The sequence below is a fragment of the Bombina bombina genome, chromosome 1, assembly GCF_027579735.1.
Source record: "Bombina bombina isolate aBomBom1 chromosome 1, aBomBom1.pri, whole genome shotgun sequence".
NCBI lineage: Eukaryota > Metazoa > Chordata > Amphibia > Anura > Bombinatoridae > Bombina > Bombina bombina.
The window spans coordinates 1,244,736,647-1,244,808,735 of record NC_069499.1 but is presented as its reverse complement, the minus strand read 5'-3'; positions in this window follow the sequence as shown (position 1 = coordinate 1,244,808,735).

Here is a 72,089-nt window from a genome sequence, read left to right as displayed (position 1 = left end):
GTCTACCGGTCCGGATCTCCTCTTCTGCCCAGATAGGATGAAGACTTCTGCCCGAAGATGGACTTCTTCAGCTGCCGCTTTGATCAGGACTTCAGCCGGAGGATGGACGTCTTCAGCCCCCGCTTGGGCTTGGATCAAGACATCGGAGCCTGGTCGGATCGATGATACCCGGCGTGGTGAAGATAAGGTAGGAAGATCTTCAGGGGCTTAGTGTTAGGTTTATTTAAGGGGGGTTTGGGTTAGATTAGGCGTATGTGGGTGGTGGGTTGTAATGTTGGGGGGGTATTGTATGTTTTTTTTTCCAGGCAAAAGAGCTGAATTCTTTGGGGCATGCCCCGCAAAAGGCCCTTTTAAGGGCTGGTAAGGTAAAAGAGCTTTTATATTTTAATTTTAGAATAGGGTAGGGCATTTTTTTTTATTTTGGGGGCTTTGTTATTTTATTAGGGGGCTTAGAGTAGGTGTAATTAGTTTAAAATTGTTGTAATATTTTTCTAATGTTTGTAAATATTTTTTTATTTTTTGTAACTTAGTTCTTTTTTATTTTTTGTACTTTAGTTAGTTTATTTAATTGTATTTATTTGTAGGTATTTTATTTAATTAATTTATTGATAGTGTAGTGTTAAGTTTAATTGTAGATAATTGTAGGTATTTTATTTAATTAATTTATTGATAGTGTAGTGTTAGATTTAATTGTAACTTAGGTTAGGATTTATTTTACAGGTAATTTTGTAATTATTTTAACTAGGTAGCTTTTAAATAGTTATTAACTATTTAGTAGCTATTGTACCTGGTTAAAATAAATACAAAGTTGCCTGTAAAATAAATATTAATCCTAAAATAGCTACAATATAATTATAATTTATATTGTAGCTATATTAGGATTTATTTTACAGGTAAGTATTTAGCTTTAAATAGGAATAATTTATTTAATAAGAGTTAATTCATTTTGTTAGAATAAAATTATATTTAACTTAGGGGGGTGTTAGGGTTAGGGTTAGACTTAGCTTTAGGGGTTAATACATTTATTAGAGTAGCAGTGAGGTCCGGTCGGCAGTCTAGGGGTTAATACTTGAAGTTAGGTGTCGGTGATGTTAGGGAGGGCAGATTAGGGGCTAATACTATTTATTATAGTGTTATTGAGGCGGGAGTGAGGCGGATTAGGGGTTAATAACTTTATTATAGTAGCGGTGAGGTCCGGTCGGCAGATTAGGGGTTAATAATTGTAGGTAGGTAGCGGCGACATGGGGGGGCAGATTAGGGGTTAATAAATATAATATAGGGGTCGGCGGTGTTAGGGGCAGCAGATTAGGGGTACATAGGGATAACGTAGGTGGCGGCGGTGTGTGGTCGGCAGATTAGGGGTTGAAAAAATTTAATAGAGTGGCGGCGATGTGGGGGGACCTCGGTTTAGGGGTACATAGGTAGTTTATGGGTGTTAGTGTACTTTAGAGCACAGTAGTTAAGAGCTTTATGAACCAGCGTTAGCCCAGAAAGCTCTTAACTCCTGGCTTTTTTTCTTTTTTGGAGTCTTGTCGTTTCTAACACTCACTTCATCCAAGATTCTAAATACCAGCGTTAGAAAGATCCCATTGAAAAGATAGGATACGCAAATGGCGTAGGGGGTTCTGCAGTATGGAAAAGTCGCGGCTGCAAAGTGAGCGTTAGACCTTTACCTACTCGACTCTAAATACCAACGGTAGCCCAAAACCAGCGTTAGGAGCCTCCAACGCTGGTTTTGACGGCTAACGCCAAACTTTAAATCTAGGCGTTAGGGAATTAATTTTATTATAGTGTAGTGTTAGGTGTAATTGTAACTTAGGTTAGGGTTTATTTTACAGGTAAATTTGTATTTATTTTAGCTAGGTAGTTATTAAATAGTTAATAACTATTTAATAACTATTGTACTATTGTATTTGAAATAAATTCAAACTTGCTGTAAAATAAAAATAAACTCTAAGATAGCTACAATGTAACTATTAGTTATATTGTAGCTAGCTTAGGGTTTATTTTATAGGTAAGTATTTAGTTTTAAATATGATTAATTTATTTAATTGTAGTAATTTTATTTAGATAATTTTAAATAATATTTAAGTTAGGGGGTTGTTAGGGTTATGGTTATACTTAGGTTTAGGGGTTAATAACTTTATTATAGTGGCGGCGACGTTGGGGGCGGCAGATTATGGGTTAATAATTGTAGGTAGGTTGTAACGACATTAGGGGTGGCAGATTAGGGGTTAATAACTATAATGTAGGTGTCAGCGATGTTAGGGGCAGCAGATTAGGGGTTCATAGGTATAATGTAGGTGTCGGCGATGTCGGGGGCGGCAGATTGGGGGTTAATAAGTGTAAGATTAGGGGTGTTTAGACTCGGGGTTCATGTTAGGGTGTTAGGTGTAGACATAAAAAGTATTTTCCCATAGGAATCAATGGGGCTGCGTTAAGAGCTGAACGCTGCTTTTTTTTCAGCCGGCTTAGCCCCATTGTTTCCTATGGGGAAATCGTGCACGAGCACGTTCAGCCAGCTTACCGCTACCGTAAGCAGCGCTGCTATTAAGGTGAGATGTAGATTTTTTGCTCAACGCTCACTTTTTTGCGGCTAACGCTGGCTTTCAGAAAACTTGTTATACCAGCGCTGTCTTAAAGGGACACTGAACCCAATTTTTTTCTAGCGTGATTCAGATAGAGCATGCAATTTTAAGCAACTTTCTAATTTACTCCTATTATCAAATTCTTTTCATTCTCTTGGTATCTTTATTTGAAATGCAAGAATGTAAGTTTAGATGTCGGCCCATTTTTGGTGAACACACTGTGTTGTTCTTGCTGATTGGTGGGTAATTTCACCTACGAATAAACAAGTGCATTCCATGGTGCTGAACAAAAAAAATAGCTTAGATGCCTTCTTTTTCAAATAAAGAAAGCAAGAGAACAAAGAAACATTGATAATCGGAGTAAATTAGAAAGTTGTTTAAAATTGCATGCTCTATCTGAATTAAAAAAGAAAAAATTTGGGTTCAGTATCCCTTTAAGTGAGCGGTGAGAAAAAAAGGCTTGTTAACACCGCACACCATTACCGACAAAAACTCATAATCTAGCCGAAGGTTCTCATTGACAGAACCTGTCCGCGCGCATTTGGTGCATTCAGATCAGAATCCGCTGCTGGAATTTAAGATTGCACACGCTATGCTCGTGCACTATTGGAGCAGGGCTTGTCAGTGATCCAGAATAAACAAATCTGAGGTTGCGGGCACGTTAGGATGCAGCATTTCTATTAATTGGGGTTATTTTTATTTTTTTTCATAATTATTTCTTTATTGAAATTTTTTTTTTATTTTTTTTATACAAACAAAGGTCAAAATTACAATCTTTCCATATTTGTACATTATAACAGTGAGTAGACTAAAATTTACTATCTTCTTGCGAATATGGACCGTGACTAAAGTTTACAGACATTTATGACATGACCTATAACGTTTGTGATCAATATAAATTAACATAAACTAATTCAACCTAAAACCTATAAACAGGCAGTAAACATTACATCTTTGGTATTTAATATAATTATTTCATACCCAGCATATCTTTCACATGTAACCAACCCAGAGACTGAATTAACTAGATAAAACGCATTGCTATGCCGGGAGGAATTAGGCATATGGCATGTAAAAGTTAACATTTTCTATTGTTTCTGTGTAACAAGACTTCTAAATGAGTCCCAATAGAACAACATGTCATTATAAAGCTGCAATCGATTGCTTCTAAGAAAATAATATCTTTCTAGTTTAATTAAATTGTTAACTTTTTCTCTCCATGAATCTAGAGAAGGGGCTGTGGTCGATTTCCAATGGGAAGCTATCAGAACCTTTGCTGCATTGAACATTAATTGTGCTAGATTCCTTTTTATTACACATTTTAGTTCATCATATGAATTAAATAGACAAACCCTAGGTGATAATGGTAGATTACCTGATGTCGCTAAATTAACCTCTCCCACAATCAAATTCCAAAAATCTTGTATTATTTGGCACGACCACCAAATATGCCCCAAGTCCCCCACTGCTCTTTTGCATCTCCAACATTTATTAGAAGCTTTGGGGAACATATGTTGAAGCCTGTGTGGGGTGAGATACCATCTCAGCATAATTTTATAATTAGTTTCTAAGCCTTGAGTAGAATGTGCAGAATGAGCTGTTCTTTGAAAAATATCTATCCACTCTTTGGCACTTATCTGTAGGTTCAATTCCTTTTCCCATTTCTTGGTATAATTGTGTATCTTTGGGGTGTTTGTTTTTAATAATATTTTGTACAAATGTGAGATTAGTCCTCTTATTGGGAGGCCAGTATAGCACATGTTTTCAAAAGCAGTTAAGGGTCTGAGAAGGTTGTATCTTTCTTTGTGTGTATTAATATAATGATTAACTTGGTGATATCTCAACCACGATGTGAAGAGGCCTCTGCCCATTTGTTCTATCTCAGGTTTGGGTTTTACTTTATTTAAGTGTGTCAAAGAGGTTATAGGTACCAATCTGTTGATAGTCGTATCAGAATCTAGGATAAAGGATTTATTAACTGGCATATCTGGGTTAGATAAGATAGGGGTTAGGGGGGAGAATCCAGTGGATATCTCTCTATTTTTAATACAAATTGATTTCCAATCTGAGTATGTGTTGTCAACGGTCTGTATTGATTCCCCTTGTGTGAAGTAAGATATATTCGGGGTCCAGCATGCACCTCCAAGTTGTTGACTGCCTGAAATATCGTGTTCGATCTGTATCCAATGTTTAAAGTTGGCCTCACTAAATCTGCACCACTCTATTATCTTATGTAGAGAGATTGCTTTCTTATACAAAATAAGATTTGGGACACCCAGGCCTCCCAATTCCTTAGAAGCATACATGGTTGATCTGCCAATTCTGGAAGGTTTGTTTCCCCATATATATTGGTTAATTGTTTTTTGTAATTTATGGATATAAGTTTCGGTGTGGGGGAGTGGTAATGTCTGTAGAAAGTATAATATCTTTGGTAGTAGTATCATTTTAGTTGAGTGTATTCTGCCTATCCATGACGTATGCCTAGATTTCCATGTAGATGTTAACCTACTAATGTCTGCAGTGAGTTTTGAGAAATTTGTTTTACGTGTAATCTCGTTTTTAGGGGTGATACTAATTCCTAAGTACTTAATTGAACCCAGTCGGATGTTATATTTGCTACTTTCCTTAATTTTATTTAATTCACTTTGATGTATATTAATGGGGAGGATATCTGACTTGGTCATATTAACCGAGAAATTTGAGACTTTCCCATAATCCACTAGGATTTTCTGTACCTTTGATATAGATTCCCGTGGAGATGTTAGAGACATAAGGATGTCATCCGCGAACATAGATAATTTATATGTTTTATTTTTAATCGTTATTCCTTTGATAGAAGTATTATTTCTTATTTTAGATGCTAGGATTTCCAATGATAAAACGAATAATAGGGGGGACAAAGGGCAGCCCTGCCTAGTTCCATTTCTAATTTCAAATTGTTCTGAGAGGGTGCCGTTTATACGGATTCGCGCCGAGGGGAAGGCATACAATGCCATAACCTGTTTTATAAATAAAGGTGGGAAGTTAAATTTATATAATACTGATTCCAGAAACGACCAGTCTAGCCTATCAAAGGCTTTTTCTGCATCTGTTGATAATAAAATTGTCGGAATGTTATTTTTATTTACATATTCTATCAGGTCTAACATTTTTATGACATTATCTCTTGCCTCTCTCCTCGGTACGAATCCTACTTGGTCCGGGGAAATCAACTTGGGTAAGAATTTGTTCAATCTGGTAGCTAGTATTTTGGCGTATATTTTTAAGTCTAGATTCAGAAGGGAGATGGGTCTAAAATTAGCAGGTTGGTCACTCTTTTTTCCTGGCTTGGGTAGTACAGTAATAAAAGCTTGCAGCATATCATCTGGGAATAACCCCCTCTCTTCAACTTCCCAAAACAAATTTAGCATATGTGGTAATAGTTCCCTTTGGTGTAACTTATAGTATAAGCCTGAGAACCCATCTGGGCCAGGGGCTTTATCTGTTTTAATTGTTTTGATTGCCTCCAATATCTCCTGCTCTTGAATTGGGGACCTTAGTGATTCACTCTCATCCTCTGATAAGGTGTTTATATGGACTCCATCGAGATATTTGACACATTGCGAAGAGTGTTGTTCTTGCACTCTGTTTGGAAATAAATTGTAAAGGGAGTGAAAATAATTTTTAAAAGTGGCAGCTATTTGTTTAGTGTCTTCCACTTTATTACCATTTGGCTGTTTTATCGAATGAATGTATGTTTTAGTTTGTTTTGTCTTCAGAGACCTTGCCAGATGACGACCTGGCTTATTCGCTTCAGCATAGAATTTCTGTTTTAGTTTAAGGGCTATAGTTTGTGCTTTGATGTGTAAATATGTTGTCATTTTTTCCCTATAGAAGTTAAGTTGCTCTTGTATTTTTTTTGTCCTGTGGGTGTAGTTTATGCAGGTAATCTAATTGTGATAGTTCTTTTGAAATGTGAGTGTATTCCCCTCTGTTAAGTTTGTTTCTGTATGCGGTAGCTTTAATCAGTACTCCCCTAATATAGCTCTTGTGAGCTTCCCATACCGTGGAGGGGGATGTTCCCACCTGTGTGTTTAATTTGAAATATTCTCTAAGTTCTGTTTGCACTAATTTATTTATTTCTGGGTTCAAAAGGAGTGAAGGGTCTAGCCTCCAACTATATTCTCTGATAGGTGCTGAGGGCCACTTGATACTGCACTTCACCATGGAATGGTCAGACCATGCTGTATGTAGAATGGACACGTTTTCCACCAATGACAGTGTGATGTGGTCAACCATTATATAATCTATTCTGGAGTGTGTTCTGTTTGGATTTGAAAAGAAGGTGTAATCTCTTTTAATTGGGTTATGTATTCTCCACGGGTCATAAAGGCAAAGTGTCTTAATAAAATTCCACATTGCTTTGAGGTTTTTTTTGGGCACTTGTATATTACTGTTTGAGCTGTCTAGTTTGGGTAGTATTGGGACATTAAAATCTCCCAATATCAACAGTTGCCCTACTTGGATATCTCTAATTAAGGGGATAATGGACTTAAAGAAAGTGGCTTGTCCTTGGTTTGGGGCGTATATATTTACTATGGTGGTGGGCTTATTGAATATCATTCCACTGATAGCTATGAATCTACCTTCTCTATCTTTAGTTTGATTTATTAAGGTAAAAGGAATCGATTTGTGTACAAAAATACTAACACCATTTATTTTTTTCTTCGGGTGTGCGCTGTGAAAACATTGGGTGTAATTTTTATGGAAGTATCTTGGAATGTTTCCCCTTTTAAAGTGTGTCTCTTGTAATCCTAGAATATCGCCCTGTTTTTTTAATAGGTCCTGAATTGCTAGGGATCTTTTTTGAGGGCTATTGAACCCCTTAACATTCTGTGATATTAAACGTAACACAGTTTCTTTTTTCATGTCTTGTGATTTACCTGTGCTTGTTTGGGACTAAGCCCTGTGTCTGGTGATGCAACATTTCCTGCCAAAACAAAATAACAGCAAACCATAATACAACTATTATTAACAATACAAACTACTCCTAACCTGTAGTTGGTTACAGGGGGGTATATAACCAAAAATAATTCCATGTGGAACTCTATCTGCCCAATACATATCTGTTAAATGCTACTGTATTCAAGCATTAATTATTTTCCTTATGTATAGTGTGCATAAGTTCAATGTCCTTGGGAACCTGAAAAGAGAAAAAGACAAAAACACAAAAAACAGTATACTGAAAAGGACAACATAATAGAAAGGAAGCAAAAACATAAGTTCTGATTCACGAAAGGATACATTTGTAGGCCTGGTATAGGCCATCTGCGTATGCCATCTAAATAACTCTTAAAGTAACTTCTGTGTGCTGGATTTATTTTTCCTCTGTACTCTTTGCCAATCTGAGTTTCTGTGATGAGTTAATGTCTCCTTACTTGCATTTAGATCTTGATCTGTGGATTTTCCGGCTTCTGGTTTTACTGGAGGGATTTCTAGTTTGCGGCAGCAGTCTATCATTTCTGACGGGGATGAACATATTGCTCTTCTGTTATTCCAAATGACCACCAATTGGAAAGGATAGCTCCATCTGTATTTGATATTCATGGACCTTAGATGTGTGGTTAATGGGGACAACTCTTTACGTCTTTGAAGGGTCCTGGTAGATAAATCAGCATATATCTGCAGGTTTGCTTCCTCGAAGCGAATAGGCTGTCTTTCTCTGGCGTTTTTCATTATTTGCTCTTTCACCGCATATTTAGTTATTTTGACAATAGTGTCTCTTGGTGGGGCACCCTCTTGTGGAACGGGTCTAAGGGCTCTGTGTGCTCTGTCTATTTCCACCGGCATTGACCCTTCTTGATTGTTTATATTGGCAAACAGGGCTTGTAGATATCTAGGTAGATCTGTCGCTTGAACTGCTTCAGCAATACCTCTAATTCTTATATTATGTCTCCTGGACCTGTTCTCCAGGTCCTCTATTTTATCTTCCATCTGTTGAATAGTGGTATCTTGTTGTTCCATTTTCGTGCTTATTTCGTCTTGGAATGTGTTGAATGCACTACAGTTCTCTTCTAATTTTTCTACCCTGTTGCCAATATCTGAAATGTCTTTTTTTAAATCCGAGATTTCATCTTTGATGCACTGTTTTACTTGCATTAGTAGTGATGCAAAATCTTTTTTGGATGGTAGTGATGTTATTAGTGATTTTGGAACACATATGGTTTCCTGATCTGCCTCTGATTCAGATTCTGAGTTTGACGACTCCTGTACCTCTTTAGGAGATGCAGATGGGGATAAATCTGTGCTCTGAGTGTTTACAGTTTTAAAAAAATGATCCACTGATGGTGCAGATGATCCTTTAGCATTATTTTTTTTCCCTTTATCTTTCTGCGACATTTTTCTGGGTGACATGATCCTTAGTGATAATGTATCTGTCCTGTGATATTCAGGGGAGCCGTGTACTTGTGATAATATGCTGCGTCTGGTTTAGTGCACTGCAGTAAAGTTATAAGTTGCGGTTAATTTTAACTTTGTAGATTCCACGTGCTGATTATATCACAAGACTGCTTCTCTGACTGTCCTGTATAATCTCCTGTATTGATCACTTATGTGTGAAAGTTTAATAAAACTGTGAGAGATAAAGGACTCCCTTGGTGTCACCCTTAATAGATATCTTTGAAGATGATTTTCTACATGTGTTGATTTTACTTCCTAAGCCTCATGTTTCATAAAGTGTTCTATTGTGAACATGCATCGGGCAGTGTGGCTTTATTTCTCATGGCTTTATCTGCTTAGGCTGTCTCTTAATCCCCGCTGCCATGCTTAGCTAAGGGAAGCGTGGTGTCAAAATGGCGACCGCCACGTGTGTTGCGTTTACCGGGTAATACCTATAACAAGTAACAGTCTTATGTGTTAATTCGGGTGGCCGTTCTAGGTTATTACCTTAATATTGCTCCAACAGTATTCCTTCCGCTCTGGTTTTTAACTGCCTCCTGTTCAGCAGGTTTCCAACGCCACATTGGCCTCCGTAAGAGCTGCTTTCTCATCCCATATTGCGTTGTGCTGTATTGCGTCCTAGTGCTCTATTTACCATCTCTCACTTTGCTTCAAATATGGGCTTAGCCTCTTAGAAGTTATGTGTCTTTGTCTGAGTCTCCCAGATTTGTTTTTTGTTGCTCTGTTAGACATGCATTGGGCCGATGCTCCGGAGCTCACTTAATGTGCGGCCATCTCCTGTGAGTGCCGGCTCCGCCCCCCTAATTGGGGTTATTTTATTATTATTATTATCAGGTATTTGTAGAGCGCCAACAGATTCCGCAGCGCTATCTTCCGTTATCTTCCTTTAATAAAACCATTTTTCTTTTCTTGCATCTGGTTTAGTATGCACCAGTACCTACAGCTCCTACCGTGTGATTTGTATTTTTAATATAGTATATATAACTATTTGTTATTAATTTTACATCAGTGCAAATAACCTAATGTAATGCAATTACTGTAAGGTGATACAATTTTGAATCATTTGACATTTAAGTGATATTGCACAGGGGTATAATAACTTCTGTTGTATACTTTCAAAGTAACAAAAGTCAGTAAATCTTCAATTAGAGATTCAGATCTTTTACTTTTTTCAATGCTTCATATGCCCAACGTTATTTTTTTTTAAAAAACAATTTTTTATTGAGGTTGTTATGTGATACAGTATGAAGTTGAATACAACGTTTGTCAGATATATAAGATTGACTTCTTAGATAAGGGTATTAACACTTGTAGGCTTTTGCTAATAACAGTATAACTTACTAGAGAATGGGACATGCTTTATAACATCTATAATATCTGAAATAGAAGTACAAATAATGCAGGAACTAGACAAACAGTGATGGAACCTCATTTTTCTCTTAATCTAGAAATGCAAAATAACTACTGCTTTGGTCACTCTTGGGCCAAATAAACTGTGAATGCTATGTCAAATGGTAGTTACTTAGGATTATTGTTGTGAAAGATATTAGGGGGAGGGGTGCAGTGGACAAAAGCCACTTGTATAATAGGACGGAGAGTGGGGGGCGTGTCTTAGTAATACTGAAAAAGAAATCTTCCAGAGGAGGCTATGAGCGTTGCTATGTCGGGTTATATAGACATCTTAGGCTTTATAAGAATTAGTTCAGGTGTGCTAATACAAATGGGGCTGGCTATAGAGTCATTTAATGTATATAGGGCGTGTATAAAGGTAAGCTGGTTCCAAGTAGGTGGTCTTAAAAGGTAGTGCTCTAGAGGAGCCGGTAAGAGACTTACGGCTAGATTTAGAGTTCGGCGGTAAAAGGGCTGTTAACGCTCCGCGGGTTTTTTTCTGGCCGCACCATAAATTTAACTGGTATCGAGAGTTCAAACAAATGCTGCGTTAGGCTCCAAAAAAGGAGCGTAGAGCATTTTTACCGCAAATACAACTCTCGATACCAGAGTTGCTTACGGACGCGGCCGGCCTCAAAAACGTGCTCGTGCACGATTCTCCCATAGGAAACAATGGGGCTGTTTGAGCTGAAAAAAAACCTAACACCTGCAAAAAAGCAGCGTTCAGCTCCTAACGCAGCCCCATTGTTTCCTATGGGGAAACACTTCCTACGTCTGCACCTAACACTCTAACATGTACCCCGAGTCTAAACACCCCTAGCCTTACACTTATTAACCCCTAATCTGCCGCCCACGCTATCGCTGACCCCTGCATTACACTTTTAACCCCTAATCTGCCGCTCCGTAAACCGCCGCCACCTACGTTATCCCTATGTACCCCTAATCTGCCCTCCCTAACATCGCCGACACCTACCTTCAATTATTAACCCCTAATCTGCCGACCGGAGCTCACCGCTATTCTAATAAATGTATTAACCCCTAAAGCTAAGTCTAACCCTAACACTAACACCCCCCTAAGTTAAATATAATTTTTATCTAACGAAATAAATTAACTCTTATTAAATAAATGATTCCTATTTAAAGCTAAATACTTACCTGTAAAATAAATCCTAATATAGCTACAATATAAATTACATTTATATTATAGCTATTTTAGGATTAATATTTATTTTACAGGTAACTTTGTATTTATTTTAACCAGGTACAATAGCTATTAAATAGTCAAGAACTATTTAATAGTTACCTAGTTAAAATAATTACAAATTTACCTGTAAAATAAATCCTAACCTAAGATATAATTAAACCTAACACTACCCTATCAATAAAATAATTAAATAAACTACCTACAATTACCTACAATTAACCTAACACTACACTATCAATAAATTAATTAAACACAATTGCTACAAATAAATACAATTAAATAAACTATCTAAAGTACAAAAAATAAAAAAGAACTAAGTTACAGAAAATAAAAAAATATTTACAAACATAAGAAAAATATTACAACAATTTTAAACTAATTACACCTACTCTAAGCCCCCTAATAAAATAACAAAGACCCCCAAAATAAAAAATTCCCTACCCTATTCTAAAATACAAAAATTACAAGCTCTTTTACCTTACCAGCCCTGAACAGGGCCCTTTGCGGGGCATGCCCCAAGAATTTCAGCTCTTTTGCCTGTAAAAAAAAACATACAATACCCCCCCCCCAACATTACAACCCACCACCCACATACCCCTAATCTAACCCAAACCCCCCTTAAATAAACCTAACACTAAGCCCCTGATGATCTTCCTACCTTGTCTTCACCATGCCAGGTTCACCGATCCGTCCTGGCTCCAAGATCTTCATCCAACCCAAGCGGGGGTTGGCGATCCATAATCCGGTGCTCCAAAGTCTTCCTCCTATCCGGCAAGAAGAGGACATCCGGACCGGCAAACATCTTCTCCAAGCGGCATCTTCTATGTTCTTCCATCCGATGACGACCGGCTCCATCTTGAAGACCTCCAGCGCGGATCCATCCTCTTCTTCCGACGACTAGACGACGAATGACGGTTCCTTTAAGGGACGTCATCCAAGATGGCGTCCCTCGAATTCCGATTGGCTGATAGGATTCTATCAGCCAATCGGAATTAAGGTAGGAATTTTCTGATTGGCTGATGGAATCAGCCAATCAGAATCAAGTTCAATCCGATTGGCTGATCCAATCAGCCAATCAGATTGAGCTCGCATTCTATTGGCTGATCGGAACAGCCAATAGAATGCGAGCTCAATCTGATTGGCTGATTGGATCAGCCAATCGGATTGAACTTGATTCTGATTGGCTGATTCCATCAGCCAATCAGAAAATTCCTACCTTAATTCCGATTGGCTGATAGAATCCTATCAGCCAATCGGAATTCGAGGGACGCCATCTTGGATGACGTCCCTTAAAGGAACCGTCATTCGTCGTCTAGTCGTCGGAAGAAGAGGATGGATCCGCGCTGGAGGTCTTCAAGATGGAGCCGGTCGTCATCGGATGGAAGAACATAGAAGATGCCGCTTGGAGAAGATGTTTGCCGGTCCGGATGTCCTCTTCTTGCCGGATAGGAGGAAGACTTTGGAGCACCGGATTATGGATCGCCAACCCCCGCTTGGGTTGGATGAAGATCTTGGAGCCAGGACGGATCGGTGAACCTGGCATGGTGAAGACAAGGTAGGAAGATCATCAGGGGCTTAGTGTTAGGTTTATTTAAGGGGGGTTTGGGTTAGATTAGGGGTATGTGGGTGGTGGGTTGTAAGGTTGGGGGGGGGTATTGTATGTTTTTTTTTACAGGCAAAAGAGCTGAAATTCTTGGGGCATGCCCCGCAAAGGGCCCTGTTCAGGGCTGGTAAGGTAAAAGAGCTTGTAATTTTTGTATTTTAGAATAGGGTAGGGAATTTTTTATTTTGGGGGTCTTTGTTATTTTATTAGGGGGCTTAGAGTAGGTGTAATTAGTTTAAAATTGTTGTAATATTTTTCTTATGTTTGTAAATATTTTTTTATTTTCTGTAACTTAGTTCTTTTTTATTTTTTGTACTTTAGATAGTTTATTTAATTGTATTTATTTGTAGCAATTGTGTTTAATTAATTTATTGATAGTGTAGTGTTAGGTTAATTGTAGGTAATTGTAGGTAGTTTATTTAATTATTTTATTGATAGGGTAGTGTTAGGTTTAATTATATCTTAGGTTAGGATTTATTTTACAGGTAAATTTGTAATTATTTTAACTAGGTAACTATTAAATAGTTCTTAACTATTTAATAGCTATTGTACCTGGTTAAAATAAATACAAAGTTACCTGTAAAATAAATATTAATCCTAAAATAGCTATAATATAAATGTAATTTATATTGTAGCTATATTAGGATTTATTTTACAGGTAAGTATTTAGCTTTAAATAGGAATCATTTATTTAATAAGAGTTAATTTATTTCGTTAGATAAAAATTATATTTAACTTAGGGGGTTGTTAGTGTTAGGGTTAGACTTAGCTTTAGGGGTTAATACATTTATTAGAATAGCGGTGAGCTCCGGTCGGCAGATTAGGGGTTAATAATTGAAGGTAGGTGTCGGCGATGTTAGGGAGGGCAGATTAGGGGTTAATACTATTTATGATAGGGTTAGTGAGGCGGATTAGGGGTTAATAACTTTATTATAGTAGCGCTCAGGTCCGCTCGGCAGATTAGGGGTTAATAAGTGTAGGTAGGTGTCGGCGACGTTGTGGGGGGCAGATTAGGGGTTAATAAATATAACATAGGGGTCGGCGATGTTAGGGGCAGAAGATTAGGGGTACATAGGGATAACGTAGGTGGCGGCGATTTGCGGTCGGAAGATTAGGGGTTAATTATTTTAAGTAGCTTGCGGCGACGTTGTGTGGGGCAAGTTAGGGGTTAATAAATATAATATAGGGGTCGGCGGGGTTAGGGGCAGCAGATTAGGGGTACATAAGTATAACGTAGGTGGCGGTCGGCAGATTAGGGGTTAAAAATTTTAATCGAGTGGCGGCGATGTGGGGGGACCTCGGTTTAGGGGTACATAGGTAGTTTATGGGTGTTAGTGTACTTTAGGGTACAGTAGTTAAGAGCTTTATAAACCGGCGTTAGCCAGAAAGCTCTTAACTCCTGCTTTTTTCAGGCGGCTGGAATCTTGTCGTTAGAGCTCTAACGCTCACTGCAGAAACGACTCTAAATACCAGCGTTAGAAAGATCCCATTGAAAAGATAGGCTACGCAAATGGCGTAGGGGGATCTGCGGTATGGAAAAGTCGCGGCTGTAAAGTGAGCGTTAGACCCTTTAATCACTGACTCCAAATACCAGCGGGCGGCCAAAACCAGCGTTAGGAGCCTCTAACGCTGGTTTTGACGGCTACCGCCGAACTCTAAATCTAGGCCTTAGGGGGCATAAGGAGCAAGCTGGGAAGTTACGCTCTGGGATAATTGTATAAGAACATGTTCTTAAGCCAACAGTAAATGGTCGTCTAAGCAGAGATGACATAAAAAAACAAAACAAGGCATCCTCTAGGGCTTGTGGAGAATACTTTCAGAAAGTAGTAGGAGGTACTATATAGTGGGAGATATAGTGACGGAACTATAGACAGGTAGAATAGGTATTTTGCAATTAACTTATATGGGATAATGCTTTATCTTGTAAATGGTATTCCTTCGTAATGAGACAAACTTCCTATAGGAGGGTAGATTATGGGAGTCGAACGCGGAGTAGGCAGCAATCATGGTTGCTAGGCAAAGACTATGGGTGCCTAAAGAAAGCAGATATGTATGGCTTATGTAGGAGCTAAGACCCACATGTTAGCAGAGTTTATAGTCTTAAACTAAGGCCTCTGTCTGATAAACAATATAGGAGTCTAATTAATTTATAGGATTCTGATACCTGAGGAGTTTATAAAAGGCTCACTGAAAAGTGGAGTCAGAAAAATATGACGTGTAGGAGTGAGGATGGGATGGTGATAGTTTAATACTAAAAATTTTAAGATCAGCTTAACATAAGGATAAGATACTGGGAGGCAGGGTTGGGATCATGCAAAAATATGGCTTAGGACCTTTAGTAGTAATAAACCATAAATATAACACATACTTGCATGGGTAAGTAGGAGTGGGGATGTCATAAATATTGTGCTTCATATAAATAATAAATATAAGGGGACTGAAATATTGGTGTATAAATATTGTACTAAGGGGAAGAATAAAAGGAATAGGGTACCACCAGCAAACAGCTATTGATTATACATGTACAGACACATACTTGAGCATAGTTCTGAATCAGTCACAATAGCGTATATCATTGAGTTATAAAACTCTGAACAAACAGTCTGAGAACAGAAAAATGCACACAAAGCTACAATAATGTTCCAACCAGATTTGAGAGCCTATATGGTAAAATGATAGAGATCAAGTCAGAGTTAGTTAGCAGAGGCGCTGAAGTATGCTAGAGAGTGAAAATGACCAGTATAGTATAACTGTGTAAGGTTAAGGGTCTGTAGGTGAAGAGTTATTGCAGTTAAGCCAGATATTAAAGGAACTAAGGCTCTTATGGTAGTGAGAGATCTCAATATGGGAATTTCCTGTTTTCTTAATCTTTAAGGGGCATGAGTAGTGCTGAGCAGTACAAATAGCGCAAAAAAGGCCTTGGTTGGAGTACAGGTTAGTCAGGGGTATGAATAGGGTGTACTGAAGTGATGAGATAAAGGTATAAACACATAGTCAATGCAAAACAAAATATCACATATGAGGTCATAAGATCAAACTTAGATAGTATCAAACCTGTAAAATGTAGAGAAACTAAACATCCCCAACAACAGAGCATATGACCAAACTGGGGTTTACATAACTCAGATAAAAGTATGGTTGATTTGAGCCCTTATCAACACTAATGGTGTCTAATGGGACAGGGCTATTAATCAAGCAGGCCAATATTGGGGCTATCCTCCTGGATCGAAGGAGTTAATTAAGTGTCCAATATGAAATAGTTCAGTTGCGTTCCTGTAGGTCCCAGGTTTCTGAAAGCCCTGCAAAAGTGCTATACCAAAGTTACTGAGGGCCTTTGAAGGTATGCAGCTTAACGAGGGAGCGCAAGTAAGTATGAGGTTGCGCTGTTTATTGGGTCTCCTTATGGCAGTGCAAAGATCTTCAAGTCGTCTCCAGTCGGGTGTGTTGGTTGGTGCCTGCGGGCCAATACTTAGCTGGATGGACTGGCAGGTTAAGGTGACTAGCGGAGATCTAGGTTGAGGTGGCAGTAAAGCTGCTTCAGGTGTCAGAAGTAAAGGGACAAGGTCTGGTTTACTTACGGACCGCTCAGGGGAGACATCGGATGGCAAGTAGGTGGAGGGTCTGGGTGTGCATGGAGGGGTGTGCGGCAGCGCGGTGTTTCAGATCTTCGTGAGCGCTTGAACTTCTGCGCATAGTACCTCTCGAGGCCGCTCCTCCGATGTCTCATCCGGTATAGTATGAATATTAGGACGATCCTCATCTGAGCCCATAGAGCGGATGTCGAGAGTTAGCAGGCTATAGTGTAGGTCCATTTGTTTTCCCAGACCTTCAAGGAGGGCTGCAACCATGTCCGCCTCTATCTCCATCGTGCACTGTAAGCAGATAGTAATGTAGTGGCTGGGAGTTAGAGGTAATATGGGGTGTCCGATGTTATCTCTTCTGTAGTGCTTCCTTTACTTTAGCTCCAGCGGCTGGGTCTGTATAAAATGAGAGTCTTCGTGGTAGGCCTCTGTCTCACATCGATCTGCTCATATCAGCAGACTCCAGTGTTAAAATGGCTATAATAGCATATATTTCGAGAGTGGATTAGTTCAGCAGGCTAGAGATATAGTTAGTCTAGTCAGACTGTGGATGGCTCCAAAGGGAATCATAAGTTTAGCTTAACAAGCTGCTGAGCTGTAGAATTTTCTGTCCGCCATAGTTGTCTCCTGGCCACGCCCCGCCCACCGTTATTTTTAATGACAGACTCAATCCTCCTCAACAATGATGCATAAGATTCTGGAGAGATGTTCTGCCATTCTTCAGAGACAATTTTTTTCAGCTGATCTTTGCTGGAAGGTTTGTGTTGCTCTGCCTTTTTCTTTAAAATACCCCAGGTGTTCTATTGGATTCAAGTCAGGCAAAATACTGGTCATAGTTTTTACTTTTTTCTTCTTTAGAACTGCAAAGCTTCTGGAGAAAGGAAGTCATCATGACAGCCAGTTTTTTTGGCATATCCATAGGCATTCATGGTGCCATCTATAAATCTCATCTCCCCAACACCTTTTGCCCTCATGCAGCCCAATATCATCACACTTCCACCTCTCTGATTTACTGTTGGGACTATGCATTTACTGCGGTAGTCCTGTCCAGGTTCACGCCAAACATGAGCTGAACAAATTTACCTTGGTCTCTTCTGACCAAAGAATGTGCTCCCATTATTCAATCTTGGAATTTTGTGCCAAAGAGCAAGCAAAGATTTTTTCTTTCCATAGAGGTTTATGTTAAGCAATGTCCTTCACGCTGTCTGAGCTGTGATAGAAACACTGATTTCAATTTATAACCCCTGAGCCAACTCTGAAGCACTTTCCCATCTGTTTTTCAGAACTAGAAAGTACAAGTAGCGTACTGTCTGTGGTGTCATTTTAGGAGAACGACCACTGAGGCTCTGATTAGTGGTACTATGGCTCATTCTAAACCTTCTGATTACTTTTACAGCTGTGTTTCAACTGATTTTTAGTTGGTCACTGATCTTCCTGTATCCTTTTCCATTTTTGTGAAGTCCCACAATCAGTTTTTTCAATTCCTCTGGCAATTCTTTTCTTATGTGTAACATAAAAAATAGAGATATGCATTGGCAAAAAATGACTCGCATTTTTCCTGAAGTTTATTTTGGACAAATTTCATTCAAGCAGGCATTTGTTTTGTCAGAATATTCATTAAAGAATTTTTTTTAACTAAATTCATTCCCATTATTTTCAATGGAAAGCAAAATATACAAATAATTTGAATTAAAATATGATATATCTTGGTGAATGACTGGAACACTGCAGAAGCAGCAAACTGCACTTTAGCTCCAGTCAAAGTGATTGAAAATGGCTACACTTCCCCTAATCTCCCGACTACCTTTGCTAGATTAAGGCTTGATTGGAAAAGCCTGTATGACTAAAATCAACATTTAGTGACTGGATGTCACTAACATCAATCATTAGTAATACTATGGTAGGATTTGACAGGGGATGTAGGACACATGAATGGTCAGACACCCTCTACCTCATTAAAAATGAAGGAGCTGATTTGTCTAACTATATCAGCTCCTTCTCCCTTTCCTACCTGTCTAAATGGTAATGAAGCACAAACAAAATGAACAAACAAATTAACAAAAAGGCCCAATAATAAAAAAAAATGCTCACTTTGTTTGGGTGCCATGACTTACTTAATAGAGGTGTGCATTCAGCAGTTTTATTCACTGCCGATTGTGGAAATCGGAGGCTGCTTTCGGTATTTGGGTGTTTTTCAGAACCGAATATCCTTTTGTGCAAGTGAAACAAACTAAGATCTTAGAATACCAAAAGAAGCTTCCAACTTCCACATTCGGCAGTGAATAAACTGCCAAATGCACACCTCTATTACAGCTAGATTACGAGTTTTGAGCGATATAGGGAAATTAACGAACGCAATAAAAGATGCGTTATTTAATTCCCTATAGCGCTGCCATTACAAGTTTTGAAAAACATGGCTTGCACATGCGAAATGGAGATTTTAAGATCCATAATACCTCACCCAAAACAAGCGTTGTGTTTGACCTGCTCGTGCATGCTTTCCCCATAGACATAAATGGGGAGAGCCGGCAAAAACCTGCGATCGCAGAAACAAAAGCTCTGTAACGCAGCCCTATTGATGTCTATGGGGAAAAATAAAATACAGTTTAAACCTAACACCCTAACATAAACCCTGAGTCTAAAAACCCCTAATCTGCCGCTCCCGATATCACTGCAACCTAAATAAAATTATTAACCCCTAATCTATCGCTCCCGATATCGCCGCCCTTATACTAAAGTTATTAACCCCTATTCCACCGCACCCCAACATCACTGCAACTAAATAAAGTTATTAATCCCTAAACCTCTGGCCTCCCACATCACTACCACAAAATAAACCTATTAACCGCTAAACCACCAGCCCCCCACATCACAACAACCTAAATTAAACTATATTAACCACTAAACCTAACCCTAATCCTAACCCTAAACCTAACCCTAACCCTAACACCCCCTAACTTTAGCATAATGAAATTAGATCTAAATTATATTTACAATTATTAACTAAATAATTCTTATTTAAAGCTAAATACATACTTACCTGTGAAATAAAACCTAACGGCTAGATTTAGAGTTCTGCGGCCAAAGGGGTGCGTTAGCTACGCATGCTTTTTTTCTCCCGCACCTTTTAAATACCGCTGGTATTTAGAGTTCACAGAAGGGCTGCGTTAGGCTCCAAAAAAGGGAGCGTAGAGAATATTTACCGCCACTTCAACTCTCGATACCAGCGGTGCTTACGGACGTGGCCAGCTTCAAAAACGTGCTTGTGCACGATTCCCCCATAGGAAACAATGGGGCTGTTTGAGCTGAAAAAAAAACTAACACCTGCAAAAAAGCAGCGTTAATCTCCTAACGCAGCCCCATTGTATTCTATGGGGAAACACTTCCTAAGTCTGCACCTAACACTCTAACATGTACCCCGAGTCTAAACACCCCTAGCCCTACACTTATTAACCCCTAATCGGCCGCCCCTGCTATCGCTGACCCCTGCATATTATTATTAACCCCTAATCTGCTGCTCCATACACCGCCGAAACCTACATTATACCTATGTACCCCTAATCTCCTTCCCCTAACACCGCCGACCCCTATATTATATTTATTAACCCCTAATCTGCCGCCCCCAACATCGCCTCCACCTACCTACACTTATTAACCCCTAATCTGCCGACCGGAGCTCGCCGCTACTCTAATAAATGGGTTAACCCCTAAAGCTAAGTCTAACCCTAACACTAACACCCCCCTAATTAAATATAATTTAAATCTAATGAAATAAATTAACTCTTATTAAATAAATTAATCCTATTTAAAGCTAAATACTTACCTATAAAATAAACCCTAATATAGCTACAATATAAATTATAATTATATTGTAGCTATTTTAGGATTCATATTTATTTTACAGGCAACTTTGTAATTATTTTAACCAGGTACAATAGCTATTAAATAGTTAATAACTATTTAATAGTTACCTAGTTAAAATAATTACAAAATTACCTGTAAAATAAATCCTAACCTAAGTTACAATTAAACCTAACACTACACTATCAATAAATAAATTAAAAAACTACCTACAATTATCTACAATTAAACCTAACACTACACTATCAATAAATAAATAAAAAAAAATACCTACAAATAAATACAATTAAATAAACTAACTAAAGTACAAAAAAATAAAAAAGAACTAAGTTACAAAAAATAAAAAAATATTTACAAACATTAGAAAAATATTACAACAATTTTAAACTAATTACACCTACTCTAAGCCCCCTAATAAAATAACAAAGCCCCCCAAAATAAAAAAATGCCCTACCCTATTCTAAAATTAAAATAGAAAAGCTCTTTTACCTTACCAGCCCTTAAAAGGGCCATTTGCGGGGCATGCCCCAAAGAATTCAGCACTTTTGCCTGGAGAAAAAAAACATACAATACCCACCCCAAACATTACAACCCACCACCCGCATACCGCTAATCTAACCCAAACCCCCCTTAAATAAACCTAACACTAAGACCCTGAAGATCTTCCTACCTTATCTTCACCACACCGGGTATCATACCGATCCATCCTGGCTCCGATGTCTTGATCCAAGCCCAAGCGGGGGGCTGAAGACATCCATCCTCCGGCTGAAGTCTTGATCCAAGCGGGCAGAAGAGGACATCCAGACCGGCAAACATCTGCATCCAAGCCGCATCTTCTATGTTCTTCCATCCGATGACGACCGGCTGATCTTCAAGACCTCCACCGCGGATCCATCCTCTTCTTCCAACGACTAGACGACGAATGAAGGTTCCTTTAAGGGACGTCATTCAAGATGGCGTCCCTCGAATTCCGATTGGCTGATAGGATTCTATCAGCCAATCGGATTGAACTTGAATCTGATTGGCTGATTACATCAGCCAATCAGAATTTTCCTACCTTAATTCCGATTGGCTGATAGAATCCTATCAGCCAATCGGAATTCGAGGGACGCCATCTTGGATGACGTCCCTTAAAGGAACCTTCATTCGTCGTCTAGTCGTCGGAAGAAGAGGATGGATCCGCGGTGGAGGTCTTGAAGATCAGCCGGTCATCATCGGATGGAAGAACATAGAAGATGCGGCTTGGATGAAGATGTTTGCAGGTCCGGATGTCCTCTTCTGCCCGCTTGGATCAAGACTTCAGCTGGAGGATGGATGTCTTCAGCCCCCCGCTTGGGCTTGGATCAAGATATTGGAGCCTGGACGGATCGCTGATACCCGGTGTGGTGAAGATAAGGTAGGAAGATCTTCAGGGGCTTAGTGTTAGGTTTATTTAAGGGGGTTTTGGGTTAGATTAGGGGTATGTGGGTGGTGGGTTGTAATGTTGGGGGGGGTATTGTATGTTTTTTTTCCAGGCAAAAGAGCTGAATTCTTTGGGACATGCCCCGCAAATGGCCCTTTTAAGGGCTGGTAAGGTAAAAGAGCTTTTCAATTTGTATTTTAGAATAGGGTAGGGCATTTTTTTATTTTGGTGGGCTTTGTTATTTTATTAGGGGGCTTAGAGTAGGTGTAATTAGTTTAAAATTGTTGTAATATTTTTCTAATGTTTGTAAATATTTTTTTATTCTTTGTAACTTAGTTCTTTTTTATTTTTTGTACTTTAGTTAGTTTATTTAATTGCATTTATTTGTAGGTATTTAATTTAATTTATTTATTGATAGTCTAGTGTTAGGTTTAATTGGAACTTAGGTTAGGATTTATTTTACAGGTAATTTTGTAATTATTTTAACTAGGTAGCTATTAAATAGTTATTAACTATTTAATAGCTATTGTACCTAGTTAATATAATTACAAAGTTGCCTGTAAAATAAATATTAATCCTAAAATAGCTACAATATAATTATAATTTATGTTGTAGCTATATTAGGGTTTATTTTACAGGTAAGTATTTAGATTTAAATAGGAATCATTTATTTAATAAGAGTTCATTTATTTCATTAGATTTAAATTATATTTAACTAAGGGGGGTGTTAGTGTTAGGGTTAGACTTAGCTTTAGGGGTTAATACATTTATTAGAGTAGCGGTGAGATCCGGTCGGCAGATTAGGGGTTAATTATTGTAGGTAGGTGGAGGCAACGTTGGGGGCGGCAGATTAGGGGTTAATAAATATAATATAGGGGTCGGCGGTGTTAGGGGCAGCAGATTAGAGGTACATAGGGATAACATAGGTTGCGGCGGTGTGCGGAGCGGCAGATTAGAGGTTAATAATAATATGCAGGGTCAGCGATAGCGATGTGGGGGGACCTCAGTTTAGGGGTACATAAGTAGTTTATGGGTGTTAGTGTACTTTAGAGCACAGTAGTTAAGAGCTTTATAAACTGGCGTTAGCCCAGAAAACTCTTAACTACTGACTTTTTTCTGCGGCTGGAGTTTTGTCGTTGGATTTCTAATGCTCACTTCAGCCAAGACTCTAAATACCGGCGTTAGAAAGATCCCATTGAAAAGATAGGATACGCAAATGGCGTAGGGGAATCTGCGGTATGGAAAAGTTGCGGCTGCAAAGTGAGCGTTAGACCCTTTCCTGACTGACTCTAAATACCAGCGGTAGCCCAAAACCAGCATTAGGAGCCTCTAACGCTGGTTTTGACGGCTACCGCCAAACTCTAAATCTAGCCGTAAGATAGCTACACTATAACGAATAGTTATATTGTAACTAGCTTAGGTTTTATTTTGTTTTTACAGGTAAGTTTGTATTTATTTTAACTAGTTAGACTAGTTAATAACTATTTAGTAGCTATTTAATAACTACCTTGTTAAAATAAATACAAACTTAACTGTGAAATAAAACCTATCTTACACTAAAACCTACCATTACAAAAAATAAAAAAATACCATTACAAAAAAAGAAAAAAAAAATTAAATTATCCAAAAAATAAAGATTATTCCTATTCTAATACCCTTTTAAAAATAAAAAAACACCCCAAAATAAAAAAGCCTAATCAAGAGTAAACTACCAAGGGCCCTTAGAAGGGCCTTTTGGGGGGCCCTTAAAAGGGCCTTTTATAGGGCATTAGCCTGAGTTAAACAGCTCTTTTGCTGAAAAAAAAATAATACAAACACCCCCTAAAGCTATACAAACCCCCATCCCCCAAAATACCAAGGGTCCTTAAAAGAGCCTTTTGGGGGGTGCCGCCTGGATGAAGATTGAAGAGGTTGCCTGGATGAAGACTTCTCACCACTTGGATCAGGACTTCGCTGCCGTTATGAAGATTGAAGAGGCCCCCTGGATGAAGACTTCTTGCTGCCTGGATGAGGACTTCAACGCCAAGATGAAGATAGTTCAAGCGGGACTTCAAAAACTGTAAGTGGGGGGGCGGAGCCGGCCAGCAATCCTGATGGTCGCATCAAGTTAGAGCTCCGACAAACGACCGCTCTAATGGGCAATAAATAACATATAATCACTCAGAACTGGGATATGCCTTGCTATATATCACTTAAGAAAGCTGTTTGAACGTCAGACGCTAGAGAAAAGAGATCCGTATTACCGAAAAAACGGAATTAGACAAAGTCTGATTGCGGCCTATAACAGAACGACGACGCAACACAGTGTGAGCCACGCTATCAGCACACACGCCGCAGTGAGTCACTACATAGAGGCGCTAGCTAACGAGCCCGAGACACAGCTTGCTGATAAACCTCCTGTGTGGATCATTGCTTCACGACCCTGCAATCCAGATACACTACGGACCTAAGGTAAAACGTCATACAAATAAAAAAAAAAGACTGCGCCATACACTTATTACCAGGCTATTAAGACTGAACAGGCCCTATATAACAGCCCTATACCCTGCTTCTACTTGTGATCACTCATACTTCAGGCCGACATACATAACTACCTGATCAGTAAAGGCCTTAGAATAATTAAAAGTGCGCACTACAGGATTAAACAGCGTGGAAATTGCGCGGCCTATCACTCCCTAAATACATACTGTGGGGTAGAATACGATCACTTACATCAAACTACATAGATCCTAGACTCAAGATGACCTCAAAGAGTAAAACCAAAGGAGACAAGCTTTTAAAGGGACATACAAGCACGGGAGGCAAATTGAACGCTTACTTTAAGAACCATGACACCTCTCTGACTACAGAGCCTGATCTACCTCTCTCCGATACTACAGAACACTCCTCACAAGCTCCTACATCTATAGAGGATAAGACACCCATAACACGATCAGATCTAAAAGCTCTATCCACTAAGGCAGACCTCTCTAACATAATGCAGCAAGTGAGTAAAGCTATAAAAGATGGCCTGACAGAAGTCAAGAGAGATATTAGGGAGCTGGGAGACAGGGTGTTGGAATTAGAAGACCAACTAGAGGAGACGAATAAAGCCTCAGATAACACTGCACAAGCTTTTCAATTTCAATCTGAAGCCATTGAACGCTTACAGATCCAAATGGAAGACCTAGATAACAGAGGTAGAAGGCAGAACCTTCGGATTCGAGGCATACCAGAAAAAATTCTTCCACAACAACTACCCTCCTACTTACAAAATTTGTTCAAATTTTTATTGGATCCTGAAAAAGAACCTATAGCCTTGGACAGAGCCCACAGAGCCCTACGGCCAAAACCCCCAGACAGTATGCCACCACGAGATGTAATTCTGTGCTGTCACAAGTTTAAGGATAAAGAAAACCTTTTACAAGCATCCAGGAAGAAATCACCACTTTATTTTGGCGAAGATGTCATACAGATCTACCCTGACCTTAGCCCGATCACCTTAGCCAAACGTAAGGAAGCCAGATATTTAACTTTACACTTACAAGATCTTGGAATAGCATACAGATGGGGCTTCCCTTTTGCCATTAAAGTCCTGAAAGATGACAAAACATTTGTATACCGAAACGCTTATGATCTGGAACAGTTCTGCAGGCAGCTGAATATTGCACAACCATCTCTACCCAAGCTGACAGAAACCTCAAGAAAAAGAGACCAAGAGAGATCTTTGTCACCTAAACCACAAAGAAGAAGCTGGTCAACTAGACCCACAAAGAGGAAAAATACAATGGCGTCAGACTCTCCTGCCAGATCATCGGACATAACATGACAAAAATGACAGTAACTCTTAACTCCTTTTCTCTTTTTGATAGCTTTGCCCTGCTAAAAGGGCATTATATAGAGAATATCCAGCTTTCTACCAGCGAACCCAGTCGAATGAGTCTTATATCATTGTTTGACATGTTTAAAAAAAAATGAATAATTTGTACCCAAAATAGAGTGGACAGGCACAAACATCAGCCTACTCTCCCCCACCCACTCACTGTTAAGTTAGAATTACAGACCTAGTTTAGCACTATCTATAATCCTAGGATGAGTAATTCTAGGAATGCTAGTACAGTTTTCCTTTTGTTTGTTTGTTTTTGTTTGTCTTTTTTACTGATTGATTGTATTTTCATATCTAACACTGTTGGTTTTTTATTTCAGACTCCAGGTTGTCTTTTATTACTTGAAACAGCGATACCTTTTTGTAGCTCTATCAAATTGCTAATACCGCAGGGGATGCCTCTGAACTCCATGTCTTCCCAACTCTCAGGTGAGACGAAACTGACCGACACTTACCACCCCCCATGACCATGACAGTCCCACGAATACAGATTATTTCACAAAATGTGAAGGGCCTTAATTCGCCAAATAAGCGGTCTATTGCTCTTAAACACTTTGCTACCAACTCTCACTCTATTATCTTCTTACAAGAGACCCACTTTATCACAGGCGCAGAGCCTTCTCTGGCCTCAAAGGACTTCCCTACAAACTACCATAACGCATACCACGCCAAGAAGCAAGGTGTTACCATACTACTTCACAAACTCCTCCATTTCCAGCTACATAACAAAATCACAGACACAGAGGGACGGATCCTTATTCTCACAGGTCTCCTGTTTAACAAAACAATCACTCTAGTTAATATCTATGCCCCACTTAGTCGTAGACGAAAATTTTTCCAAAAAGTTCTCTCCCTGGTTTTAGAACACAAGAAAGGTCTGGTAGTGATGGGAGGGGACCTTAATACAGTACTAGATCCAATCATGGACTCGTCTACAAAACACGGACAAGCGAAATCTAGAGCACCGAATACAACCCTATCATGTATAAAAGAATTGAGCCTTATCGATACCTGGCGCATACAGCACCCAACACAACACAACTATACCTTTTATTCACATCCATGGGCAACATACACCCGAATTGATTACTTATTTATTGATAGACATCACTTATCCCTCCTAAGAGACTCAGACATTCGACCTACAGCATGGTCTGACCATTCAGCAGTACACCTAGAGTTAGACTGGCCCGAGATCCCAACAATCCCTTACACTTGGAGACTAGAGGACTCAATCCTTCATTATCCCCCAACACAAAAAATATTACAAAATGCATTGACCGAATATTTCCAATTTAACTGCACCAGCGACTCACTTCCGGGTATTATCTGGGAGGCACACAAGGCGTACATCAGGGGGGAATGTATAAAGCAAACAGCCAAAATAAAAAAGCAATATCGCTCCTCAGTGACTAACTTAACGACACAGCTATACACATTAGAGGCACAACACAAGAATAACCCATCAAATAAAACACTTCTGTCACAGATAACTAAAATTAGACAAGATTTAAACATTATTCTTTCTAAAGAGGCACAGAGAAAGGCTCTAGCACTGAAAAAAATATATTTCTTCGAAAGTAATAGAGCAGGACCTAGATTGGCCAGATTACTTAACCAACAAACCACTAAATCCCACATCCACGAATTAGTGACACCAGCGGGCCAACATCTCATTGAAAGCAGAGATATAGCAGAACAATTCAAAATCTATTACTCAGAGTTATATAATCTACCATCAGATCAATCCCCAAAAAGGCTAACTGAGCTCCAGACATATATAAAAGAAGCCAACCTCCCGAAAATACAGACGGCATTAAAAGAAAATTTCGAAGCACCTATCTCACTACAGGAAATCCTCTCAGTGATTGCTAAGCTACCCTCTGGGAAGAGCCCAGGCTCAGATGGGTTTACCAACATTTATTATAAAACATTTAGAACCTCCCTGGCCCCGCACCTCCTAAACCTATTTAAAACTATAGACGACGGGAAAGCGCTCCCTAAGGAAATGCAACAAGCCCATATTTCAGTTATCCTAAAACAAGGGAAAACACCATCAGACACTAAAAGCTACAGACCTATCTCACTTTTAAATGCGGACCTCAAAATTCTAGGCAAGATCTTAGCTAAAAGACTGAATAGGTTACTAGAAGATATTATCCATACAGACCAGGTTGGGTTCGTACCCCATAGGGAGGCCAGAGATAATACCATAAGAGCCCTGACCTTCATGTCCTACTCTAAACACTACAAGATACCGACGGTCTTCTTGGCAACAGATGCCGAGAAGGCCTTCGACAGGCTAGACTGGCAGTTCCTCAAAGACACACTTATCGAGATAGGACTGGGGCCCCGAATGCGCAACAGAATATTCAGTCTTTATGCTCACCCCACAGCAAAAGTCAAGGCTAATGGTATATTATCCCAACCTTTTACAATTAATAACGGCACACGGCAGGGATGCCCCCTATCCCCTCTTCTGTTCATACTCACCATGGAGGTTATGGCCGCCCACATACGTAACAACCACACCATTAAAGGTATAGAAATTGGCCCACATAGCTTTAAAATTGCACTTTACGCGGACGATGTCCTCTTTACAGTTACAGACCCAGCCCAATCCTTGAAAGAAATTATGCTTGAACTCGACCAATTTGGGAGATTCTCTAATTTTACTGTAAACACGACTAAATCAGAACTACTAAACATATCCCTTAGGAGAGAAGAGTTTTCCAGATTAGCAGAGATATGTCCACTTACACTCAAAACAGACGCTATAAAATACCTGGGTATTTTCCTGTCCCCAAACTCTACCACCCTTTTTAAAAAGAACTTTGAAGCCCTCATGCTATCAACTCAGAAAGACCTAAATACTTGGGCAACAAAGCCTCTCTCCTGGTGGGGCAAAATACAAAGTATAAAAATGACAACCCTCCCAAGAATCTTATATACGCTACAAGCCCTACCTATAGCCTTACCAGGTTGGTTCCCTCTGAGACTTCAAAACCATATAAATAGATTCATATGGGGTAACCGTAAACCACGAATAAATAAAGCTACACTATACAGGCCCACTTCAACGGGAGGCTTAGGCCTGCCGAATATACAGCTATACTTAGACGCGATAGTACTCCAGAGAGTCTATGACTGGCATAACACATCAGGACACAAAGCCTGGATTTCCATTGACTCACAAATACTGAAAGTCCCATCTGTAGGAGCTCTATGCTGGGTCCCTAAACCCTTAAGACCCTTGCAATGCACAACACTTCCAATACACCAACACTTCTTTGACTCTTGGGAAAAAATCAAACACAAAAGAAGGGACATCTCTGGACCTAGATCGCCGCTTTTTCCTATCCCATTAAACGCAGAATTGACGGGTGGGTTAGACAGAAACTTTCAAAGAGAAACGGAATGGGGATATACCACTCCTTTAAAGGAGTTTGTTCGGGAGGGGAAACTCATATGTAGGGAAGAAATGAGGGAAGTAGCACAAGGGGCATACTATCCATGGCTAAAATATAATCAACTCACACATTTTATCAACACAACACTATTTCAAAAAGACTATCTAAGGCAATTGACCCCTTTTGAGAACATCTGCTCGGCCAATACACCGTCACCACACTCATTATCCAAAATACGTAGTATATTACAGAATCATATGAAGACAGAACTACCTGCTTACACCAACAACTGGCATAAAGAACTCGGCACCACTCTAAGTGAGGAGGAGTGGGCGAACATATTCCAAAACACGAAAAAGTCCTCAACCTCTCCGAAACTCCTTGAATTAAATTTCAAAGTACTCACACGCTGGTATCTGACTCCAGCGAGATTACGCTCTATTTACCCATCCTCCAACGATCAATGTTGGAGAGGTTGCAAAAAGAGAGGCAATTATCTACACATGTGGTGGGACTGCGAGTTATTAACACAATTATGGCAATTCATAGAAACTCATTTTAGGAAAGGCCTAATCAAAGACCTCCGCCTGACACCCCATATTACCCTCCTGAATAGACTTCCCCAAATATCATGTAGACTTAGAAGACAACTACTACAAATTGGCATTAATGGAGCTAAAGCTCTAATTGCTTTATACTGGAAAATGCCCGTACCCCTGACAGGACAGATGTGGCTAATAAAAATGAACGAACTTTTAGACCTAGAGGAATTTGGATACTTAAAAAGAATGAGACTAGAATTTTTCCAGAATATGAAATTCCTATGGCACGACTCATTACCCCCGACTGAACACTAACTCACATTGATCCTCATATAACTCCCCTCTGACTGACTTTTTGACATGGAGTCGGAGGCTCCCCTCGGCAAAGTAAGATTTATGTGGAACATATCCTACATAGGTTCACTAGCAACATATCCCTGGATTTAGGTGAAACTCTAGAGATTATTTCATGTTGAGCTATTCAACCCGAATTTTAATAAATTTAGTATGAAGAAATACTAGCTATTCCCAACACAAAGATAATGATAATGATCAGTAATGTTTAATTTTGTTTTTGTTATTTAATTTGTTAGGTTATGTGTTATTTACAGATATATAAGCCTCCATCCTATATTAAGATTTATTTCTTTACATGAATGCACAGATTGTAATATGTAAACCTTTACGGTGAGTGCACCGTTGTTTGTGACTTTTTCTTTATGTGCTTTTGATCAATAAATGATGGAATTTAAAAAAAAAAAAAAAAAAAAAAAAACTGTAAGTGGATCATCAGGGGGTTAGTGTAAGGCTTTTTGGGTGGGTATTTTTCTGGTTTAGGGTCTGGGCAGTAAAAGAGCTAAATGCCCTTTTAAGGGCAATGCCCATACAAATGCCCATTTCAGGGCAAAGGGTAGCTTAGGTTTTTTTAGATTTAGGTTTTTTATTTTGCGGGGTTGTTTGGGTGGTGGGTTTTTACCGTTGGAGGGTGTCTTTGTATTTTATTTTACAGGTAAAAGAGCTGATATATTTGGGGCAATGCCCCACAAAAGGCACTTTTAAGGGCCATTGGTAGATTATTGTAGGCTAGGTTTTTTTTTTTTTATTTTGGGTGGGCTTTTTTATTTTGATAGGGCTATTAGATTAGGTGTAATTCTTTTTTATTTTTTTATTTTACATAATTTAGTGTTTGTTATTTTTTGTAACTTAGTATTTTTAATTTTTGTAATTAGATACTTTGTAATTTTTAGAGTAGTGTTAGGATTTTTTTAACGTGTAGTCTAGTTTTAGTTAATTGGTAGTTAGTTTAATTTTAGTTTAATAATTATATTAGTTTAATTGTTAGTTTAAACTTATTTTTTTTTTTTTATTTGACAGGTAAGTTTTAATTTAATTTAGTTTATTGTGATGTAGGGGCTTTCGGTTTAGGGGTTAATAGGTTTATTATAGTGACTTGCGGTTTAGGGCTTATTAACTTTAGTATAGCGGGGGCGATGTGGGCGGACGGCAGATTAGGGGTTAATAATAGTTAAATGGTGTTTGCGATGAGGGAGGGTGGTGGTTTAGGGGTTAAGAGGTAGTTTATGGGTGTCAGTGTACTTTTTAACACTTTTCTTATGAGTTTTATGTTACAGATTTGTAGTGTAAAACTCATAACTAGTGACTTTAAATGACGTTATGGATCTTGCCGTTTTAGGCTATAACGCTCGCTTTTTAGCCAGAACGCAAAACTGGTAATACCAGCGCTATGGAAGTCCCATGAAAAAACGTAATTTTTATGAGTGCGGACTGATGTTGCGTTACAGGCTAAAAGGCTTGGGGTACACCTATACCGAAAAGACTTGTAATAGCTGCGGTGCTTTTTTAAAAGACAAACGCACAAACTTGTAATCTAGCTGTTAGTTAATTAGTTAGTTATTTAAAGACTCATTTGTGTTTGTCAGACACATTCTTACTGGAAAACTCAATAATGACTCATCAAGTTTGCCTATAATTTCAAATGAATATCCGAGGCATTTGAATTCTCATAGAGCATTTGTCCTTGTTAAAGGTTCTCATCACATCACCTCTTTTTTTCTCACCTAAATCTGGATCAATTTGTTAAGGAATTTTCAATCCTGTTTTAAGCAAATGAACCAGAAGTTAAAAATTTAAGTGTCAGGGTTCTCTAAACAATCAGAAAATATGTGCTTTTACTGGAACCTAATCCTTTTGCAATTAGGGTTGAGATTTGTAGATCATCGTTACAAATGGTTTTGTGAACCCACGGTAGAGAAAAATAGCTATTAATAATCTAGATTCTCCAAGAATTTAAACAACCCTGCACAGGAGACACAAACCTTGAGTGGCAGCTACTTGCAAATGCTGCTCATGATTGTTTTACTAAAGATGTTCTGATTGGGGTCTGCAATGCTTGTAGCTCATGAGCTGGTCTTTGCCTATTTAGGGACAGATTACGAGTGTAGCACAAACGTTTCCAAGTAGGGATGTTTGTATCTATCAGGCTTATCGCTTGTATTATGAGTTGAAAGTAAACATGATCGATTGAGCATAATCACAACTTACTCTAGAATAAATACTGTGACTTCAAAGCTCTGGTTGACTGTTTCGTAAAACAAAAAGTTGCAGAAAAGTACATTAAAAAGTATAGTTACACTCAAAATAACGCATCTAATGAAAAATTCTTAAAAATATATTACACACTAAAGTTACAAGAGCTCAAAAGCATGAGGTCTGCAAAGGGCTTTAATATTGAGGTACATACATATACATGTCTAAATATGGATAGAAATATAAATATATATATATATATATACATATGTGTGTGTGTATACATATTTATTTATGTATTTATATGTGCATATGTGTTTTTACAGACATATATATATATATATATATATATATATATATATATATATAAACACATCAATACATATATTTATTTATTTATGAATAAATAGAACATATTCTGTTACATAAAGAACATTGCAATGTGAAATATTCATATTTTCATGTTGGGTTAGCGCACATAAGAATATGTGATCAGGTTTGACCTCTACGGGGAATATGTGAACGCACATGCGATATTGTAAGTTCGTTTTTTTGCGCTAGTCTGGTTAGAGCGTGAGCAAAAACAGTTTACTTTCAATTCATAATCCGAGAGCAATCCGACGAGCGCAAAAATCTTAATTCTAGCACAATTGACATTTAAGCAACAGAAATGATTCACTGCATTGCAAAAGATATGTATGTTAAAATATTTAGATATACTTAAAAATTTAATTAGAAAAATATGTAGTGTTTTGTAGGCCTGGCCTTTGAAAAACCCTTTTGACTGTTATTTATCTTACTTTTTTGCTGTGGCCAATTAGTAACAGATATAAAAACAAACTTTTGCACATATCAACCATTACCTACGCAGTAGGAGTGTCAAGGTTCTCCATTCCATAGAATATACTCCAGAATTAAATTACAGTAAAAGAAGGAAAAACTAATTATAAATTATAAATTAAATATTTCAATTTAATATCATTTTAACTTAAAATGTCCCTTTAACTTATTTATATATAGTAAATTTTTAATGAGTTCTATACAGCAGCTAAAAAAAGCCCTCTAAAAATGATTCTGACTTTTGAGCTCTTTTAAAGCTTTTCAAGTCTTTCAGTTGCTGGCAACAATTCTCTGAAATTTAGTGACGAATAGGTGAAGCTGTGAAGTGGTAGGAGCACCACAATATTAATGCAGATATTAAGAAAAAATCCTGAATGTCAAAATAAAAAAAGTAGTGAGTCAAGGTGTAAATAGATCAAAGATCTGTTTTTGTTGTTGTTTTTTTAAGGGAATATGTCAATCTCAGATTGTGCATATAATGATATTATACTGTATATGTGTGAATAGATTGTATATAATTATACTGTATTGTATTAATATAAATATATACCATGCTATAAATATAAAATGATATATTGTATATAATTATACTGAATTATAAATACTGTATATCAATGCACACTAAATATATCATTATTCTGTATTGTAAATATGTGAATATGTTGTATATAATTATACTGTATTGTATTTATGTGAATATATTGTACATAATTATGCTATATGGGCAGGTTTTTGTATTATCATAAAATTAATTTAGTTGCCTCACATTTAATGATGTGTAATTATGCAGATGGTAATATAAAGATTTAACTCAAAAATATATATGAATCTTATATTTTCAGTGTAGATAAAAACATTCTGTATTCACTGATTTAGCTTTCTTAGCATTTTCTGCATATATCACAGCACTTGTCAGGAATTCATTTGCAGTTGAAGGAAAATGATACACTGTATAAATAATTGGTGCTCTCCGGGGAGTGTCGGGATAATCTGCTTTCACAGTGCAATGGATTTCTTTACTAGAGGAGCAATGGATTTATCAGCCTGTGATGGTGGTAATTGTTACTTGACTTGATTTTATAGAAATGAGCAGCAAATGTCATGAAAATAAACCCTTTACAGATCAGAGTGACAGAGGAGACTTGGGCTGTAATGGCTTCTTAGACACTTTTAAGATTAAGTTGTCATGGTAATACACCACTTACAAATGTGGGACACCAACAATTTATACACAAAAGAAATACCCTGATGGTAACATGGTTTATACACTACAGAAAGATTTGAAGTGCAAATTTGTGCAGCAAATCCTGGTCATTAAATGTCTTGATTGTTATATAGTTTTATGGCTATTTTATAACCAACAAAGACATATTTTGTAAAATATGTCTATAAAGTACTAAAAGTGGCAGTTCCATATTTATACTAATGGCACCTACAGTGCTGTACAAAAAGTAATATCATGATAGCAAAGAAAAAAAATGCAATCTTACTTTGTGTGTGTATGTATATATATATATACACACAGTATAGTATATCTATCTATATATATATCTATCTATATATATATATATATATATATATATATGTATATAATATATATATCTATATCTATATCTATCTATCTATCTATCTATCTATCTATCTATCTATCTATCTATCTATCTATCTATCTATATATATATATATATATATATATATATATATATATATATATATATATATAATGAGAGCTTTTGAATTAGTTAACTTGAAAAAGTACAAGCTCCTGTTCTCGACATGGCATGTGGCACAGAAATTCTATTAAGCATTAGGGGATTGTCTGTGCTTTGGAACTGGACTCTAAAAAGTTGGATTAATAACATTGCAAGACTTGAAATTATCTATATGAGCTCTGATTGGCTGCTTGATTTCAACCTCAAAACAGGACAGGTTTTCTTTGCACTCATACCTGCTGACTCCAAGAAAGCAAGGAGGCAACCAATACAGAAGGAAGAAACCACTTAAACCATTGGAATTAAGGTAAAACACTGTACATCTCCAATAGATGGACCTACAATCTACATCAAATTCAATTTTTAAACATCTATTCATTTTTGAAGGACATTTACTATACCTTAAAAGCCTTATTGGACTGCTTTTGTACTGTTTGTGCTATTTTTTATTTTTTTGTTATATATGAGACTACCATCACCATGACTCCAGATAAATTCCTTTACTTCCTGTCAGGGAGAGTCCGAAACTTCATTCCTTACTGTTTGGAAATACAACACCTGGCCACCAGGAGGAGGCAAATACACCCCAGTCAAAGGCTTAAATATGCCTCCCGCTTCCCCTATCCCCCAGTCATTCTGCTGAGGGAACAAGGAAAAGTAAGAGAAACATCAGGGTATAAAAAGGTGCCAGAAGAAATAATATAAAAGGGAGTGTGATGAACCAAGGTTATCCAACCCTGCGCCAGTCACTTATTTGGCACAGAAAGTGTTTTCAGCCCCCTTTTACTGTCACCAATAGGTCACAATCTAGCCACACCAGGCAAGCTTGTGATTCAGTTTAGTGGGTGCAAGGGTTAACCACACTTCCCTAGTCTGTACTAGATGTAAGAGAAATGCCCAAAACTCCCTTTTAATGCCACTCACAATAAACTATCAATCCTATAGCTCCAATACTGCCACAACTTATGATTTATTAAAGGGGAAATCCTAAGAAAAAACCCAGACTTTACACATTAACTCTAGAAATACAATTTAGCAGAAAATAACCTAAATTATATTGTTCTAATATTCCAGTCTCTTTCAGTAACATTGTTCAATTATTAGACAAAGGCCAAACTTAATAAAGGAATTATTTATTATGCCAAAATATTATGCACAATGCATTATTAATAAAAAAAGTTGTTACAAATAAAATTACACACGCAAACAGATTTTTCAAAATTAAAAGAAGAAAATTAGAAACCTTACACTGTACTAGTCTTTGGAATCTGTTACCAGAGAGATGGCATGAAGCAATTGGGTCCTTACTCTGTGTTGTCACAGCCTCCCTTGTAAGAATGACAATCTTATTTTTAAAACATAAAATTCTTATACCATTTTCCACAGATCAAGTAGCCTGACCACACCCTCCTGGGCGGGCTAAGAAAACCCCCCTGCCTTTATGACCTTCAATAGACTAATTTCTTGCCTGAAATTATACAATCCAATATAAGTTCTGCTAGGTAACTCGATTTCTATATTTACATATCTAGAACCTTTTAGTTTTATTGAGAGAATCGGTTTGATATCAAATATGCCATAGGTTGTAATATTTACCTTCCTTTAAGGTTATAACAGTTTTAACACATATATGTACATAATATACCAATATCCTTTCAGTGACCGATGAATGGGCCTGTTTTGCATCATGCATTCTATTGACAGCCTAAGCCATAAACTTTATCCTGTGTATCTCTGGGACTAAGAGCTTGAGTGGCTTTATGACTCAATGCATACACAATAGCATTAAGTGGGGCTATTTAGGAGACTCCTGGCAGTTCAAAGAAAACACAAACACAATTCTTCTTGAAAACAAATAACTGTTTTGAGTTCAAGCTATACAGAATTAACACTTTCTTAGCTAAATCCTGAGGTTTTCGTGACACCTCCCCCAATAAGAGACGCAAAAGGGGGTGGCTACAACCACTCCTGATGCGTATCAAAGGGGACTTCCCCTTGCGGTGATAACGCCATTGCCAAATTGCACATAGCAGTTTTGGCAGCAGGATGCCCTCCTTTTAAAATTAACACACTAGTTGCTCTACCCATCTGATTGAATATTTTGCAGGGCCCCTCCCATGCAGCCTGTAGCTGGTTCTGCCTCATGGCTGTTAGTACCAGAACATTTTGTCCCATCTCATATACTCCCTCTCTGGCAGTAAACTCCTGCAACTGTTTCTGTGCAAATATGGCATCTCTGGGTTTTGCAGGTACCTCCCAAAATAAGGCTTGCATCTTATCCCTGAATAACACATCATCCCCTGTTACAGAAACCTAGTATCTTGCTACCTATGGTGTGCTCTCTGAACATATTGTGTGCTGTCAGTTGCTGCTTAACTACCATGGGCTCTTGCCCTCCGACTGGAGTAGAATTCTTGTACTCCTGCACTCTGTTAGGGTTGGTAGGGGGTTTACTACCCCCCCTCCTCTTCACTGTGGGTCCCAGCTGCTGAGCCTGCACGCTTAACACTGTATTTGCTGACTGGCACTGTGGGGCTGTGTAAATAAACTTCTCTGTAACCCCCCCGTGCCTGCAGTCTGTGTTAGTCTCTGTCCCCTAGCCTGTGCAGTCTGTTTATAGGTCACAGCTGAGGGTACTGGGGTCTCTGTCACCCACATTCTTTCACACTCACTCTGGGGGTCCCTCAAAGAGTATCCTGTACCCTCCTCTCCCACACACTCTGAAATCTGTGGCTTTGCTGCTTCTTTTATAGAGTGGGCAAGCTTGCCCCCCTGCTCTCTCTCACAGTCAGTCTGCCACTTTGCATCCTCACACAGAATCTGGGATCCTTTTGACCCTGGTGCAGACAAGCACACATCTTCCTTCTACCATTTATCTCAACTATTGTGTCTTTTCACAGGGCACGTAATTGTCCCTGCCACAGATTGGCACACATCATCCAGCGGGCCAGTCACCCAGTCATTCTCTCCCCTGTCAAGCTCATCTACTTCTATAGAATCCACTGATTCAATCACAGGCAGACACTCGTCACTCATCTGCCTCCTCTCACAGAATGTTTCTCCATGTACAGGTAAACTCGGATCAGGCACAGACAGACCCACACAGTCTATCTGCCTTTCTCCCCCATCAGTTTCTCCTCTTACAGGGTCACCACTCAGCACAGACACCCCCAGTTCAGGCACAGCACTTCGCACACATGCACGCAGTCCTCCCTCCTGGTCATAATGTCTCTGAGCATTTTTACATACAGCCCTTTCCACATAAGGGTCTGCAACTAATGTAACTAGGTCACATGTAGCTTTGTCAGGCACATACAGAGATAACAATCTACCCAAATCAGTAACCAGTAAAACATAATTAGGAATATTTTCAGATACCCCCACATTTCTTAAACCTCTCCCCACTCCCCAATCAAGATATACACGTGCCATAGGCATTGCAAGTATCATTCCCCCAATCCCTTTAACTGCTAGAGTCTTTCCAGGGATAATGTTCTCAGAGTTCACTAGCTTTGGACGCACCATAGTCACTTCTGCACCCGTGTCCCTCAGCCCCAAGGTTACTTTGTCTCCAACAGTCACAGGTTGCATGTTCTCATGGTTGTTTTCCTCTGGACAGGTAACAAACAAAACAGATGCTGGTACTTCTGAGGGATTACCCCCTCCAGCTGATGGCTCCAAGTTAATCCTCTCTGGGCAAGTGGAGCTGATGTGGCCCACTTTGTTGTAAGCAAAACATCTGCGGGTATCCCCCTGCCCAGATGCAGCACTCGCCCCTACTTTCCTAGAGGGAGCAGACACACTAGATAAAGGCACAGCAGGTTTTGTGAAGGGGGGTCGTGAAGCAGCTCCTTTACAGGTGGATCCCCCCTTAGAAAAGGATTTCCTCCCATTCTCTGGAGACCTGTTGGCTGTGTAAAAATCAGCCAGCTCACCAGCTTCCAATGCTGTTATGGGCTTCCGATCCAAAACCCATTCTTGAACTCTGGCTTGGCACAGCTGCATAAATTGCTCCTTCACAATCAAATCTTCCAGCTCCTCCATAGTGGCAACTTTTAATCCTCTGACCCACTGTTTAAAGGCTGTCATCAAGTTCCCAACAGCTGCAGTATAGCTCTCTGACAAACCTTTCTACAGAGAACGGAATTTCTTCCTGTACACCCCAGGAGTAAGATTATATCTCCTCTGCAGTGCAGATTTAATGGAATCATAGTCCTGATCAAACTCTGGGGGTAGGTCAGCAAACGCCTCCAGTGCAGGACCTTTCAGGCGAAGGGGTAAGGTACTTGGCCCACTGCTCCCTTGGCAACTGGAACTGTCTGCAAACTTTCTCAAAGCTACGCAGGAATACATCCACATCTCCATATTTCTCCAGGGTGGGAAAATTCTCTGCACGCACTCTGGGAGCAAGTGGGTCTCTAGGTTCACTAACAACAGGGGAAACCGTCCCTCTCTCCAACCGTGCAAGCTGTAGCTGATACTCTCTCTCCGTCTGTCGTTCAGCATCCTGTCTTTCATAAAACTTTGAAATCAGTTCCATGCGCAAACTTGCATCCACTGAGCCCATATGTTTAAGAACAGTTTGCAAATAGTGATGTCGCAAACCTTAAAATTTCGGTTCGCGAACGGCGAACTCGAACTTCCGCTACTGTTCGCGAACCGCTATTGAATTCAAGAGGCAGGCGAACTTTAAAACCCACAAGGACTCTTTCTGGCCACAATAGTGATGGAAAAGTTGTTTAAGGGGAGTAGCACCTGGACTGTGGCATGCCGGAGGGGGATCCATGGCAAAACTTCCACGGAAAATTACATAGTTGATGCAGACTCTGGTTTTAACCCATAAAGGGCTTTAATCACCTAACATTCCTAATTTTTTTTTAATAACGTGTTTAAAACATCAGGTATGATGTTGTATCGATCAGGTAGTGTAAGGGTTATGCCCGCTTCACAGTGACAGACCAAACTCCCCATGTAACGCACCGCAAACAACTGCAAACAGTCCATTTGCACAACCACGAGATAGATAGATTTGATAGATACATAGATTACATAGATCAATAGATGCAATATACATATTATAGATACAAATTACATAGATCAATGGATGCAATATACATTTGATAGATATGAATTACATAGATCAATGGATGCAATATACATTTGATAGATACGAATTACATAGATCAAAAGATGCAATATACATTTGATAGATACGAATTACATAGATCAATAGATGCAATTTATATTTGATAGATACGATTGATAGTTACATAGATTCAATAGATAAATAGATAGATTTGATAGATATATCATTTCCCTGACAGAGTATAACAATAAGACATGCGGTCTGGGACCCGTGGTGTGTTAAGTAGTACTATTCTTAGCAGTTTACTACCTGTTCTTCCCCCTATCAGGGGAGGTCTATATGGCCTGCATTTTTGGAACAAGGAGATGGAAGAAGATGATTGGTCTGTCCTCCTACTTCAAATTTGGTCTAAACACAAGTGGCTGTCTCAAATCAGTCCGGCCACGAAATAGATAGATTTGATAGATAGATAGATATACATAGATTGATAGATAGATAGAATTGATAGAAGATAAATAGATTGATTTGATAGATATATAATTACCCTGACAAAGTATAATAATAAAACATGCGGTATGGGACCCATGGTAACTAGGTTGTGTTAAGTAGTACTGTTCTTAGCACTTTAATCCCTGTAACTCCCCCTATCGGGGGAGGTCTAAATGACCTGCCTGATTACCCTGACAAACTATAACAATAAGACATGCGGTATGTGACCCATGGTAACTAGGTTGTGTTAAGTAGTACTGTTCTTAGCAGTTTAATACCTGTTACTCCCCCTATCTGGGGAGGTCTATATGGCCTGCATGATTACCCTGACAAAGTATAACAACAAGACATGCGGTCTGGGACCCATGGTAACTAGGTTGTGTTAAGTAGTACTATTCTTAGCAGTTTAATACCTGTTACTCCCCATATCGGGGGTGGTTTATATGGCTTGCATGATTACCCTGACAAAGTATAACAACAAAACATGTGGTCTGTGACCCATGGTAACTAGGTTGTGTTAAGTAGTACTATTCTTAGCACTTTAATACCTGTTACTCCCCCTATAAGGGGAGGTCTATATGGCCTGCATGATTACCATGACAAAGTATAACAACAGGAGACACGGTCTGGGACCCAGGGTAACTAGGTTGTGTTAAGTAGTACTTTTCTTAGCAGTTTAATCCCTCTTACTCCCCCTATCAGGGGAGGTCGATATGGCCTGCATGATTACCCTGACAAAGTATAACAACAAAACATGCGGTGTGGGACCCATGGTTACTAGGTTTTGTTAAGTAGTACTATTCTTAGCACTATAATCTCTGTTACTCCCCCTATCAAGGGAGGTCTATATGGCCTGCATGATTACCCTGACAAAGTATAACAACAAAACATGCGGTCTGGGACCCATGGTAAATAGGTTGTGTTAAGTAGTACTATTCTTAGCACTTTCATCCCTGTAACTCCCCCTATCGGGGGAGGTCTATATGGCCTGCATGATTACCCTACCAAAATATAACAATAAGACATGCGGTCTGGGACCCATGGTAACTAGGTTGTGTTAAGTAGTACTATTCTTAGCACTTTAATCCCTGTTACTCCCCCTATCGGGGGAGGTCTATATGGCTTGCATGATTACCCTGACAAAGTATAACAACAAAACATGTGGTCTGGGACCCATGTTAACCAGGTTGTGTTAAGTTGTACTATTCTTAGCACTTTCATCCCTGTAACTCCCCCTATTGGGGGAGGTCTATATGGCCTGCATGATTACCCTGACAAAGTATAACAACCAAACATGCGGTCTGGGACCCATGGTGGTACTTGTATAACTAGGTTTTCTTAAGTAGTACTATTCTTAGCAGTTTAATCCCTGTGATTGGTCTGTCCTCCTTCTTCAAATTTGTCAAAAACACAAGTGGCTGTCTCAAAACAGCTCGGACACGAGATAGATAGATTTGCTAGATAGATATACATAGATTGATAGCTATATAGAATCGATAGAAGATAAATAGATAGATTTGTTAGATGTATAATTACCCTGACAAAGTATAATAATTAAACATGTGGTCTGGGACCCATGGTAACTAGGTTGTGTTAAGTAGTACTATTCTTTGCACTTTAATCCCTGTTACTCCCCCTATCGGGGGAGGTCTATATGGCCTGCCTGATTATCCTAACAAAATATGACAACAAGACATGCGGTCTGGACCCATGTTAACTAGGTTGTGTTGTTAAGTTGTACTATTCTTAGGACTTTAATCCCTGTAACTCCCCCTATTGGGGGAGGTCTATAAGGCCTGCCTGATTACCCTAACCAAATATAACCACAAGACATGCGGTCTGGGACCCATGGTAACTAGGTTGTGTTAAGTAGTACTGTTCTTATTAGTTTAATACCTGTTACAACCCCTAACGGTGGGAGGTCTATATGGCCTGCATGATTAGCCAGACCAAATAAAACAACAAGACATGCGGTCTTGGACTGGGACCCATGGCTAACTAGGTTGTGTAAAGTAGTTCTATTCTTAGCACTTTCATCCCTGTTACTCCCACCTCTCGGGGGAGGTCTACATGGCCATCATGATTAGCCTAACAAAGTACAACAATAAAACCTGCGCTCTTGGAACCATGTTAACTAGGTTTATTTCAGTAGTACTGTTCTTATTAGTTTAATACCTGTTACAACCCCTAATGGTGGGAGGTCTATATGGCCTGCATGATTAGCTGCACCAAATAAAGCAACAAGACATGCGGTGTTGGATTGGGACCCATGGCTAACTAGGTTGTGTAAAGTAGTACTATTCTTAGCACTTTCATCCCTGTTACTTCCACCTCTCGGGGGAGGTCTACATGGCCATCATGATTAGCCTAACAAAGTACAACAATAAAACCTGCGCTCTTGGAACCATGTTAACTAGGTTTATTTCAGTAGTACTGTTCTTATTAGTTTAATACCTGTTACAACCCCTAATGGTGGGAGGTCTATATGGCCTGCATGATTAGCCGCACCAAATAAAACAACAAGACATGCGGTCTTGGACCCATGGCTAACTAGGTTGTGTAAAGTAGTACTATTCTTAGCACTTTAATCCATGTTACTTCCAGACCTCTCGGGGGAGGTCTATATGGTCATCATGATTAGCCTAACAAAGTACAACAATAAAACCTGCGCTCTTGGAACCATGTTAACTAGGTTTATTTCAGTAGTACTGTTCTTATTAGTTTAATACCTTTTAAAACCCAGACGAGCGGTCAGGGAACCATGGTAAGGTTACTTCCTTTTGCACAATCAAGTATACCAGTTGCAGACAGAGGTTCTGACCCTGCATTATGGCTGCACCTCTCCTTAAAAGAGGCATCTGTTACAGAGTCTGTGGGCCTGTATGCAAAGAGCTGGCCTGCCTAAAAGGAGCAGCAAGGCAGTACAGGTCGTTCTCCTTCAGCCGTTTTATACGATGGCCCACGACCCTCAACAGGCACAACAGCATGAAACACCACATATGCCATCCTTTTGCACAATAGAGTACAGGTATGGCATTAATTTGAGGAACCGGGAGCTAATTTAGAGGAACTGGGAATATTGAACAAAAAACGTGCTTGGACACCCAGTACAGGTCGTTCTCCTTCCGCCTTTGTAGACGAGGGTCCAGGACCCTCCAAAGACACAAAAGAAGGAAACACCACCTATGCCATCCTTTTGAACAATAGAGTACAGGTATGGCATCGATTTTAGGAACCCAGAGATAATTTTTAGGATACAAAGAGAGAAGCGCTCTACCAGGAACGAACAACAGCTCAGTGGCTTGTTCTATGGCGATTTACCACCCGGAAGCAGCCTCTTTTAGACCAGTGTGCTTTTCACAGAAGAAAACTTTCCTGAAGTATATCAGTCTGATTCCGCCAAGTAAGGTCAGTCCAGCCCCGAAATACCAGGCAATTCTCCTCTGAACAAGAAACATGACAACCCCAGATGATCGTTTCGGCCTCCTATGGGCCTCGTCAGTGAGATGCAGCCACATTCCTCTAAGCACACTGGGCAAGGAGTCCACGTCTGGTTTCCCCCATCACCCATAGGGAGACTTCCCCAGGGTCATAATAATTTGCATACAAAGAGAGAAGCGCTCTACCAGGAACAAACAACAGCTCAGTGGCTTGTTCTATGGCGATTTACCACCCGGAAGCAGCCTCTTTTAGACCAGTGTGCTTTTCACAGAAGAAAACTTTCCTGAAGTATATCAGTCTAATCCCACCAAGTAAGGTCAGTCCAGCCCCGAAATACCAGGCAATACTCCTCTGAACAAGAAACATGACAACCCCAGACGATCGTTTCGGCCTCCTATGGGCCTTGTCAGTGAGATGCAGCCACATTCCTCTAAGCACACTGGGCAAGGAGTCCACGTCTGGTTTCCCCCATCATCCATAGGGAGACTTCCCCAGGGTCATAATAATTTGCATACAAAGAGAGAAGCACTCTACCAGGAACGAACAACAGCTCAGTGGCTTGTTCTATGGCGATTTACCACCCGGAAGCAGCCTCTTTTAGACCAGTGTGCTTTTCACAGAAGAAAACTTTCCTGAAGTATATCAGTCTGATCCCGCCAAGTAAGGTCAGTCCAGCCCCGAAATACCAGGCAATTCTCCTCTGAACAAGAAACATGACAACCCCAGACGATCGTTTCGGCCTCCTATGGGCCTCGCCAGTGAGATGCAGCCACATTCCTCTAAGCACACTGGGCAAGGAGTCCACGTCTGGTTTCCCCCATCACCCATAGGGAGACTTCCCCAGGGTCATAATAATTTGCATACAAAGAGAGAAGTGCTCTACCAGGAACGAACAACAGCTCAGTGGCTTGTTCTATGGCGATTTACCACCCGGAAGCAGCCTCTTTTAGACCAGTGTGCTTTTCACAGAAGAAAACTGTCCTGAAGTATATCAGTCTGATCCCGCCAAGTAAGATCAGTCCAGCCCCGAAATACCAGGCAATTCTCCTCTGAACAAGAAACATGACAACCCCAGACGATCGTTTCGGCCTCCTATGGGCCTCGTCAGTGAGATGCAGCCACATTCCTCTAAGCACACTGGTCAAGGAGTCCACGTCTGGTTTCCCCCATCACCCATAGGGAGACTTCCCCAGGGTCATAATAATTTGCATACAAAGAGAGAAGCGCTCTACCAGGAACGAACAACAGCTCAGTGGCTTGTTCTATGGCGATTTACCAAACGGAAGCAGCCTCTTTTAGACCAGTTTGCTTTTCACAGAAGAAAACTTTCCTGAAGTATATCAGTCTGATCCCGCCAAGTAACGTCAGTCCAGCCCCTAAATACCAGGCAATTCTCCTCTGAACAAGAAACATGACAACCCCAGACGATCATTTCGGCCTCCTATTGGCCTCTTCAGTGAGATGCAGCCACATTCCTCTAAGCACACTGGGCAAGAAGTCCACGTCTGGTTTCCCCCATCACCCATAGGGAGACTTCCCCAGGGTCATAATAATTTGCATACAAAGAGAGAAGCGCTCTACCAGGAACGAACAACAGCTCAGTGGCTTGTTCTATGGCGATTTACAACCCGGAAGCAGCCTCTTTTAGACCAGTGTGCTTTTCACAGAAGAAAACTTTCCTGAAGTATATCAGTCTGATCCCGCCAAGTAAGGTCAGTCCAGCCCCGAAATACCAGGCAATTCTCCTCTGAACAAGAAACATGACAACCCCAGACGATCGTTTCGGCCTCCTATGGGCCTCGTCAGTGAGATGCAGCCACATTCCTCTAAGCACACTGGGCAAGGAGTCCACGTCTGGTTTCCCCCATCACCCATAGGGAGACTTCCCCAGGGTCATAATAATTTGCATACAAAGAGAGAAGCGCTCTACCGGGAACAAACAACAGCTCAGTGGCTTGTTCTATGGCGATTTACCACCCGGAAGCAGCCTCTTTTAGACCAGTGTGCTTTTCACAGAAGAAAACTTTACTGAAGTATATCAGTCAGATCCCGCCAAGTAAGGTCAGTCCAGCCCCGAAATACGAGGCAATTCTCCTCTGAACAAGAAACATGACAACCCCAGACGATCTTTTCGGCCTCCTTTGGGCCTCATCAGTGAGATGCAGCCACATTCCTCTTAGCACACTGGGCAAGGAGTCCACGTCCATAATTTTTAGGAACCGGAAAATTTTAAAAAAAACATGATTGGACACCCAGTACACTTTGTTCTCCTTCAGCCTTTTTATACGAGGGTCCCGGACCCTCAACAGAAACAACAGCAGGAAACAACACATATGCCATCCTTTTGAACAATCCAGTACAGGTATGGCATCCATTTTAGGAACCCAGAAATAATTTTTAGGAACCGGGAGATGGAAAAAGATGCTTGGACAACCAGTACACTTCGTTCTCCTTCAGCCTTTTTAGACAAGGGTCCAGGACCCTCAACAGAAACAACAGCAGGAAACACCACCTATGCAATCCTTTTGAACAATAGAGTAAAGGTATGGCATCAATTTTAGGAACCTGGAGATAATTTTTAGGAACCGGGAAATTTTAAAAGAAACATGATTGGACACCCAGTACACTTCGTTCTCCTTCAGCCTTTTTATACGAGGGTCCCGGACCCTCAACAGAAACAACAGCAGGAAACACCACATATGCCATCCTTTTGAACAATCCAGTACAGGTATGGCATCCATTTTAGGAACCCAGAAATAATTTTTAGGAACCGGGAGATGGAAAAAGATGCTTGGACAACCAGTACACTTCATTCTCCTTCAGCCTTTTTATACGAGGGTCCCGGACCCTCAACAGAAACAACAGCAGGAAAAAGCACATATGCCATCCTTTTGAACAATAGAGTACAGGTATGGCATTAATTTTAGAAACCCAGAGATAATTTTTAGGAACCGGGAAATTGAACAAAAAAAAAATGATTGGACACCCAGTACACATCGTTCTCCTTCAGCCTTTTTATAAGAAGGTCCAGGACCCTCAACAGAAACAACAGCAGGAAAGAGGACATATGCCATCCTTTTGAACAATAGAGTACAGGTACGGCATTGATTTTAGAAACCCGGAGATCATTTTTAGGAACCGGGAAATTGAACAAAAACATTTATTGGACACCCAGTACACTTCATTCTCCTTCAGCCTTTTTATAAGAGGGTCCAGGACCCTCAACAGAAGCAACAGCAGGAAACACCACATATGCCATCCTTTTGAACAAAAGAGTACAGGTATGGCATTGATTTTAGAAACCCGGAGATAATTTTTAGGAACCGGGAAATTGAAAAAAAAAATGATTGGACACCCAGTACACTTCGTTCTCCCTCAGCCTTTTTATAAGATGGTCCAGGACTCTCAACAGAAACAACAGCAGGAAAGAGCACATATGCCATCCTTTTGAACAATAGAGTACAGGTATGGCATTAATTTTAGAAACCCGGAGATAATTTTTAGGAACCGGGAGATGGAAAAAGATGCTTGGACAACCAGTACACTTTGTTCTCCTTCAGCATTTTTAGACGAGGGTCCCGGACCCTCAACAGAAACAACAGCAGGAAACACCACATATGCCATCCTTTTGCACAATCAAGTACAGGTATGGCATTGATTTGAGGAAACCGGAGATAATTTAGAGGAACCGAGAATATTGAACAAAAAATGTGCTTGGACACCCAGTACAGGTTCTTCTCCTTCAGCCTTTTTATACGAGAGGGGAGAGTCGTAAGGGTTGAACAGGCACAACAGCATGAAACACCACATATGCCATCCTTTTGCACAATCGAGTACAGGTATGGCATTGATTTGAGGAACCCGGAGATAATTTAGAGGAACCAGGAATATTGAACAAAAAACGTGCTTGGACACGCAGTGCAGGTCGTTCTCCTTCAGCCTTTTTATACGATGGCCCACGACCCTCAACAGGCACAACAGCATGAAACACCACATATGGCATCCTTTTGCACAATCAAGTACAGGTATGGCATTGATTTGAGGAACACGGAGATAATTTAGAGGAACCGAAATATTGAACAAAAAATGTGCTTGGACACCCAGTACAGGTCATTCTCCTTCAGCCTTTTTATACGATGGCCCACAACCCTCAACAGGCACAACAGCATGAAACACCACATATGGCATCCTTTTTCACAATCGAGTACAGGTATGGCATTGATTTGAGGAACCCGGAGATAATTTTTAGGAACTAGGAATATTGAACAAAAAATGTGCTTGGACACCCAGTACAGGTCGTTCTCCTTCAGCCTTTTTTTATACAATGGCCCATGACCCTCAATAGGAACAACAGCATGAAACACCACATATGCCATCCTTTTGCACAATCGAGTACAGGTATGGCATTGATTTGAGGAACCCGGAAATAATTTAGAGGAACCAGGAATATTGAACAAAAAACATGCTTGGACACCCAGTACAGATCGTTCTCCTTCAGCCTTTTTATACGATGGCCCATGACCCTCAACAGGCACAACAGCATGAAACACCACATATGCCATCCTTTTGCACAATACAGTACAGGTATGGCACTGATTTGAGGAACCCAGAGATAATTTAGAGGAACCGGGAATATTGAACAAAAAACATGCTTGGACACCCAGTACAGGTCGTTCTCCTTCAGCCTTTTTATACGATGGCCCATGACCCTCAACAGGCACAACAGCATGAAACACCACATATGCCATCCTTTTGCACAATCGAGTACAGGTATGGCATTGATTTGAGGAACCCAGAGATAATTTAGAGGAACCGGGAATATTGAACAAAAAATGTGCTTGGACACCCAGTACAGGTTGTTCTCCTTCAGCCTTTTTATACGATGGCCCACGACCCTCAACAGGCACAACAGCATGAAACACCACATATGCCATCCTTTTGCACAATCGAGTACAGGTATGGCATTGATTTGAGGAACCCGGAGATAATTTAGAGGAACTGGGAATATTGAACAAAAAACGTGCTTGGACACCCAGTACAGGTTGTTCTCCTTCAGCCTTTTTATACGATGGCCCATGACCCTCAACAGGCACAACAGCATGAAACATCACATATGCCATCCTTTTGCACAATCGAGTACAGGTATGGCATTGATTTGAGGAACCCGGAGATAATTTAGAGGAACCCGGGAATATTGAACAAAAAACTTGCTTGGATAGCCAGTACAGGTCATTATCCTTCAGCCTTTTTATAAGATGGCCCACAACCCTCAACATGCACAACAGCATGAAACACCACATATGCCATCCTTTTGCACAATACAGTACAGGCATGGCATTGATTTGAGGAACCCGGAGATATATTTTAGAGGAACCGGGAATATTGAACAAAAAACGTGCGTGGACACCCAGTACAGGTCGTTCTCCTTCAGCCTTTTTATACGATGGCCCACGACCCAAAACAGGCACAACAGCATGAAACACCGCATATGCCATCCTTTTGCACAATAGAGTACAGGTATGGCATCGATTGAACCCGGAGATAATTTTTCGGAACCTTGTGATGGAAAAAGATGCTTGGTCGGTCCTCCTACTTCAAATTTGGGGCACTGCGCGTGCAATGTACTGTGCCACCAGATATGAATGGTGTGTTAAGTAGTACTATTCTTAACAGTTTAATCACTGTTATGTGCCTTTTTTTTGCTTTGAGTTTTGTAGCTACAGTGCAGCAGCAGAGGTCAGAAAAATTAGGCATGTACAAATGCCTTAAAAATTCGCTATTGTTGCAGCCGCTGCTGTAGCAGAGGCCAGAAAAATTGTTTGTAAAAAAGTTAGAATGTGTCCTAAAACCTTGCGGCTTGAACACTAGTTGTTGGCGGATAAGTCACGCAAGTCATTCTGCATTATAAGAAAAAAAAAGCCAGCGTGTTTACCATTTGTAGCCCAAGGCAGCTCCTCTCATAATCAGGCCTTGTTTACTCAAATGTATCACCTAATGTCAGTCCCTTTGGGATCCATCCCTCATTCATTTTAATAAAGGTGAGATAATCAAGACTTTTTAGACCTAGGCGACTTCTCTTCTCAGTGACAAAACCTCCTGCTACACTGAAGGTCCTTTCTGACAGGACACTTGAAGCGGGGCAGGCCAGAAGTTCAATTGCAAATTGGGATAGCTCAGGCCACAGGTCAAGCCTGCACACCCAGTAGTCAAGGGGTCCATCGCTCCTCAGAGTGTCGAGATCCGCAGTTAATGCTAGGTAGTCTGCTACCTGTCGGTTGAGTCTTTCTCTGAGGCTGGATCCCAAAAGGCTCTTGTTTTGCATAGGAGTTAAAAAGGTCTGCATGTCCATCAACAACACGTCAGGAAAGCATCCTGTCCTTGCCGCCGTGGTTGTGGGAGGAGGATTACTTTCATCTCTTCCCCTGTTAGATTCCCGTTGTGCTGTCACATCACCCTTATACGCTGTGTAAAGCATAGTTTTTAATTTATTTTTGAAATGCTCCATCCTTTCCAACTTGCGGGTATTTGGTAACATTTCAGGCACTTTTTGCTTATACCGGGGGTCTAGTAGCGTGGACACCAAATACAGGTCGTTGTCCTTCAGCTTTTTTATACGAGGGTTCCTCAACAGGCACGACAGCATGAAAGACCCCATTTGCACAAGGTTGGATGCCAAGCTAATCATGTCCCATTCCTCGTCCTCACTGATGTCACTGAGGGTATCTTCTTCCCCCCAGACATGTACAACACAAAGGGTACCAGATAGGTGACAACAACAAGCACCCTGGGATGGCTGTTGTGCTTGGTCTTCCTCCTCCTCAAACCCACATTCCTCCTCTGACTACTCTTCCTCACAATCCTCTTCCTGCATTGCCGCAGGTCCAACAAGCGATGCTGATAAGGCTGTTTCTGGTGGTGATGGACACCACAACTCTTCCTCTTCATGCTCATCTACGGCCTGATCCAGCACTCTTCGCAAGGCATGCTCCAGGAAGAAAACAAATGGTATGATGTCGCTGATGGTGCCTTCGGTGCGGCTGACAAGGTTTGTCACCCCCTCAAAAGGACGCATGAGCCTACAGGCATTGCGCATGAGCGTCCAGTAATTTGGCAAAAAAATCCCCAGCTCCCCAGAGGCTGTTCTAGCACCCCGGTCATACAAATAGTCATTAACAGCTTTTTCTTGTTGGAGCAGGTGGTCGAACATTAGGAGTGTTGAATTCCACCGTGTCAGACTGTCGCAAATCAAACGACTCACTGGCAGGTTGTTTCGACGCTGGATATCGAACAAGTGCGCCATGGCCGTGTAGGAACGCCTGAAATGGCCACACACCTTCCTGGCCTGCTTCAGGACGTCCTGTAAGCCTGGGTACTTATGCATAAAGCGTTGTACAATCAGATTACACACATGTGCAATGCACGGCACATGTGTCAACTTGCCCAATTTCAATGCCGCCACCAAATTACGTCCATTGTCAGAAAAAACCTTGCCAATCTCCAGTTGGTGCGGAATCAGCCACTGATCCACCTGTGCATTCAGGGCGGACAGGAGTGCTGGTGCGGTGTGACTCCTTGCTTTCAGGCAAGTCAACCCCAAGACGGTGTGACACTGCCGTATCCGAGATGTTGAATAGTACCTGGGGAGCTAGGGGGGTGCCGTTGATGTGGAGCAAGACGCAGAAGCAGAAGAGGACTCAGCCGAGGAAGAGGTTATGGAAGAGGATGGAGTAGGAGGAGTAGAGGAGGTAGCAGCAGGCCTGCTTGCAAGTCGTGGCGGTGTCACCAACTCCTCTGCAGAGCCACGCATTCCATGCTTGTCAGATGTCAGCAGGTTTACCCAATGTGCAGTGTAGGTGATATACCTGCCCTGACCATGCTTTGCAGACCAGCTATCAGTGGTCATATGGACCCTTGCCCGAACGCTGTGTGCCAGACATGCCATTACTTCCTTTCGCACAATAGAGTACAGGTTTGGGATTGCCTTTTGTGAAAAGAAATTTCTGCCAAGTACCTTCCACTGCGGTGTCCCAATAGATACAAATTTTTTGAAAGCATCTGACTCCACCAGCTTGTATGGTAAAAGCTGGCGGGCTAAGAATTCAGACAAGCCAGCTGTCAGATGCCGGGCAAGGGGGTGACTTTGAGAAATTGGCTTCTTACGCTCAAACATGTCCTTGACAGACACCTGACTGTGGGCAGATGGCCAGGAACTGCTACGTAAGAGAGACTGAGTGGAGGATGGTTGAGAGGGGGGCAAGGAGGACAGCAGTGGTTGATGTGGCTGAAGATGCTGGAGCAGGAGGAGGAGGGCCGCTTTGAGTTTGTGTGCGGCTTCTACTCATTTGTTCTTCCCATCGGCATTTGTGATGTGAGACCATGTGCCTTCGCAAAGCAGTTGTACCTAGGTGGGTGTTGGACTTCCCACGACTCAGTTTCTTTTGGCACAGGTTGCAAATGGCATCACTGTTGTCAGAGGCAGACACACAAAAAAATGCCACACTGCTGAGCTCTGCGATGACGGCATTCTGGTGGTAGCAACAGCATGCGTTGATTGGCGTCGACGTGCTGTCTGGCTGACCCCTGGTGCCGATGCATGCTGTCTGACTGTGCCACTAGCTCCTTGCAATGACCTCCCTCTGCTTCCAACTCATCTCCTCCTCCTCCTCTCTGTCTCCACATCTGAACTTTCCCCCTCTTCTTCTTCTCTTCTAGCAGGCACCCATGTGACATCCACCGACACATCATCATCAACCACTTCACTTGTATCTGACACATCAACAAAGGAAGCAGCAGCGGGTACAACATCATCATCATCATTACACCGTACCTCCATGTCTGTAATTTTGCCTGACTGAGACATATCACTGTTATTTACATCCTCTGTCAATGATGGTTGTGTATCACTCATTTCTTCCAACTGATGTGTCAATAACTCCTCTGACAGATCAAGTGAAGCGGCTGTGGTGCTAGTGTTGGTGGTGGCGACAGGCGGGCGAGTGGCATTGGTCACTTGAGAGTGCTCAAGGTTAGGAGGACTAGGAGCGGAAGCTGTAGAAGATTGGGTGTCCTGTGTTAGCCATTCAGCTAGGTCCTCCTCAGAACTTTTTGCGTCCCCCCTGGCTCCTGGCGTCTGAACAATGTGCATATTTGTAGGGTCTAAAGGAATCACAGCACCACGACTACGACGGCACCTGCGGGGTGGCCTGCCTCTGCCTGTCATTTTTTTTTTTTAAATGTACACTTACAATACTATTAAACAAATTATGAGTGGTGGCACTGGGCAAGTGGGCACAGTATACGCTGTGAGCCTGACACCAAAAAAAGACTGATGTTTCAAAGTCAAAATTTTTTATTTTTTAAATATTAAAAGTACTGTGACAACAAATATGATTGGTGGCACTAGTTGGCAAGTGGGCCTGGCTGGCACACATGCTGGTAGGAAGGCAACTGCAATTAGATTACACTAGCTGACTGATGCTTCACAGTCCAAAAAAAATTGTCATTTTTTTTTTACAATACTGTTAGAACAAATATGATTGGTGCCACTAGTTGGAAACGGTAGGTGGGCCTGGCACACACTCTGGCAGGCAGGCAACTGCAATTCAATGGCACTAGCAGACTGATGATTCACAGTAAAAAAAAGTTTTTAGTTTAAATATTTTCAAACCTGTTAGAACAAATATGATTGGTGGCACTAGTTGGCTTGACAAGTGGCCCTGGCACACACGCTTGGAGGAAGGCAACTGCAATTAGATTACACTAGATGACTGATGTTTCACAGTCAAGAAATTTTTTATTTTAAATATTTACAATACTGTTAGAACAAATATGATTGGTGTAACTAGTTGGCAAGTGGGCCTGGCACACACGCTGGTAGGCAGGCAGGCAACTGCAATTCAATGGCACTAGCAGACTGATGATTCACAGTCAAAAAAGTTTTGATTTAAAATATTTTCAATACTGTTACAACAAATATGATTGGTGGCACTAGTTGGCTAGTGGGCCTGGCACACACGCTGGCAGGCAGGAAACTGAAATTCAATTGCACTAGCAGACTGATGATTCACAGTCTAAGAATTTTTTATTTTACATATTTACAAAACTGTTAGAACAAATATGATTGGTGTAACTAGTTGCAAGTGGGCCTGGCACACACACTGGCAGGCAGGCAACTGCAATTCAATGGCACTAGCAGACTGATGATTCACAGTCAAAAAAGTTTTGATTTAAAATATTTTCAATACTATTACAACAAATATGATTGGTGGCACTAGTTGGCTAGTGGGCCTGGCACACATGCTGGCAGGCAGGAAACTGCAATTCAATTGCACTAGCAGACTGATGATTCACAGTCTAAGAATTTTTTATTTTAAATATTTACGATACTGTTAGAACAAATATGATTGGTGTAACTAGTTGGCAAGTGGGCCTGGCACACACGCTGGCAGGCAGGCAACTGCAATTCAATGGCACTAGCAGACTGATGATTCACAGTCAAAAAAGTTTTGATTTAAAATATTTTCAATACTGTTACAACAAATATGATTGGTGGCACTAGTTGGCTAGTGGGCCTGGCACACACGCTGGCAGGCAGGAAACTGAAATTCAATTGCACTAGCAGACTGATGATTCACAGTCTAAGAATTTTTTATTTTAAATATTTACAATACTGTTACAACAAATTTGATTGGTGTAACTAGTTGGCAAGTGGGCTTTGCACACACGCTGGCAGGCAGGCAACTGCAATTCAATGGCACTAGCAGACTGATGATTCACAGTCAAAAAAGTTTTGATTTAAAATATTTTCAATACTGTTACAACAAATATGATTGGTGGCACTAGTTGGCTTGTGGGCCTGGCACACATGCTGGCAGGCAGGAAACTGCAATTCAATTGCACTAGCAGACTGATAATTCACAGTCTAAGAATTTTTTATTTTACATATTTACAAAACTGTTAGAACAAATATGATTGGTGTAACTAGTTGCAAGTGGGCCTGGCACACACACTGGCAGGCAGGCAACTGCAATTCAATGGCACTAGCAGACTGATGATTCACAGTCAAAAAAGTTTTGATTTAAAATATTTTCAATACTGTTACAACAAATATGATTGGTGGCACTAGTTGGCTAGTGGGCCTGGCACACACGCTGGCAGGCAGGAAACTGAAATTCAATTGCACTAGCAGACTGATGATTCACAGTCTAAGAATTTTTTATTTTACATATTTACAAAACTGTTAGAACAAATATGATTGGTGTAACTAGTTGCAAGTGGGCCTGGCACACACACTGGCAGGCAGGCAACTGCAATTCAATGGCACTAGCAGACTGATGATTCACAGTCAAAAAAGTTTTGATTTAAAATATTTTCAATACTATTACAACAAATATGATTGGTGGCACTAGTTGGCTAGTGGGCCTGGCACACATGCTGGCAGGCAGGAAACTGCAATTCAATTGCACTAGCAGACTGATGATTCACAGTCTAAGAATTTTTTATTTTAAATATTTACGATACTGTTAGAACAAATATGATTGGTGTAACTAGTTGGCAAGTGGGCCTGGCACACACGCTGGCAGGCAGGCAACTGCAATTCAATGGCACTAGCAGACTGATGATTCACAGTCAAAAAAGTTTTGATTTAAAATATTTTCAATACTGTTACAACAAATATGATTGGTGGCACTAGTTGGCTAGTGGGCCTGGCACACACGCTGGCAGGCAGGAAACTGAAATTCAATTGCACTAGCAGACTGATGATTCACAGTCTAAGAATTTTTTATTTTAAATATTTACAATACTGTTACAACAAATTTGATTGGTGTAACTAGTTGGCAAGTGGGCTTTGCACACACGCTGGCAGGCAGGCAACTGCAATTCAATGGCACTAGCAGACTGATGATTCACAGTCAAAAAAGTTTTGATTTAAAATATTTTCAATACTGTTACAACAAATATGATTGGTGGCACTAGTTGGCTTGTGGGCCTGGCACACATGCTGGCAGGCAGGAAACTGCAATTCAATTGCACTAGCAGACTGATAATTCACAGTCTAAGAATTTTTTATTTTACATATTTACAAAACTGTTAGAACAAATATGATTGGTGTAACTAGTTGCAAGTGGGCCTGGCACACACACTGGCAGGCAGGCAACTGCAATTCAATGGCACTAGCAGACTGATGATTCACAGTCAAAAAAGTTTTGATTTAAAATATTTTCAATACTATTACAACAAATATGATTGGTGGCACTAGTTGGCTAGTGGGCCTGGCACACATGCTGGCAGGCAGGAAACTGCAATTCAATTGCACTAGCAGACTGATGATTCACAGTCTAAGAATTTTTTATTTTAAATATTTACGATACTGTTAGAACAAATATGATTGGTGTAACTAGTTGGCAAGTGGGCCTGGCACACACGCTGGCAGGCAGGCAACTGCAATTCAATGGCACTAGCAGACTGATGATTCACAGTCAAAAAAGTTTTGATTTAAAATATTTTCAAAACTGTCATAACAAATATGATTGGTGGCAATAGTTGGCAGCAAGTGGGCCTGGCACACATGCTGGCAGGCAGGCAACTGCAATTAGATTACACTAGCAGACTGATCTTTCACAGTCAAAAAATATTTTTTTTAAATATTTACACTACTGTTATAACAAATATGATTGGTGGCACTAGTTGGCAAGTGGGCCTGGCACACACGCTGGCAGGCAGGCAACTGCAATTCAATTGCACTAGCAGACTGATGATTCACAGTCAAAAAAGTTTTTATTTTAAATATTTACACTACTGTTATAACAAATATGATTTGTGGCACTAGTTGGCAAGTGGGCCTGGCACACACGTTGGCAGACAGGCAACTTTAATTAAATAACAATAGCAGACTGATGTAACAGTTTGATTTTAAAAAAGTTACACTAATGTTACAACAGATAGGAGTGATGGCACTCAGGATAGAACTAGGCACAGTAGCACCACGGCCACGACGGCACCTGCGGGGTGGCCTGCCTCTGCCTGTCATTTTTTTTTTAAATGTACACTTACAATACTATTAAAAAAATTATGAGTGGTGGCACTGGGCAAGTGGGCACAGTATACGCTGTGAGCCTGACACCAAAAAAAGACTGATGTTTCAAAGTCAAAAATGTTTATTTTTAAATATTAAAAGTACTGTGACAACAAATATGATTGGTGGCACTAGTTGGCAAGTGGGACTGGCTGGCACACACACTGGGAGGAAGGCAACTGCAATTAGATTACACTAGCTGACTGATGCTTCACAGTCCAAAAAAAATGTGTAAACATTTTTCACAATACTGTTAGAACAAATATGATTGGTGGCACTAGTTGAAACGGCAGGTGGGCCTGGCACACACGCTGGCTGGCAGGCAGGCAGGCAACTGCAATTCAATGGCACTAGCCGACTGATGATTCACAGTAAAAAAAGTTTTTAGTTTAAATATTTTCAAACCTGTTAGAACAAATATGATTGGTGGCACTAGTTGCCTTGGCAAGTGGGACTGGCCACACGCTGGGAGGAAGGAAACTGCAATTAGATTACACTAGATGACTGATGTTTCACAGTCAAGAAATTTTTTATTTTAAATATTTACAATACTGTTAGAACAAATATGATTGGTGTAACTAGTTGGCAAGTGAGCCTGGCACACACGCTGGCAGGCAGGCAACTGCAATTTAATGGCACTAGCAGACTGATAATTCACAGTCAAAAGTTTTTTGATTTAAAATATTTTCAATACTGTTAAAACAAATATGATTGGTGGCACTAGTTGGCTAGTGGGCCGGCACACACCCTGGCAGGCAGGAAACTGCAATTCAATTGCACTAGCAGACTGATGATTCACAGTCTAAGATTTTTTTTATTTTAAATATTTACAATACTGTTAGAACAAATATGATTGGTGTAACTAGTTGGCAAGTGGGCCTGACACACATGCTGGCAGACAGGCAACTGCAATTCAATGGCACTAGCAGACTGATGATTCACAGTCAAAAAAGTTTTGATTTAAAATATTTTCAATACTGTTACAACAAATATGATTGGTGGCACTAGTTGGCTAGTGGGCCTGGCAGACACGCTGGCAGGCAGGAAACTGCAATTCAATTGCACTAGCAGACTGATGATTCACAGTCTAAGAATTTTTTATTTTAAATATTTACAATACTGTTAGAACAAATATGATTGGTGTAACTAGTTGTCAAGTGGGTCTGGCACACACGCTGGTAGGCAGGCAGGCAACTGCAATTCAATGGCACTATCAGACTGATGATTCACAGTCAAAAAAGTTTTGATTTAAAATATTTTCAATACTGTTACAACAAATTTGATTGGTGTAACTATTTGGCAAGTGGGCCTGGCACACACGCTGGCAGGCAGGCAACTGCAATTCAATGGCACTAGCAGACTGATGATTCACAGTCAAAAAAGTTTTGATTTAAAATATTTTCAATACTGTTACAACAAATGTGATTTGTGGGACTAGTTGCCTTGTGGGCCTGGCACACACGCTGGCAGGCAGGAAACTGCAATTCAATTGCACTAGCAGACTGATAATTCACAGTCTAAGAATTTTTTATTTTAAATATTTACAATACTGTTAGAACAAATTTGATTGGTGTAACTAGTTGGCAAGTGGGCCTGGCACACACACTGGCAGGCAGGCAACTGCAATTCAATGGCACTAGCAGACTGATAATTCACAGTCAAAAAAGTTTTGATTTAAAATATTTTCAATACTGTTACAACAAATATGATTGGTGGCACTAGTTGGCTAGTGGGCCTGGCACACACGCTGGCAGGCAGGAAACTGCAATTCAATTGCACTAGCAGACTGATGATTCACAGTCTAAGAATTTTTTATTTTAAATATTTACAATACTGTTAGAACAAATATGATTGGTGTAACTAGTTGGCAAGTGGGCCTGGCACACACGCTGGCAGGCAGGCAACTGCAATTCAATGGCACTAGCAGACTGATGATTCACAGTCAAAAAAGTTTTGATTTAAAATATTTTCAAAACTGTCATAACAAATATGATTGGTGGCAATAGTTGGCAGCAAGTGGGCCTGGCACACACGCTGGCAGGCAGGCAACTGCAATTAGATTACACTAGCAGATTGATTTTTCACAATCAAAAAATATTTTTTTAAAATATTTACACTACTGTTATAACAAATATGATTGGTGGCACTAGTTGGCAAGTGGGCCTAGCACACACGCTGGCAGGCAGGCAACTGCAATTCAATTGCACTAGCAGACTGATGATTCACAGTCAAAAAAGTTTTTATTTTAAATATTTACACTACTATTATAACAAATATGATTTGTGGCTCTAGTTGGCAAGTGGGCCTGGCACACACGTTGGCAGACAGGCAACTTTAATTAAATAACAATAGCAGACTGATGTAACAGTTTGATTTTAAAAAAGTTACACTAATGTTACAACAGATAGGAGTGATGGCACTCAGGATAGAACTAGGCACAGTATGTGCTGGCAGCCTGACACACAGGCTGGCAGTAGTGGCAGGCTGGCCTGTAAACTAAAATTAAATAACACTAGAAGACTGATGTAAACGTTTTTTTTTAACAAAATTTAAACTAATGTTACACCAGATAGGAGTGGTGGACTGGCACTGAGGATGGAAGTAGGCACAGTATATGCTGGCAGCCTGACACACAGCCTGGCACTAATGGCAGCCAGGCTGGCCTGGCAACTAATATTAAATAACACTAGAAGAGGACTGATGTAAAAAATATTTTTTTTTTACAAATTTACACTAATGTTACACCAGATATAAGTGGTGGAAAAAAGAGCTATTAATCACACTATATGATGTGGGCCTGACACACAGGCCTGATGGAAAATGAAATTAGATTACACTAGCAAAATGATTTAAACGTTTTTTAAAAAAATGTTAAATAATGTGAAGCAGATATGAGTGGTGGCTGCTGGCACAGCAATTAAACAACGTTGTATGCTGTGTAAGCCTGACACACAGGCCTGATAGAAAATTAAATTAGATTACACTAGCAAAATGATTTAAAAGTTTTTTTTTTTAATTTAAAATAATGTTAAGCAGATATGAGTGGTGGCTGCTAGGACAGCAATTAACCACAGTATGCTGTGTAAGCCAGAAACACACAGGCCTGATAGAAAATAAAATTAGATTACACTAGCAAAATGATTTAAAAGTTTCTTTTTTAATATAATATAATATTAAGCAGATATGAGTGGTGGCTGCTAGGGCAGCAATTAACCACAGTATGCTGTGTAAGCCAGAAACACACAGGCCTGATAGAAAATTAAATTAGATTACACTAGCAAAATGATTTAAAAGTTTTGCTTGTTAAATTTACACTAATGTTAAGCAGATATCAGTGGTGGCACTAATCACAGTATATGCTGTGAGCCTCACACACAGGCTGAAAGCCAGGCAACCGCAAATAAAATTACAAATAAAATTTTGAAAAAAAACGACTGAAGTTATAGCCCTAAAAAGGGGTTTTTGGGGTGCTGTCCTTACAGCAGAGATTAGATGAGTCCTTCAGGACTGTAGTGGACACTAAATACACTAGCCTAGCTATCTAGTTCCCTATAATGTCAGCAGCAGCAACACTAAAGCTCCTCTCACTAAGAAAGCAAGATCGTAATGAATCTAAAATGGCTGCTGCCAAGGAGCTGGGAGGGTCTGTGAGGGAGTGTCTGCTGCTGATTGGCTCAAATGTGTCAGAATGCTGAGATACAGGGTCAAAGTTTCCTCAATGATGACACATAGGGGGCAGATCGAGCATTGCATATGTTCGCCCGCAGCGGCGAACGTGAACAATGTGCTGAGCCAAAAATGGGCCAGTTCCTAAGTTTACATCCTTTCTTTTCAAATAAAGATATAGATTTAGAATATGAGTAAATTAGAAAGTTACTTAAAATTTCATGCTCTGTCTGAAACATGGAAGAATTTTTTGGGGTTTTGTATCAAGTTTTCAATAGAAGTATTTTGCAATATACTGTTTTATATATATATATATATATATATATATATATATATATATATATATATATATATATATATATTAGCAAATATATGCTTCTAATTAAAGCTAGTGCCTTTTCAGAGAGCATTTTTGCCAAAAGAAATATATTGAAAAAATACTAATCAAAATTGAAATGCACTCAGGTAAATTTATACAATTATATCACTTTAATGTAGCTACACTTTAAGTAACATTTGCAATAGAAATGTGCGATTCATTTTGGATCGATTTGGAAATTCAGCCGAATTCGGTAAATTCGGAGATTCGGATCGATTCGAATTTCCAAATTAAAATAGTGCCGAATCTACGAATAAATCCGAATTAGTTTGGATTTATTCGGTAGATTAGGATGCAATGGATTACACTAGTATTGTACAGTATATTAGGTTATATCACTCTGCTATGGGTTACACCTAATATACAGTACATAATGCTAGTCTAATACAAAGCATATCCCACCTAACACATACCGAATTTCTGAACCGAATCAAACCGAATCCAGACAAATTTATTCCAATCCGAATGAATCTGAAATGAATCCGAAACAAATTCATTCAAATTTTTCCGAATTCGAATTGATCCAAACCGAAATAAAAAAAATCTGAATCGATCTGAACAGAACCAAAACAAATTTTTCGATCATGCACATGTCTAATATGCAAATTATTTTTTAAAAGTGCCAAATGAGATTATTCTACTTAAAAAGTGAAACACATGGAGCAAGTAAATGCACATGAATCAAATCTGGCCTAACAATGTGTTGAGATTTATTTTCCATTTGAAAAGGTATACACATCCATGACAAAAGTCAGTATGAAAGAGAAAACATCCCAGAGGCCTTCAGGTGTGGTAGGACTGGCAACTTTTGGCCTATGTGCAAATATGTCTAAGGGGCTCAGGTATGTCAACCAACCCCTTTAAATGCTATATAGATAGATAGGATAGAGGAAAAACTGCCAGCCACTGCATCTTCTGCACTGGCACTGATTCCATCATCAACAGTGGTCCAGAGGGCAATTGCTACCCTGCTCTCTGGCCCAGTCCCTGCATGCCTCTAGGTCTATGAGGTTAATAAGGTAAACAAAAAAATTTAAATTATGAAAAGATGAGCTTCAGGTAGGCGGAGTTGCTAAGTGGAAGTAGAAACATAGAGTTCTCGCTACAGCACCACATAGAGTTGAATTCTCAGGAACCCCTTGCAATTTCTTAGCAGCATAAGCATCTTGCAGGCTTCCTAAATCCTGCCACTGCCTGAATCCAGTGCAGGAAGGAGAGTGGAAAAAATCCTTGCACGGAGGTGATAGAAAATTTGAATGGTGTGAAGTCCGAGCGCCATCTTGTCTACGACTCACGGTAAAACTGCCATACACAAAGGGAGTTCTGGAAGTCTGCTATAGCTGCCTTGTTTAGCTAGCAGTGAAAACATCCCTTATACAACCTAGCCGCAAAATAAAGTGGGACTAAAGTGGCGATTCTTCTGAGAAAGATAAGTACAAAATGTACATGCTACTTACACACTCCCTATTTGCCTATATAACCTGAGCAATATCATATATCTCTACCTACCTCTGAAACAACAGTTCAAGAACCACATGTTGCTCTCTCATGATACAACTTGAATGCATGACAAGAGGAAACTGTATATATCAGGTACAAGGGACTGGTCTGTGTGAAGCAACATTTTGGTATGTTTATGCCTTAAAAAATATACGCTGTGGGAATCATTACCTTAGCCTATTTACACACACTATATATGAGATTGAGGGGTTGGGTAGAAAAAAACCTCCTGAAGCTACAATTGAGAAAAACTAAATCTTTTGAATTGCATTGCTCCCCTTTGTTATCTCTAAGCTGCTACAAACTTTAAAATTGTGTGTGTTAACTGAACTGACTCCTGCACTTAGTTTTTTAAGCTGCTAGCCACATTGTCAGCATATTTCAGTATTACAGGGCCACCTAGTGGATTAACACTGAAATTACAACTGAATTCTATTACTATACCTTCATAATCTATCAAACCTCTTATATGAAGATGGATAAATTCTTTAAACCTATTGAAGCGGAACTGGAAAGGGAGATGTCTTCAAAAAATATGCAAGTAGATAAAAGGCAATGACATACAATAGAGGTTCAAGTAGAGCATCCTTCCTTTCCTAGGATCATAAATTCACCTACAAGTGATCCCACAAATTTACTACAAGAACTTAAAAATATATTTTTAGCAAAAAGGGATTCACTAAAAGCGGGTATGGATACCCTAACTAACAAACACCTAGATTTAGAGTTCTGCGGTAGCCATCAAAAGCAGTGTTAAGGGGTCCTAATGCTGCTTTTGGCCGCCCGCTGGTATTTAGAGTCAGGCATGAAAGGGTCTAATGCTCACTTACAAGCCGCGACTTTTCCATACCGCAGATACCCTTACGCCAATTGCGTATCCCATCTTTTCAATGGGATCTTCCTAACGCCGGTATTTAGAGTCTTGGCTGAACTGAGCAGTAGACCCTCTACTAACAAGACTCCAGCCGCAAAAAAAAGTCAGTAGCTAAGAGCTTTCTGGGCTAACGCCGGTTTATAAAGCTCTTAACTACTGTACTCTAAAGTACACTAACACCCATAAACTACCTATGTACCCCTAAACCGAGGTCCTCCCACATCGCAGCCACTATAATAAATATTTTAAACCCCTAATCTGCCGACAGCACCCCGCCGCCACCTACATTATGCCTAATCTGCTGCCCCTATCATCGCCGACACCTACATAATATTTACGTCGCCGCTACCTACCTACACTTATTAACCCCTAATCTGCCGACTAGACCTTGCCGCTACTCTAATAAATGTATTAACCCCTAAACCACCGCACCCCGCCTTGCAAACCCTATAATAAATATTATTAACCCCTAATATACCATCCCTAACATCGCCGCCACCTAACTTCAAGTATTAACCCCTAATTTGCCGACCGGATCACACCGCTACAATAATAAATGTATTAACCAAAAAATGCTAAGTCTAACTCTAACCCTAACACCCCCTTAAGTTAAATATAATTTTAATCTAACGAAATAAATTAAATATTATTAACTAAAGTATTCCTATTTAAAGCTAAATACTTACCTGTAAAATAAACCCTAATATAGCTACAATATAACAAATAATTATATTGTAGCTATTTTAGGATTTATTTTTATTTTACAAGCAACTTTGTATTTATTTTAACTAGGTACAATAGCTATTAAATAGTTATTAACTATTTAATAGTTACCTAGTTAAAATAATTACCAAATTACCTGTGAAATAAATCCTAGCCTAAGTTACAATTAAACCTAACACTACACTATCAATAAATAAATTAAATAAATTAACTACAAGTACCTACAATTACCTACAATTAAATAAACTAAACTAAATTGAAAAAAACAAACACTAAATTACAAAAAATAAAAAAAGATTACAAGAATTTTAAGCTAATTACACCTACTTTAAGCCCCCTAATAAAATAACAAGCCCCCCAAAATAAAAAAAACTTCCCTACCCTAATCTAAATTAAAAAATTTAACAGCTCTATTACCAGCCCTTAAAAGGGCTTTTTTGTGGGGCATGCCCCAAAGTAATCAGCTCTTTTGCCTGAAAAAAACACAATACCACCCCCCAACATTACAACCCATCACCCACATACCCATACTCTAAACCAAACCCCCCTTAAATAAACCTAACACTACCCCCCTGAAAATCTCCCTACCTTGAGTCGTGTTCACCCAGCCGGGCACCACTGGACCAAAAGAAGACATCCGGAGCAGCAGAAGTCTTCATCCTATCCGGGCAGAAGAGGACAACCATACCAGCAGACATCTTCATCAAAGCGGCATCTTCTATCTTCATCCATCCAGAGCGGAGCGGAGCCATCTTCTTCCAGCCGACGCGGATCCATCCTTTTTCCCCTGATGATTACTTGCCGAATGAAGGTTCCTTTAACCTCTTAAGGACATATGACGGAATTTTTCTGTCATAAAACAATTGAGCAAATTGAAAGCTGTGTCCTTAAAGGGTTAAATGACGTCAGCCAATCGTAATTAAGGTAGGAAAAATCTGATTGGTTGATTGAATCAGCCAATCAGCTTGAGCTTGCATTCTATTGGCTGATCGGAACAGCCAATAGAATGCGAGCTCAATCTGATTGGCTGATTGAACTTTAATCTGATTGGCTGATTCAATCAGCCAATCAGATTTTTCCTACCTTAATTCCGATTGGCTGATAGAATCCTATCAGCTAATCGGAATTCGAGGGACGCCATCTTGGATTACGTCATTTAAAGGAACCTTCATTTGGCCAGTAGGCGTCTGGGAAGAAGGATGGATCCGCGTCGGCTGGAAGAAGATGGCTCCGCTCTGCTCTGGATGGATGAAGATAGAAGATGCCGCTTGGATGAAGATGTCTGCTGGTTCGGATGTCCTCTTCTGTCAGGATAGGATGAAGACTTCTGCCGCTCCGGATGTCCTCTTTTGGTAAATCGGTGCCCGGCTGGGTGAACACGACTCAAGGTAGGGAGATCTTCAGGGGGGTAGTGTTAAGTTTATTTAAGGGTGGTTTGGGTTAGAGTAGGGGTATGTGGGTGGTGGGTTGTAATGTTGGGGGGTGGTATTGTGGGTTTTTTTACAGGCAAAAGAGCTGATTACTTTGGGGCATGCCCCGCAAAAAGCCCTTTTAAGTGCTGGTAATAGAGCTGTTAACTTTTTTAATTTAGGTTAGGTTTAATTGTAACTTAGGTTAGGATTTATTTTACAGGTAATTTGGTAATTATTTTAACTAGGTAACTATTAAATAGTTAATAACTATTTAATAGCTATTGTACCTAGTTAAAATAAATACAAAGTTGCCTGTAAAAAAATAAATAAATCCTAAAATAGCTACAATATAATTATTCATTATATTGTAGCTATATTAGGGTTTATTTTACAGGTAAGTATTTAGCTTTAAATAGGAATACTTTAGTTAATAATATTTAATTTATTTTTTTAGATTAAAATTATATTTAATTTAGGGGGGTGTTAGAGTTAGGGTTAGACTTAGCTTTAGGGGTTAATACATTTATTATAGTAGCGGCGATGTTAGGAAGGGCATATTAGGGGTTAATACTATTTATTATAGGGTTTGCGAGGCGGGAGTGCGGCAGTTTAGGGGTTAATACATTTATTAGAGTAGCGGCGAGGTCCGGTCGGCAGATTAGGGGTTAATAAGTGTAGGTAAGGTAGTGGCGACATGGGGGGAGGCAGATTAGGGGTTTATAAATATTATGTAGGTGTCGATGATGTTAGGGACAGCAGATTAGGGGTACATAGGTATAATGTAGGTGGCGGCGGTGTACGGAGCGGCAGATTAGGGCTTAATTGTGTAATGCAGGTGTCAGTGATAGCGGGGCGGCAGATTAGGGGTTAATAAGTGTAAGGTTAGGGGTGTTTAGATTCGGGGTTTATGTTAGGGTGTTAGGTGCAGACTTAGAAACTGTTTCCCCATAGGACAATTTTTGCAGGTGTTAGGTTTTTTCCTACCCAAACTGCCCCATTGTTTCCTATGGGGGAATTGTGCATGAGCACGTTTTTCCAGCTAGCTGCTACCGTAAGCAACTCTGGTATTGAGGGTTGAAGTGGCGGTAAATTCAGCTCAACGCTCCATTTTTGGAGCCTAACGCAGCCCTTCAGAGAACTACCAGCGTTGTTTAGAAGCAGCGCTAGAAAAAAAAGATGTGTAGCTAACGCACCCCTTCGGCCACAAAACTCTAAATCTAGATGTAAGTGCTCCAGTTTTTAACAAGACTTAATCAGGCAGAACAGAGAATATCTGATATAGAAGACAACTTTTACGACAAAATCAAGTATTACAAAACAAGGTAGAAGATCTTGAAAACCAAAGCAGGCGCAATAATCTCCGTATAGTTGGAGTTCTAGAAACCATAAAAAATAAAGATGTGTTGGAGTTCACGGCATTGATGTTTCCTAGACTCCTAGGTATAAACCCAGACCATCTTCCATTAGAAGTAGAATTGGCACACCGAATCGGACCAGAAAAAAGGTCTGGATACTGCACCATCTTTTAGACCTCGCCTGGTCATATTTAAATGCCTTAATTACCAAGACAAACCTGCACTACTACGAGCCTACAGAACACAAAATTCAAATGTCTTTTATGAGGGGAAGAAACTCCTGTTATTTCAAGATTGTTCCGCTGAGGTGCTCAATCTTCAGAAGGACTTTGCTCCTTATTATTGTCGGCTGTATGAAAAAGGCAGACAAGTGGCATTTCACTACCCTGACAAACTCAGGCTGCAAACTCCTGAAGGCGTTAAAGGGATATTCCAGCCAAAATTGGAAACCACATGGATGCATTTCAGTATTGAACAGAAGCATTTCTGTAATATACATGTATTAGCAAAAATGCTTCTAATAAAAGCTATAACTGTTTTAAAAGAGTATTTACATATGCAACGTGCACCAGCATTTTAACCACAGTACTTGCTCAGAGAGCCTTAGGTGCTTGTACCATCTGGTAATGATTCAATTTGTTAATTGCTGACATGATACAAGCCCCAGTGATGATCTGAGCAGCTGCAGTATTTAAAATGTGGGTGCAGTGACAATATCTAGCTATACTTCACGTGCACGTGCAAAGAAAAATGTTAACACTAAAACAATGATAACTTTTACTAGAAGCATTTTTGCTAATACATGTATATTGCAAATATGTTTCTATTCAAAGATGTAATTAATCTATGTGCATTTAAATTTTGACTGGAATGTCCCTTTAAACTCTTTCACTCCCCCAAGAAATCCAAACATACTTAGAAATGGAGAAACAACAAGCAGCATGAGAAAATGTTGCTGTATAAGCTTTTGAAGAAAAACTAAAAAAACAGAACTAATGCAAAACACTTATAGCATGATTCAATTTGTTATTTTGCACATTTGGCATACTTTTTTATTTATTTTTTGTGTTTCACTTTAAGTTTAAATTTAATCCTATTTTTTTTAGTACCTCTCTTTATAGATGTTATATCCCACTTAATTGGTATTTTAGGAGTTAGTTCACCTCTAGAAATCTAATATATTGGTCAATTCTAGTGGAAATATTTACAATAGCTGCTATCACTTTCAATACTGTTTTTAATAATCTTAAGATTGTCACTTTATTTGTTGTACACTTATTAGTCAGACACTTGTAAGTTCAACACTTTTGTCACCATGTTTTTATATTTCACATATAAATATTATGTTTATTCTCTTCTATCTTTAGGATGGCGTAGATACTTGCTCTGGTTAGAACTTATCTATTTGTTAAACTGTGAGTACTATGCATTTTTTACATCTATGCATTACATCTAGGTTGGATATATTAAACTATAATGCTCAAACCAGTAACATTGTGAGAATACATGATAGAGAAAACAAAAGTACATCACATGTCTTATTCTTATTAGATCAGGATAATTTTTCTTGTTCTAATAAATACTTTATCAGTCATATCATAATAGCCCTAGATATTATAACATGGCTTTGAAATATAATATAGTATCCTGGCATGTAGGAGGTATACCTTAAATCCATTCACACAGATATAGCACTTTTACAAGAAACCCACTTATCTCAAAAAGAACATGACACATTAAAAATATGATGGGTGGGACAAATTTGATACACTCCAACAGAAGGCAGAATGAGAGGAGCCGCAATACTGGTCAGAAAAGGTCCTCCAGTAACATTTACTGACACAATTGTAGATAGTAAAGGACGCCATATCATCACTAATATACATATCGATTTTGGCATACCTTGCAATCTATCCTTGCACAATGCAGTGAGTACCCTATTATTTTGGACGGTGATTTTAATTTAGCTCAAACGAATACTATTGACAGATTTTTAGATCCCACACAATCAAGAAATAAGAGTAGGCGAACTCAGAGATAAAAAAGAGAAACTAGACTTATTGCTGAATTTAAGGAAAGGCTGGGACTACTGGATCTTTGGAGATTGCATAATCCAGATCAAAGGGACTACACTTGTATCTTTAAATCTCACTATACTCTTTCATTTCACGTAACATAACTGGTTCTTCTATTAAACCAATTACTCTTTCAGACCATGCCTCAATAAGTCTAACTTTAGAACCTGTGAAAAAAGCTTCTGGGAGAAAGACCTGGAGATTTCCCTCATATTTTTTTTTTTTAAGGCTTTATTCAACACTTTAACATACAAATAATTATCAACTTAAAAATGAATATAGATAAACAGCACAGAACATAATAAGTCGGATTTGACTCTGATGTCCACCAGGTATTTTTCCTTGTGTTTAAAATATTACCGCTAGATTTAGAGTTCTGCGTTACCCGTCAAAACCAGCGTTAGGGGGTCCTAATGCTGGTTTTGGCCGCCCGCTGGTATTTAGAGTCAGTCAGGAAAGGGTCTAATGCTCACTTTCCAGCCACGACTTTTCCATACCGCAGATCCCTCTACGCCAATTGCGTATCCTATCTTTTCAATGGGATCTTTCTAACGCCGGTATTTAGAGTCTTGGCTGAAGTGAGCATTAGAAATCTAACGACAAGACTCCAGCTGCAGCAAAAGTCAGGAGTTAAGAGCTTTCTGGGCTAACGCCGGCTCATAAAGCTCTTAACTACTGTGCTCTAAAGTACACTAACACCCATAAACCACCTATGTACCCCTAAACCGAGGCCCCCCCACATCGCCGCCACTCTATTAAATTTTTTAACCCCTAATCTGCCGACCGCACACCACCGCCACCTACGTTATCCCTATGTACCCCTAATCTGCTGCCCCTAACACCGCCGACCCCTATATTATATTTATTAGCCCCTAATCTGCCCCCCCAACGTCGCCACCACCTACCTACACTTATTAACTCCTAATCTGCCGACCGGACCTCACCGCTACTATAATAAAGTTATTAACCCCTCTTCAGCCCGATGATGGACCTCTTCAGCCGGATGATGGATCTCTTCAGCCGGATGATGGATCTCTTCAGCCGGATGATGGATCTCTTCAGCCGGATGATGGACCTCTTCAGCCCGATAATGGACCTCTTCAGCCCTCGCTTGTGCTTGGATGAAGACTTCGGAGCCTCCTCTGGATGGATCGGTGATACCCGGCGTGGGGAAGACAAGGTAGGAAGATCTTCAGGGGCTTAGTGTTAGGTTTATTTAAGGGGGGTTTGGGTTAGATTAAGGGTATGTGAGTGGTGGGTTGTAATGTTGGGGGGGGTATTGTATGTTTTTCTTTACAGGCAAAAGAGCAGATTTCTTTGGGGCATGTCCCGCAAAAGGCCCTTTTAAGGGCTGGTAAGGTAAAAGAGCTTTTCTATTTGTATTTTAGAATAGGGTGGGGCATTTTTTTATTTTGGGGGGCTTTGTTATTTTATTAGGGGGCTTAGAGTAGGTGTAATTAGCTTAAAATTGTTGTAATATTTTTCTAATGTTTGTAAATTATTTTTTTATTTTTTGTAACTTAGTTCTTTTTTTATTTTTTGTACTTTAGTTAGTTTATTTAATTGTATGTATTTGTAGTTATTTGTATGTAATTAATTTATTGATAGTGTAGTGTTAGGTTTAATTGTAGATAATTGTAGGTATTTTATTTAATTAATTTATTGATAGTGTAGTGTTAGGTTTAATTGTAGATATTTGTAGATATTTTATTTAATTAATTTATTGATAGTGTATTGTTAGGTTTAATTGTAACTTAGGTTAGGATTTATTTTACAGGTAATTTTGAAATTATTTTAACTAGGTAGCTATTAAATAGTTATTAACTCTTTAATAGCTATTGTACCTGGTTAAAATAAAAACAAAGTTGCCTGTAAAATAAATATTAATCCTAAAATAGCTACAATATAATTATAATTTATATTGTAGCTATATTAGGGTTTATTTTACAGGTAAGTATTTAGCTTTAAATAGGAATACTTTATTTAATAAGAGTTAATTTATTTCGTTAGATAAAAAACATAATTTATGCTTACCTGATAAATTTATTTCTCTTGTGGTGTATCCAGTCCACGGATCATCCATTACTTGTGGGATATTCTCCTTCCCAACAGGAAGTTGCAAGAGGATCACCCACAGCAGAGCTGCTATATAGCTCCTCCCCTAACTGCCATATCCAGTCATTCGACCGAAACTAGCCGAGAAATGAGAAACCATAGGGTGCAGTGGTGACTGTAGTTTAAATTTAGACCTGCCTTAAAAGGACAGGGCAGGCCGTGGACTGGATACACCACAAGAGAAATAAATTTATCAGGTAAGCATAAATTATGTTTTCTCTTGTTAGGTGTATCCAGTCCACGGATCATCCATTACTTGTGGGATACCAATACCAAAGCTAAAGTACACGGATGAAGGGAGGGACAAGGCAGGTACTTAAACGGAAGGGACCACTGCCTGTAGAACCTTTCTCCCAAAAATAGACTCCGAAGAAGCAAAAGTATCAAATTTGTAAAATTTTGAAAAGGTATGAAGCGAAGACCAAGTCGCCGCTTTACAAATCTGTTCAACAGAAGCCTCATTTTTAAAGGCCCAGGTGGAAGCCACAGCTCTAGTAGAATGAGCTGTAATCCTTTCAGGGGGCTGCTGTCCAGCAGTCAAGCGTATTACGCTCCAAAGCCAAAAAGAAAGAGAGATTGCCGAAGCCTTTTGACCTCTCCTCTGTCCAGAGTAAACAACAATGATGGAACAACAATCTCTTGATTGATATTCTTGTTGGAAACTACCTTAGGTAAAAAGCCAGGTTTTGTACGCAGAACTACTTTATCTGTATTGAAAATCAGATAAGGAGAATCACATCGTAAAGCTGATAACTCAGAGACTCTGCGAGCCGAGGAAATAGCCATCAAAAACAGAACTTTCCAAGATAAAAGTTTGAACTCCGGGGGGCGGAGCCTGGCCACGCAGGGTGATGGCAGCATAAAAATTGGCTCTGATGCTCCACACCCGGTTAATACCTATAACTTACTATCAACAT